This window comes from Humulus lupulus, chromosome 6 (genome assembly GCF_963169125.1).
Source record: "Humulus lupulus chromosome 6, drHumLupu1.1, whole genome shotgun sequence".
Taxonomy (NCBI): domain Eukaryota; kingdom Viridiplantae; phylum Streptophyta; class Magnoliopsida; order Rosales; family Cannabaceae; genus Humulus; species Humulus lupulus.
Genome location: NC_084798.1, coordinates 34,905,087 through 34,977,175, shown reverse-complemented (window position 1 = coordinate 34,977,175; position 72,089 = coordinate 34,905,087). Strand labels below are relative to the sequence as shown.

The 72,089-nt window shown below is 40.5% G+C and overlaps 2 protein-coding genes across 3 annotated transcripts; one reads left to right on the top strand and one right to left on the bottom strand.

The window, feature by feature from the left end:
* Positions 1-16,616: 16,616 nt before the first annotated feature.
* On the top strand, positions 16,617-25,862 carry LOC133782043 (putative disease resistance protein RGA3). Of its 2 annotated transcripts, none has more exons than XM_062221195.1 (3): positions 16,617-20,327; positions 20,467-20,552; positions 25,352-25,862. In XM_062221195.1, exons 1-2 carry the CDS (start codon positions 17,296-17,298, stop codon positions 20,471-20,473), a joined length of 3,039 nt encoding a protein of 1,012 aa, XP_062077179.1. In that variant the 5' UTR covers positions 16,617-17,295; the 3' UTR covers positions 20,474-20,552; positions 25,352-25,862. The 2 variants fall into 2 exon arrangements, with proteins under 2 accessions (XP_062077179.1, XP_062077180.1); XM_062221196.1 differs by having other exon boundaries at positions 25,332-25,862.
* A 32,674-nt stretch (positions 25,863-58,536) lies between these two features.
* Positions 58,537-59,903, bottom strand: LOC133782042 (cationic peroxidase 2-like). The gene is made up of 2 exons (XM_062221194.1): positions 59,414-59,903; positions 58,537-59,313 (listed from the first exon to the last, which is right to left on the bottom strand). Exons 1-2 carry the CDS (start codon positions 59,804-59,806, stop codon positions 58,729-58,731), a joined length of 978 nt encoding a protein of 325 aa, XP_062077178.1. The 5' UTR covers positions 59,807-59,903; the 3' UTR covers positions 58,537-58,728.
* Between the last annotated feature and the right edge of the window lie 12,186 nt (positions 59,904-72,089).

Here is a 72,089-nt window from a genome sequence, read left to right as displayed (position 1 = left end):
TATAATACTTGTAGGTATTCAATGTGGTTATCGCGTATCCCTAAGGCTTTAGCATCCCAGGTCCCACGTCATTGTACGAGCTAATGACATCTCCCGAGATCACGTGTCTTTCGAGATCGTACGTACATCGAGCTCGAGACCCCCGATCCGAAGTCGTCCTCGAGGATGAGTGTGTTCTCGGAGCTACCCTTCGAGATCGAGATCGTTTCGAGGTCACCATATTCGAGATCATATATCGTACTTTGCAGGCTCGATATACAATCCTAGAACATACTCTAATCCTCACGAGACCATTCGTTGCGAATCCAATCTTTCGAGGTCACATTTACCATGGCTCGAAATCTGGGTATAACATCTTGCCCCCTCAAAAGTATTTGTTCGAATCCTAAGAGAAGGAAACTTTTGAACTACTTTCTTTGAGAATTGTACCGTCATACACTCTTGAAAATGGACACGCGTCAGCCGGGTATTGCTCACTTTAGGTACTTGAGTACCTTGGAAACACACCCACGATCGTCCGTCTGACAACTTTTCGGCGCCTTCTTGTCATTGATCCCCATCCGTTCGATCTAGTGAGGATTTCATTCGACGCTCCTGATTAATTCCTTTTCCCCGCCTATATATACAAGACCCCACTCTTCATCTTCTTCACTTTTATCTTCATTCGCCATAAGCAAGAAAAGAAAACACAAGCCCAGAGACCTCTTTGCAAAGTTCCTGTTCCGTGCATGTTTTCTCGACCAAAGAAGCAAAGGAATCCTGGTCTGTTCGAGTCAGTGAGTTCTTTCCTGCAACCTCTTCTTCAATCGACGATCTCTCTGCAATCACCATTACTGTGTAAGTATGCCATTTTTGTTCTCCATTTAAAATGTTCTTGCTGTGCGTGCTAGTTTATGTTCTTAGCATGATACGATAGGAGGTCTTGAACCGATAGGCTTTTATGCTTCCTAGATTTTCATTCTGGATGTTCGTCTCTGGTTTATACCCAGTTTTGACGTTTGAGTGTGGTTCCCATTTTTCTGGGTTTTGAAACCCTTAGGCATCGTTTCTTGTACATTAAGTTTTCGGATAAAAACATGGGCTTTGACAAATGCACGAAACCCAAAAACGCTTTTCCTGGCTAACCGTCACTCTTCTTTCCCTTGAATTTCGGGATTTTCAAAAAATTATCCACACTCCTTTTCTTTTTCGTGGAATACACGCCCCTGACTCCTCAATAAGGGTCTTAGTATTTTAGTCTCGTTCCTAAACCTCCGAGCTCATTCCATCGAGCTCGTAACTCTTGCATGCATGGCCCTCACCATTTTTTCTTTCTCGCTAGATGTCACAGAATTTGGAAAGACGGTGGGGGTCATTGCTGGCAGTCCCTTACGAGCCGAAATCTCCGAGCCCGGAATCGCTCTTTGCCCGAAACCAACGTCGGATTAGAGAATACGAGCTTGCACGCGAGCAAGAAGACATTCGAGCTCACTATCGCCGCCAGATAGACGAAGTCATCGAAAGGAAGAGAAGAGTTCTTCGGGAGGCCATCTATCCGGAGCCCAATTCAGGACCTAGGCCTATTCCCCTCGACCCGGCGCTGAAAGTCACTGTTGCGTATCACCCAGGGGAACTCCAGTTTTCATTAATGGGGGAAACTTCATCTTCGCAGCCGAGGAAGGAGATGTTCGAGGCCGAGCTCTACTGGAGCACGGTTACCACAGCCAGCCAAATATCTGAAATATTGGCCTTCCATGGCCTTAGCTCGTCCGACGCCTTTAAGTGTCGAGTTCCGACCAGCCATGAACGGAGCTGTTTCGCTCCTGGCGGCCGCGACGCCACAGTGAGATACGCGGCATGGAGCCAGGAGCACATGAGGGCAGGAGCTTTGCTGCCCTTGAAGTCTTTTTTCAAAGACTTTACTGATTTCGTTGGGTTGGCACCGTTCCAGCTCAACACCAATTCGTACAGGGTGCTGTCTGCCCTGAGGTCCTTGTATCACGAGCTGCAGTGGAAAGGACCCTCACCTCAAGAGATTTTATATCTCTTTTGTTTGAAAAGTAACCCCTCCCGAGCTCAGGGAGGGGATGGTTTTTACTACCTCTCGAGCTACCCCAAGGAGACGAAGGTTTTTGGGGATCTTCCCAACCACCCGCCTGATTTCAAAAAGGCCTTCTTCTGGACAGATGGTCTGTCCCCGTCTCGGCATTATTCGTTCAGGCGAATTCGTAAGTATTCTCGTTACTTTTATTCCTGAGCTCGAGACTTTAGTTCTTAAATCCATATTTAGTTGAAATGTGTCTCGCCTTTCAGCTAATTTCCAGCGTCCCACCCCCGATGAGGCAATGAAAAGGCACAGAGAAGCCTTGCTCCGACTCCCTTACGGCAGGAGATCTCTTTCATATCTATTGCATGAGGACAAGCTCCGAGCCTGCGGGTTGTTGGGAGAGGGCCAGTCAACCTCTGACTGGTCCAGTAAAAAATATGAACGCTGGGAGGAAGTGTGTAACGCCCTACTTCCTTAGAGCCGTTACTAAGTGATTTTTAAGACAAAACAGTGTGCAAAGAACTCGCTAACCGAGGTTTTGAGACAAAAGTGTGACTAATTAAACTTTAAGGCTGTAATCTTAGAAAATGCGTCGTTTCATTTAAAACTGCTAGTATTAAACCTTTGGGATCCCAAAAATAAGGTTTGAAAACTATTTACATCTTGAAATAAGTTTACAGTTGATAAATCATAAAATCATAGATTATTACAGCCATTTTCAAATAAACCCCCAACCAAAGCAGTCGGGCAGGCCAAACATGTACGCGTCGCTTCACGCTCTCCGTACTCATGGTTGGTTGACTCAGTCTTTGCCCTACCTGCAACACGGAGCACCCGTGAGCCGAAGCCCAGCAAGAAAACCCATGCAGAACATAACATATGCAATGTATACAGTTTTATCATAACAGATAATCCACAAATAAACAAGTCAACCATTAGACTAAGCAAACACATGTATCCACCGGGCCCCGCCCTGATTATAGCATAACACATGAATCCACCGGGCCCCGCCCTGATTATAGCATAACACATGAATCCACCGGGCCCCGCCCTGATTATAGCATCCCATGTGCTAGGTGTTACTTTCGGCCCACGGCCGCCCCGGCTTACGCCGTACTCGGCCCTTGCCGCTCATTTTATCATAATCACACATATAGTACATTCGAAATAATCATTCACACACATCATGATTCATTTAAGGTTTAAACATTTTCACATAATACAATCTGGGGCCATGCCCTAACCTCGGGTGTTATAGTTTTCTTACCTTAATTCCAAATGCTTTAAATAGAAAAATGACGGCCCCCGAGCACGATCCACTTCCCGAGCACTAGCTTAACACCTAGTCACAACCAAGATAATGGATACCAATAAGATTAATCTCCAATGAGTTTCTAAACCAAGTTCTAGTACTCGGAACGTTGAAATTCACCAAACATTGTAAAAGACTCAACCCCGAGCACCCTAGGTTAAATTACCAAGCCCAAATTCTCAAAATCCCAAAATTCCTTAAGCGCCCCGGCATGGCCCAACCATGCCGCGGCATGGCCCCCAAACAGGGCCACAAAAACGCCCAGAAACAGGTAAGGGCCGCGGCCCTACAAGGACCATGCCGCGGCCCGCCCTCCATCCTCAGCACAACTTAGCCTTCAAGGGCCGCGGCCCTCCAAGAACTATGCCGCGGCCCGACCCTTCGAACCCAGAAAAACCCACCATTTTCAAGCTTAAAATCTCACCTAAAGCCATCCCAAAGCTCCCAATTCAAAACCAATTAATAATCACAACATTAGGATGGTTTAAACAACACAATTCCACCAAAAATCCAACCTAACACTCACCAAGATCCAAATTCCAAATTTCTGAAATTTCAAACCTAAAACTCAAAACCAACCATAGAAATTCTCAATTTCAACCATCAAACTTTAATTTAAACCTTACCTCAGTTGTAGAATCGTTTCCCAAAGGATCCCATGACCTATCTTCAAAGTTTCAAGCCTCAAACTCCACCTTGAATATCAAAAACCCATAAACATTCACAACCCAACAAAATCTCAGAAATTTAACTTGAGAAAAAGAATTAATTGCTTACCTTTACCCTGATTTGTTCTTGATTAACTCATGAGCTAAACCTCCAAATCCCACCATCAATTTTCAGAAATTCAAGCTTGATTTCTCCTAAGATTTCTGTGGATTCATGAAAGAAAGAGGAAAGAAAGAAGAAGAAGAGAGAGGGTGGAGGCTGGGTCGGTTTCTCTAAGTCTCCAAATGGTTTATTTGTTTTTTTTTTATAACTTAAGCTGGTTACCTCAAGGTTCGGGGTACCAAAATATCCCCGAGGCAAAAATGGTAAAATCCCCCAGTATTCCCGCCTAGACATCCTAACCTCAAATATATCTCCAATTATTTATTTTCATAACCCAATATCAAAAATACTCCTTGACTTGCCCAAAGTCAATTATAATGCCCCGTTGTGACTTTCCCCGCTATTCAGCTCTAGGATCGCCTCGTACCGAAAGTTACCAATCACGGAAATACCCACATACCACTGTGGTCTCAACAATCATCACATATTAATACAGTTATGCCCAACATGGCCAAAATTACAATTATGCCCTTCAAACACAATCCGGGCCTACATGCATACTAATATACATAGTCATGCATCTCAAATAATCAAATAATCAAATAGTCACATAACATGCTTTAAATCATAATCATGCATTTAATTCCTAAAACCACACATAAATCCCAGCCTGCCCTCCTGGCACACTAATCAAGGCCCTTAAGCCTTATTAGCGAATTTGGGTCGTTACAAAGTGCCACTGCCCACAGGCGCCCTTCCTCCGAGGAGAGAAAGGAGACCGTCACTCCCAGTTCGCCTGAGGAGTCCGCGATCGGGGAATGAGGCCAATGACGAAGCCTCGAGCTCGGATTCGGATGGAGGTAAAACCCTTCCTACTTCGCGAATGTGGTCCCCCACTTTACTAAAACACAGGCCCAATAGGTTAGTCTCGTGCCCACAGGATAGATACCACTTCTACATATGGAGTTGGGTAGATGACTGTGTCCATAGGTTTGATAGTGGGCTCGGGAAATACGATACCATGTACACCACGGACGAGGTGTGGAATGGGATAGCTGTGCAGTACGGGACCAATGATTATAGGGACCTCTCGAGGTTATCACCTACTTATAGGGAAGGCACTCCCCCCGCCTCCTCTGAAGACGGGGGAATTTCATGTTCCCCAAGCTCGAGCTCGGGGGAGAGTTCCAGTTAGGTTTCTTCTATCATCATTCTATATGTCTGTGATACTGAAATAACTTGATGTACACTTTTCCTTTACTGACTCACTGTGTTGTGACTTGTGCAGGTGAGATGGACTGCGACCTTGACACCCTTATCGACAATGCAGGCGCCAAGAGGAGCAAACACCCTAGGGCGGGGTCACTGAAGACCGGCCAGCCGGGCAAAGGCTCCAAGAGATCCAAGAAGACACCTCCCCTTGCCCCGCCGGCTTCGAGCTCTGTTGTTGCGTCGACCGTCCAGGCCAGCGCCTCCACGACAATACCATCCTCGCAGGCCGTCATCTCCGCGGTTGCACCGACTTCGCTGGTTGGTGCCCCTGCCATTGCTGAGTCCCAACCTCCTGTGGTGGGTGAAACGTCTTCTGCTCAACTTTCCAGGAGACCTTCTGCTTCTCGAGCTCAGAAGCTAACAATCTCCACCCATATGGACTCATATGTGGTGGACAATGCTGCTGGTCCTCACGGATCTACTCTGATCTCGGATGTCATGTCCCGGATCGGCCAGAGCTATGGCAGTTTCGAAGCTCCCCAGTGGCAGTGCTTAACCGGCACCCGAGACCGCACTGTTCTTTACGAGAAGAGTATCGAGCACACTGCTGCGGTAAGTATTCTTCTATGTTCCTTTTGCTTACATTCATACTGACCCCGAGGCTAATGGTGGTTTCTTCCTTTTCTCAGGCTCTTGCCTTCACTGCCCAGCTCAATTACGAGCTGAACAACAAGATCCATTCGAGCAGGACTCATGCTCAAGAGGCGAAGGACCTCCACCTTAGAGCGAACGACGATCTGAAGGCGGCGAATGCTAAGCTCGAGGCAGTGGTTAAGGAGCGTGAGGACATGGCCAAGGAGCTCGGAAAGCTGAGAGCTGAACTCGAGGAGCAAAAGAAAGATAACACCCAGCTTCGGGAGACCAATAAGAAGCTTTAAGAGGACAAGGCCGCCACCTTCGACGTCATAGAGGATGCCAAAACTCGCCTGCTTGCCGAGTACAAAGAAAAGAAGGAAAAGGCGGTCGACTCAGCCATGTACCGGATGTGGGCTTATAACGAAGAGCTGGACACCAGCTTCTTAGGTCCCCACGAGGCACCGCTTCTTGAACGATGGAATGCTCGGCTCGAGAAGGAAGAGGCTGAACGGCTTGAGAAGGAGAAGGCTGAGCAGCTCGAGAAGGAAAAGGCTGTTTTGGGCACCGTTTCGGAGGAAGCTCAGGAGGATAGTCATGCTATTCGTCCTGAGGGGTCCGGTGCCACTGATGCTGAGAAGGCCAAGGAGACTCCTCTTCCTTGAATCTGACCTCGGGGAGATCAGTTATCGGGGCTGCGTCCCCTTATTTCTGTAACTATTTTGATATATGCCCACGGGGCTGATACAATTTCTTTTACCATTCTTTTATATGCTTTACATTTCTTGGCTCGAAATATTTTGCATATTTTTATATTGATGAACCGGTTATGTTTATTTATTCATACAAACATAGTTTGGATTTAGGCTCGAAATTCGATGCATTCATGCATAGTTTATTCGAATTATCCGCTTCCGACCTCGTTACTTATCAAGGTTGGATATTACTTTAACCATGAACTCAAAAGTACTTATATGGTATGTAATGTGAATGATCAGGTTATATCTTTTTTGTTTAGTCACTTTTCCTCATCCTCAGTTTTTGTTCTGAGGTTAAGAGTTTGAAACTATTTCTCTTAAGATATTCCAGCCTCGATCTCGACTTGTCTCGTTATAGGTTTAGGCTCCTACTTATCATCAATCAATTTTTTGGCTAGTTTGTTCCAGACCTGTTAAGTTTGCACATCTGGTTAACTCCAAACGTTTTAGGTTTTTGGTAGTTCGGTTTTCTCCGAACCATCTAGGCTCGCGTATTTGGTTATCTCCAAATACTTTTATCTTTTTGATAAGTCGGTTATGTCCGAATTATCTAAGCTCGCGTACTTGGTTATATCCAAATACTTTATCTATGTATATATTTTTTTATTTTTTAATCTGATGGTATATATACCAATGATGCCCCCTTAATATCCTATGAGTGTGACCATAGGTTATTAAATTAAGAGAGGTTGCAAAAATAAAAAGAAATTACATATGGAACAAAATAGACCTTTTATTTGATGAAATTCAAAAACAAACAAACAAACTAGTACAGATAGAAATTCATGGTTACAGGCAACACTTCCTACACTATTGATAGTAAGGTCTAAGGTGTTCGCCATTCCATGCTCGCGGTATTAGGCTCCCATCCAATCTCGCGAGCTTGTACACACCAGATCGGATGGCTGACTCTATCTGGTATGGTCCTTCCCAGTTCGGCCCGAGCACTCCGGCTGCTGGATCTCGGTTTGCCAAGAATACGCGTCTTAATACCAGATCTCCCATTCCGAACTTTCGATCTCGAACCCTCTTATTGAAATATCGTGTAGTTCGTTGCTGGTAAGCAGCATTTCTCAGCTGAGCCTCTTCTCTTTTTCCTTCGATCAAGTCTAGGGTTTCTTCGAGCTGAGTATGATTTGAATCCTGATCGTAAATTTGAGTTCGGATTGTCGGGATTTCAACCTCGATGGGCAACATTGCCTCGCAGCCGTACGCTAGAGAGAACGGAGTATGTCCTGTTGATGTCCGAGCTGTGGTCCTGTATCCCCAAAGGACTTGAGGCAATTCCTCGGGCCATCGTCCCTTTGCCTCCTCCAACTTTTTCTTTAGAGAGCTCTTGAGAGTTTTGTTAACGGCTTCGACCTGACCATTCGCTTGAGGGTGAGCCACTGATGAAAAACTCTTTATTATGCCGTTCTTTTCACAAAAGTTGGTGAATAAGTCGCATTCGAACTGGGTTCCGTTATCGGATACAATCTTTCTCGGTACTCCGTATCGGCATATGATGTTCTTTACCACGAAGTCAAGGATCTTTTTCGAAGTTATAGTTGCCAATGGTTCAACCTCCGTCCATTTCGTGAAGTAATCAACGACGACTACAGCGTATTTCACTCCACCTTTTCCAGTTGGGAGAGAGCCTATGAGGTCGATACCCCATACTGCGAAAGGCCATGGGGATGTCAACATGGTCAATTCGGATGGTGTAGCTTGGGGTATCGTGGCGAATCTCTGGCATTTGTCGCATTTCTTCACATACTCAAAAGAGTTTGTTCTAATGGTTGGCCAGAAATATCCTTGACGTATGATCTTCTTGGACAGGCTATGCCCCCCGGTGTGGTCTCCGCAGAACCCTTCATGAATTTCTTCACTGATCTTCTTTGCTTCGGGAGGGGTTACACACCTAAGCAGTGGCATGGAATATCCTCTTCTGTATAGCTTTCCGTCCAAAATGGTGTAGCGAGGAAGTTGATACATCAACTTTCGAGCTTGATTTCGGTCTTTTGGGAGAATTCCATTTTCGAGATAATCAACTATTGGACTCATCTAGGTTGGTTCTGTTTCAATCATACACACATCTTCCTCGTCTGGCTCAGTAATGCTGGGTGCTGATAGGTGTTCTACGGGTACAACATTCAGCTCTTCATTTTCGGTGGAAGTGGCGAGTCGAGCTAAGGCATCTGCATTTGAGTTTTGTTCTCGAGGAACCTGTTCGATTGCATAAAACTCGAAATACTCCAATGCGGATTTTGCCTTCTCCAGATAAGCTGCCATTCGTGTGCCACGAGCCTGGTACTCTCCCAAGATTTGATTAACCACGAGCTGGGAGTCGCTGTAGCAATGTATAGCTTTGGCCTTGAGCTCTTTTGCTATTCGTAGTCCCGCAAGTAAAGCCTCGTACTCAGCTTCATTATTAGATGCTTTAAAGCCAAATCTTAAATCAGAGTAAAATTTGCTCCCTGTAGGAGTGATCAGAATAACTCCTGCCCCCGCTCCATTTTCATTTGACGAGCCGTCGACGTAAAGTTTCCACAGCTCGTGGGCCGTGGTTATTACCTCGTCGTCGGCTATACCAGTGCACTCCACTATGAAGTCTGCCAAGGCTTGTGCCTTAATGGTCGTTCTTGGATGGTAAGTGATCTCGAACTGTCCGAGCTCAACAGCCCATTTAAGGAGTCGACCTGACGCCTCTGGTTTAGACAGAACTTGCCTAAGTGGTTGATCTGTCAGTACATGGATGGGATGTGCCTGAAAGTAGGGGCGGAGCTTGCGAGATGAGTGGATTAAGCTGAGGGCGAGTTTCTCCATCAATGGATATCTTGACTCTGCCCCCAGTAATCTCTTACTGATGTAATAGACGGGTTTCTGCACCCTCTCTTCCTCTCAAACGAGCACCGCGCTTATCGCGTGTTCGGTGGTTGAGAGGTATAGGTACAATACTTCTCCCGTTTCGAGTTTTGACAGGATGGGTGGCTCAGCGAGGTGTCTTTTGAGCTCCTGAAAGGCTAGCTCGCACTCTTCTGTCCATTCAAATTTCTTACTTCCTTTTAATAAGTTGAAGAATGGAAGGCCACGATCCGTTGACTTCGAGATGAACCTGCTCAGGGCGGCCATCCTGCCAGTCAAGATTTGGACATCTTTATGCTTCCGAGGTGAAGGCATATCAATCAAGGCCTTTATTTTGTCGGGATTAGCCTCGATTCCACGAGAGTTGACAATGAAACCCAGAAATTTTCCCGAAGATACCCCAAAAGTGCACTTCTGAGGATTTAACTTCATGTTGTACTTTCTGAGCACGCCAAAGCACTCTTCGAGGTCATCAACATGGTTCTTGTTAAGTTGAGACTTTACAAGCATGTCATCAACATAAACTTCCATGTTGTTCCCTATTTGTTCTGAAAACATCATGTTTACGAGCCGCTGATATGTAGCTCCAGCGTTCTTGAGTCCAAACGGCATAACATTATAATAGTATAGCCCTTTATCTGTAATGAAGCTCGTATGTTCTTGGTCGGGGGCATGCATGGGAATCTGGTTATATCCAGAATATGCATCCATGAATGACATCAAGCCATGCCCTGCCGTGGCATCCACGAGCTGATCAATTCTCGGCAGCGGAAAACAGTCTTTTGGGCAAGCCTTGTTGAGGTCCGAGTAGTCAATACAGGTTCTCCACGTCCCATTGGGCTTTGGGACCAACACTGGATTGGCTACCCAGTCAGGGTAAAAGGCATCCCTAATGAAATGGTTTGCTTTTAATCTGTCAACTTCCTCCTTTAATGCTTTCTTTCTGTCCTCGTCCAGTTGTCTTCGCTTTTGTTGCTTCGGGGGAAAGCTTTTGTCTATGTTTAATGCGTGGCTCGCAACATTTGGGCTTATCCCCACCATGTCTGAGTGTGACCATGCGAAGACATCCTGGTTTTTCTTTAGAAAGCAAATTAATTGCTATTTTGCTTCGTCTTGGAGGTGTTTTCCGACCTTCACCTTCTTCGAGGGATCAGCTTCGTCGAGCTGAACTTCTTCGAGCTCTTCCAATGGTTCGAGGTCAACTTTCTCCTCAATCCTTGGATCGATTTCCTCGTCAATTTCTAAAACTGTTCCATCTTTATTTTGTACGATAACGAGTGCTTGAGTGCTCGTTTGTTTCTTTCCCCTCAAAGAAATGCTATAGCACTCCCTTCCTGCCAATTGATCTCCTTTTAATGTCCCGATCCCACTTGGGGTTGGGAACTTAAGGGCCAGGTGCCTCACAGATGACACTGCCCCCAGCCCGACCAGGGCGGGTCTCGCGAGCAGTACATTGTAAGCAGACGGTAAATCTACCACCACGAACTCCATTATCTTTGTCACCGAGACTGGATAGTCTCCCAAGGTCACAGGGAGTTCAATGGATCCCATACAGGCAGTCCCTTCTCCTGAAAAGCCGTACAAAGTAGTTGCACATGCCTTCAGGTCGCGAAGGGAGAGTCCCATTTTCTCGAGAGTCGCTTTATAAAGAATGTTGACTGAGCTCCCATTTTCTATGAGAACTCGGCGGACTCTCTTGTTGGCAAGCTGAAGAGTAATAACCAATGGGTCATGATGAGGGAACTGAACATGGGAAGCGTCCTCCTCAGTGAAGGTTATCGGTTGCGTTTCAACCCTTTGGCTTTTTGGTGCCCTAGGTTCGGGTTCATAAGGAGACCCGTCCCCTGTCTTCAGCTCGTTAACGTATCGCTTTTGAGCATTTCTGCCCCCTCCTGCGAGATGAGGCCCTCCTGAGATGGTTATTACGTCCTCTCCATCTATCGGCGGGGGCCTGTCTTCTTCCCGAGATCGGGAGTTATTATTTTGTGTCGTCGAAGGCGCGGCTACTCTCTGGCTCGCAGTAGTCTGTCCAGTACTCTGGTTTTTGACATACTGCCGGAAATATCCTCTCGAGATCAACCCTTCGATCTCATCCTTTAGCTGTCGACATTCATCAGTTGTGTGTCCGGTGTCTCTATGGAACCGGCAATATTTACTGGAATCCCTCTTGGATTTTTGATTCCTCATTGGGTCCGGACGCCTGAAGGGGACCTGGTTTTCATTAGCCAGGTATATGTTTTCCCGAGACTCGTTGAGCTCGGTGTGCACTTTATATACGGAGAAATACCTTTCTCCTTTCTTTTTCTTTCCTCTTTCAGCCTCGGGGTTATTTCCCTCGCTCTTTTTCCTCTTGGAGGGATTCTCCGAGGTAGGCTGTGGAGCTGCTGGGTCAGCCGAGGTTGAGGCGGAGTTAATGTTTATCGTTGTAGTTTCGGTCTGCGAGGTCGCCTTGAGCGTTGACCTCGCCTCCTCTACATTGACAAACCTCTGCGCCCGTCTGTTAAACTCGGTTATTGACCTCACCGGTTTCCCTTGCATGTCATCCCAAAGGGCACTTCCGGGTAAAACACCAGCTCGGATGGCCATCAAGTGCCCACTGTCATCCACATCTCGAGCTCGGGCGACCTCTAGATTAAATCTTGTCAGGTAGCTTTTCAGTGTTTCGCCTGGCTGTTGTCGGACGTTAGTCAAAGTGGATACCTCTGGTCTGACTCCCATCATAGCTCGGAACTGCTTCTTGAAGTCTCTAGACAACTGATCCCATGAAGTTATCGAGTGTCTCTTGTACTTTTTGAACCAACTCTTGGCAGGTCCGGCCAATGATGTTGGAAACAACATGCATCTGAGCTCGTAACCTACGTTACTAGCTCTCATAATAGTGTTGAATGTACTCAGGTGACTGCATGGGTCGATTTTTCCTTCAAACGCTGGGACGTGAGGAATCCAGAACCCTTGAGGAAACTGAGTGTTAGAAATATGTGGAGCAAACGGCTCGAGCTCCTCGTCAGAGTCCTCATATCGACCATTCCCTCGTTCATTCTTTAAAAGCCTAAAGGCTTTTTCAAGCTGGTCGATCCTTTCTTGGACTGGGTCCTTAGGTGGTGTCTGGAATTGACAGTCATTGATCATGATTCCAGGCTCGCGTCTCCGTGAGGGATCTCTACGCCCATTCAGGTGATTCCTTAGGTCCGGATTTGTCTGATCTCCCTTCCCCCTGCTCTGATTCAGATGGTTTCGCAGGTCAGGAGGATTCTTGCGGCTTCCAGTATTTTTACGACCTCGGTCGTGTTTACTGACGGATCTGGTCTCTCTGGACTCGTCACTGGTGAAACTCATCGATCGGTCATTTCGCGATGGGTTCTTCCCATGTCGCCTTGTCTCCGCAGTGCGAGACCGGGACGTCTGACTTTTCTCAGATTGTGCGCCTCTCCGCTCCTGGAAAGTCTCCCTGTGTCCTTGTCTATCCCCCGTATGCCCTTGATCCTGATCTCGAACAGGTTGAGCGTTTCTGCGGGGAGGTGAAGGATATCTTATGGGAGACGGAGGGAACCGTATAGGCGACGGTGGCTGCCGCCCTTGCCTCGGCCTAGAGGGTCCAGAATTTGCCCGAGATGGGTCAATCGCGTTCGGTGCACTACCGGGAACCTGAGTCCGAGCCTCGGTAGGAGCTCGGTTATTCTCAGTTCCTGTAGGCACTTCCACAGGTGGATTAGGCGGGACCCGAGCTCGGGTACTCCTCTGGGGCCTAGGAGGAGCAGATGGCTCTTGTTTAACGCCCAAAATGTGACAACCACTAAGCGGTGGTTGTAGTATAATCGGGCGGTCGATCCACAAGGAGGTAACCTAAAATCAAAAGGTTAGTAGGAAATAGCACAAAAAGTTAGTAACAAGAAGTAAATAAAATTGTAAATGGAAATATGTTTGAGATTTTGGTATTGTATTTTGATAAAGTGATGAAATGAGACAAGTGAAATAAAGGTAAGATGTAATCAAGAGTTTGAGAAAATGAAAGGTTTCAAGAATCATCCATATGCTTGTTTAGTTACTTGGTTACTTGATTTACAAAAATACACAAGTAAATAGTTCACATCCCAACATTTACTTGGAAAATCTAACATTAAAGTCCATAGTTTTTCTAACAAAAGTTCATTTGAGTTATAAAGTTCTTCACTTTAAAAGCACAATGTTAATCTTATGAAAAATCTAAAAATGACAAAATACCCAAGGGCAATAATGCAATAGAAGATTAGACATAAAATTATGTATCAATATTACTTTTACTAATTAGAAGCACATAGAAAGAGCATGACTTATCCTATATACTATTAGCATAAGTAAATAGAGATAACAAAATAAAGATAGAGATAAAAGAACATAAATAACTCAAATATATTACATTAAGAACATAGTAAATCAAAGTAGCAAAATAACATCACTTGCATATGGAATCATCCCTAACCTTCCTAGGAAGATTAGGCCATTATGCTCATGACTCTCACAAAATTCTAAGAAGAAAATATGAGAAGAAAGTGAGTGGAAATTTTGCTATAGTTTCTCTACTCTAAAAATTACATACCAAATGTGAAGAAAGTGTCCCTATTTATAGATGGGGAAAATGACTAAAAAGAAATTAAACAACAAAATGGGGTTTACAAAATAAATCTGAAATATTAATAATAAAATATGATTTTGAAAAATCAAATCTTATTATTAATAATACCCTAGCTATTTTTGTGAATAGTCAAAATGCTCTTTTTCTAAAATACCACCAAAACATAATCTATAAAGCTCAAAATAGCAATTTACAAAGCCCAATACCCACAAAACATGGTTGGTGACACAAGAGGGTTTTGACCCATTTTCAACCAATAAGAGAGTGCCACGTAGGCAGCCTTGGCTGAAGAAAATGCCTTGGGCCTTGACTGGGTCGTTGGGTTTTGATATGCATTTGGGCATTTGGGCTTTCATATGCATTTGGACATTTGGGCTTTCATATGCATTTGGACCAATGCATGGGACATTGGAAACTTTGCTGAAGGAGTGAAATGTGACGTTGGAAGCTTTGCTGAAGGAGTGAAATGTGGGTCAATGCATGGGAGGTGAAATATGTGTATGCTGGGACACGTGGCGCAATGCAGACGGCGACACCTGGCTGTGCAGCTTGGGTTGTTGGGCTTGGGCCAACGGGCCTGAGCTTCATTTCTTCAAAAATACCACTTTCTTCATTTTCTTTTTCAGTTTTAACTATTTCTCTATTCTCCATTTTTATTAGTGTCCAAATGCAATTTATTTCCTGAAAATTAAACATAAATTAAATTAAAATTAATATTTTCAATTATAAAATATATTACAATAAATTCATGAAAATATTAATTAAAACTTAATTTATTTTACACTTTAAAACTAATAAATTTGCATTTTTGAGCACTAATCAGCTCTGCTGGTGCCGGAGGTTGAGTCGGCCTCCTTGTGGCAGCATCTTTTCGTGGACGTCCACGGGGCCTCCGGGGAGGAACATGCACGTCCCTTGGAGGAGGGACTTGGTTTTCGCGCGGAGGCGGGGGCTGAGCCACCTGCGCCTCTGCGGCCATCCAAGTCAACTCCTCATTCCGTTTGTTGGCTTCTGCCAACAGCTGTTTCAATTGCCGGTTTTCCAATTCTACAATAGGAACGTAACGCTCAGGATTGTAGTACATATCCTCATCCCTCGGTGGAGGCGGTGGTCCCCGGGAATCGGAGGACCCACTTCTCTCCTCAGCATCCAGGTTCTCCATTGGTTGTTTTCCAGGACGCCTTGGGTAGCTTTCATCAGGGGTGTTCTGATTGTTTGTAGCCATGAATCTCTCAGGGATGAATGCTTAAGGCTCTCAATGAAAGCACCAAACTGTTGACGCCGTTTTTCGTCAAACAGTGAAAGAAGAGCACGTAAACAATGAATGACAATGGCTGAATGAAATAAAACAAATCAAACACGCTATTTTTACGTGGTTCAGCAGTTAAATCTGCCTAGTCCACGAGTCTCTGTTATTAATCTCAAGATTATCTCTGAAAATTCTTAAGCATGAATTCTTCAGAGTTTTCTCTCCAGGATCAGAATTTCGGTCCATTACAATGGTGCATGACTTCTCTATTTATAGAGAAGGATGCAGAATACTATCCCACATATTTTGGGTAATTACTCTTTTGTGAATAAAATAAATGGCTTTAAATGCCTATAATCAGATATAAAAGGAAACATCCCTGAAGACCAGGAAACGCATAACTGACCAAATAATATCCCACGATTCTTGGGGATTTACATTAATAAATGAGGATTACATCTCATATTTATAATACTTGTAGGTATTCAAGGTGGTTATCGCGTATCCCTAAGGCTTAAGCATCCCAGGTCCCACGTCATTGTGCGAGCTAATGACATCTCCCGAGATCACGTGTCTTTCGAGATCGTACGTACATCGAGCTCGAGACCCCCGATTCGAAGTCGTCCTCGAGGATGAGTGTGTTCTCGGAGCTACCCTTCGAGATCGAGATCGTTTCGAGGTCACCATATTCGAGATCATATATCGTACTTTGCAGGCTCGATATACAATCCTAGAACATACTCTAATCCTCACGAGACCATTCGTTGCGAATCCAATCTTTCGAGGTCACATTTACCATGGCTCGAAATCTGGGTATAACACCTCAAAAACAAATTGATAAAATAGTTTATATCTTTTTGGACTTTGTATTTTTTCCCATTACCTGTTTGGACCCTATGTTTTGATAAATTACTTTTTGGACCCTATGTTTTGTAAAATGGTTAAAATTGAACCATAAACTCAATTTTGATGAAGAAAAAATTGAATATAACAACACAGTTTTTAAGCAGAATAATTTTATTTTTCTTCTGAATTGTTAGTTTGGTAAATTATTTGTGATTTTAGTTGAGAAAATATTGTCCAAAATTGGGTTTAGGGTTCTATTTTAATAATTTTATAAAACATAGGGTCTAAAAAATAATTTATCAAAATATAGGTTCCAAACAGAAAATGAGAAAAAACACCGGAGCCAAAAGTTATAAACCCTTGACAAAATAAAAAATGTCTTTTATTTTTTTATATAAAAAAAGAATTTGCTAGCTAAAAATCGAGAAAAAAAAAGATTATTCACTTAAAAAACTGGTCAGCTTCTTCCCCTTCCAGTTCAGATTTGATCTACGCAGGGAGGAGTGGCCGGACTTGTCTCCAGATCTGGTCGGCGGCGGAGAAGCAACACAGGGAGGAACCGCCTGAAGAGCTACACTGGGACGATCGGATCTGGTCTGGGACTTGGCACGCGACGGAGACCATAATCTGAGCAGCGAGGAGAAGGGCTGGTGACGGTTGACGACAGCGCGCGATCGGAATCTACGCTTGTGGGTCGAGTTCTGGCAAAGAGAAAGAGACTCAAAGGGAGTAACATAAATCTTCTGTCTGGTTTACGTACTCTAATGTCGTTGTCGACGGAATCTAGTACTTGTATTCTCGACGGAAAGATGTCCAAAGGGTTTGCAACAGAAAGAGTTCACTAATATTGAAGGAAATTGCTTGTTCCTCTCTAAAGTCCTCTCATCACTTTTGCATTTGGTTATTGTCATTTTGGATCTAGCTAGACCTGTATTTATGATATGATGTGGTGTTAGCATAGTACTCTTCAACGTTTTAATTACCAATCAATTGCTTCTTCAAGGCGAATAGACTGTGGCCTTCACTGCAACCATGGCTGATGCTTTCACCTCCGCACTTGTCAATCAGTTTGTTTCGGGTGCCCTTCTAAAGATTGATGAAAATTTGGGATTGGTCCAGAATGTAAAGAAAGATGTCAAAAGGCTCAAAAAGAGTCTGAAATACATCCAAGATTTGTTGGTAGATGCTGGGACAAGACGACTCGACTCTCAATGGCTGAAACAGTGGCTAAGTGATCTCGAAGACATATCGTTGGACATGGACGACGTGTTGGATGAGTGGAACTCTGCCATTCTCAAGTCTGAAATTGAGAAACATGATCAAGAAGGAAAGGGTGGGGGTGAAGATGGTGATGAGAGTAGTGATGTTCGGGCAAAGCAGGTATGCTTTCCGGTGCCCTCTTCTTGGTTTTGTTTCAAACAAGTTAATCAAGTGATTAGGCATTGTGATTTTGCTAAGAGAATTAGGCAATTGAACAATGAGCTAGATAGTATTAAAAAAGATGGCCATGATCATGGGATAGTCATCGGATCTATTTCTCAACAACAATATATTCCTAGTTCCATTGTCAAATCAAGAATCACTACTATTTCTATGATTGAAGAAACTGAAATACATGGTCGAGATGATGATAAGGAAATTTTAGTGAGTAAGTTGTTATGTGATTGGACTCAAAAGGGTACTAAAGGGATTGATATAGTTCCTATTGTAGGAATGGGGGGACTTGGTAAAACTACTCTTGCCCAGCTAGTTTATAATGATGATAGGGTTAAGGCTCACTTTGATAAGCGAATTTGGGTGTGTGTCTCGGAGCCTTTTGATCAAAAAAGAGTTGCTAAGGCAATTGTTAATGGACTAGGAGGAAATGCCCAAAATTATGATGAGTTAGAGAGTTTGGTGCAATGCATTAGTAATTCTATCAAAGGAATGAAGTTCCTTCTTGTCTTAGATGATGTATGGACAGAGGAGAAACAAAAGTGGGAACAGTTAAAGCAACCTCTTATGCAGGGTGGTATAGGAAGTAGAATATTAGTGACAACAAGGAAAGAGGAGGTCACTATAATGATGAGGGCAATTGTTAGAAAGATTTCACTTAAAAAATTGTCAGACGAGCAATGTTGGTTGATCATTAGACAACTAGTATTTGTGGAGGGAGAAGAGAATGAGTCCCAATTATTAGAAGAAATTGGAAGAAAAATTGCTAGCAAGTGTAAGGGCTTACCTCTTGTTGCAAAGGTTTTAGGTGGTCTCATGTACTATAAAAAGAGTGAAAGCGATTGGAATGACATTTTACAAAACAAATTGTGGGATTCAAAAGTTGTTGAGGAAGAGATTTTTGCTCCATTGTTGTTAAGTTATTATGACTTATCTCCTTTGGAAAAGTGTTGTTACTCTTATTGTTCCTTATTTCCAAAAGATTATAAATTTGAAAGAGATACATTGATTGACATGTGGATCTCCCAAGGTTATGTTGGCGATTCAAGAACAGGTCAGGAGTGTTTCGAGAGTTTAGTCATGCGATCATTTTTTGATGATTACTTTCAGGAATTCAATGCATCTGGTGTTTTTGATCCGAGAATTTATTACCAAATGCATGATATAGTGCATGACTTTACCCAATTTTTGGCAAAAAGTAAAATTATTGTCATTGAATGTGATGATATCAAAATGGGAATGAAGTCTTTGGAGCACAAAGTCTGTCATTTGAATTTGCTGAATGTACAATCAAATTCCTTAGACAAAGTTCTTACTTTGAAGGATATCAAGAGGGATATTCAAAGGAAATTGCGTACACTTCTCATTTCAACAGATGAAATTGAAGTAGTACTTGATTATGATTTCATTTTCTCGAATCTCAAAGGTCTTCGAACAATATGTCTACCAGCTCTGGGTGTGACCAATCTACCCCAAAATATTACCACTTTGATACATTTGAGGTATCTTGATCTTTCAAACAATTCCAATTTGAGGATATTGCCCGAGTCATTGTGTGATTTATGTAACCTACAAACTCTAAAACTAAATAAATGTTATAATCTTCAAAGGCTACCAGAAGGAATTGGAAAAGTAGTTAAGTTGAGATGTCTTTACAATGATGGTTGTTCTGAGATAAAAGGGATACCAAAAGGGTTTGGAAAACTTACTAGAATTCAAAAGCTAGGAATGATTCCCATACCCAAAAATAACAAAGAAGCATATTTCCCATTTGGAGATTTGAAAAATTCAAACTTCTATGATCATTTTCAAGGATTTCTTCGTGTAAGGCGATGTGTGAATTTAGCAAATGTGGGTGAAGCTGAAAAGATAAGCCTTGGAAAGATGAAAGAGCTAGTGGAGTTGAGTCTAAACTTTAGAGTATTTGATGGAAGTAGTGTTGAAGAGGAAGCAATGCCACAAAATGAGGATATGATACTTGAAGCCCTAAAACCACATCCACACTTGAAACTTTTAACAATCAGTCAGTACCATGGAGCCAATTTCCCAACTTGGATGACTTCATTGATCAACTTGAAATACCTTTCTCTTGTTGGGTTCGATAATTGTGAAACTCTACCTCCTTTAGGGAAATTGCCATGTTTGGAATCACTTCAGTTATCCATATTGACAAGTGTGAAATATGTTGGTGCTGAGTTTTGGGGAATAAATCATGAAGGAGAAGACTCATTCCCAAAATTGAAGAATCTTTGGTTTAATTACTTTTCACAATGGAAAAAATGGGAAGGGAGCCAAGAAGAAGCAGCAGCAGTAAGAAGTTCATCAACTTCAAAAGTTATGCCATGTCTACGTTCATTGCGAATTACGTATTGTCGTAATTTGGAAGCACTTCCTGACTTTCTACGGAGGACGCCATTGGAAGACTTGAGAATTGGTGACTCTGCCATCTTAGAACAATGTTGCTTAAAAGAATGGCTTCACATTCCAAATATTGAAATTAATTACAGTTTTGTACAAAAAGATGGAACATGGATTCAGAAGGAAAAGGATCAAAATAAGTCTGAATTTGGTGTTGGTGAACAGCCAAGCAATATTGAAATTGAGTGTGTTTCTTCACCGCAAACATCCAGGTGTGTATAGTAACTAGTTATCTTCTATACGTACCCTGACTAATATTAATTTTAAATCTTATTATTATTAATGTACCAAATAATTAAAATATAATTTTGTCAAAAAAAATATTTAATATATATCTATATTATTTTGCAGGGAATAATAAGGGGAGCAGAGTCATCATCCAAGTTTAATAAGCATTATTTATTGGACTTAACAAGGCAATAGGAGTGTTAAAGAAGGTAATTAATTTATATATATTCTATTTATTTTATATTAAATATCTTCATTCTATGTGAGTATGCACTCAATTTAATTTCAAATAAATAATAAAGGGCAGTATATATTGCTATTGATGTAATTCTCTTCTATATTAAAAAATGTGTAGATAACATAAATTTTTTGTTTTAACAGTTTTTTATTATTTTTAGTTAATTTTAACGAAATATTATTATATTTAACAGAAAGATATTTTATAATGATAATTATTTAAAAATAATTAAACCATATATTTTATAATTTAACTAAAATTTAATTAAACTTAATATTATATTAAACATATAATATATAATATTTTATTGTCACCGTTAAATTAAAAATCTAGAACAAATATAAACTTAAACAAAAAAATTTAATTAAAGGGATATTTGCGGCATAAATACCTAATGTTTTATACTTGTTATATTTAAATACCGAATCTTTTATTTTTACGGCAAAAATACCTAATGTTCAATATATGTTAAAGATAAATACCTAATTATTTTACTTTGCGGCAAAAATACCAAAAGTTGCTAAAACATTACTTTTATCGGTACCTCATTTGTTGGAGTTGTTAAGTGTTGATTCACCAGATATGTATCACTCTGTAATTTGAGTATTTTTTTTTTCAAAAATATATATTGATTTAAAATGTCTTTTTAATTCATTTTTCTAATTTAAAATGTTTTTTTTTTAAAAAAAATATTATGAAATTGGCCAATTGCAGAGTGACAAATATTTGTTTAGTTAATATGTTTAACAACTCTAACAGATGAAGTACTTAAAGAAGCAATGTTTTAACAACTTTATGTATTTTTGCCATAAAGAAAAAAGATTAGGTATTTATCTTTAACATATATTGAACATTGTGTATTTTTTCCGTAAAAAAAAAGATTAGGTATTTAACTGTAACAAGTGTGAAACATTGAGTATTTATGTCGCAAACACCCCTTAATTAAAATAGGATATTTTAAAGATATTTTATGATAATTTAAATAATTAAATCATATTTATTTTAAAATAATAAAGACATACATATTAATTTGTTTATTTTATAAATTTGTGTGATGCTTTGTTTTTTTTTAAGTGATTGGAGCTCGTTTTTTTTCATTGAATTCACTAAAAGACATTGTGAGCTACATTAGAAACTAAAAATAGTTGATGCATGTATACTTATTTTATTTTATTACTATGATTTTTTCTATACTTATTTTATTTTTATTATTAATTTCTTTTTAAATATTATTGTATTATATATATATGTCATGTAACCATGTAAATATATATATATATATCAATGTTTCATTTAGATATCATATATGTAGAGACCATGTAAATATATATATGTCAACGTTTTGTTTATATGTCATATATGTAGAGATTATTGATATAAGTATTTATTTATACTATCGAACTATAATTTATTCTTTTATATATATATATATATATTTAAAAAAACGATGAACCAGTTTTTATTAAAATAATAGACAATATTTACAATTTTAAAATTAAGCAAATGTGCATTGCACGTTGCTTGTATCTAGTATATATATACGTTTGCTTAGTTTTATTTATAGAATTTATTAATTATATTTATTAAATTTGTATTATTGTCATATAAATATTTCAAATAATTAAACAATATTATATATAAAAAAATAGCATAAACATATTAAATGAAAAATTAAACCAAAATACTGTTTATGATTTAAAATATATATATATAATATGATAATCTTTTTAAACAAGGTAATTTTTTTTAATAAAAACTAAGATTATGTTTTATATATTTTATTATTATAATAATATTTTATAATATTTAAATTTATATTGATATAAGTATTAAATATTATTATAATAATATTTTATAATATTTGAATTCATATTAATATAATTAGTAAAAAAAAATAGGATTATCATAATAATATTTTATAACATTTAAATTTATATTAATATAATTATTAAATATCTAGTGTTTGATATTTTTTTTAATAAAAAATAAGATTATGTATTATTATTATTATTATATTTTATAATATTTAAATGTATATTGATATAAGTATTAAATATCTAGTCTTGTATTAAATATTATTATAATAATAATATTTTATAATATTTGAATTCATAGTAAAAAAATAAGATTATATATTAGGGAATTTACTCATTTGATACATTTTGTTTTTGCAGAGTATCGTTCTGGTACTCTCTGTTTTCAATAGTGCTCATATGAGTCCCCGTATTTTAAAAACATAGGTATTTGATATCCTAAATGATAAAATTTTGTCAATATGACCAAAATGTCAACAATTATATATAATTTATAGTTCGTATGATTGAGAGTAATTTGATTAAATTAGTAAAATTTTATTAATTAAATTTGAGTTTAGTGTATCAAATGTGTACAATTTTAAAATACATGGTACCAAATATGAACAATTTTTAAATGTAGGGTACCAAATATGTACGATTTCAAAATGCAGGGTACCAAATGAGTATTATTTGTAAACACATGGTACTAAGATGATACTTTGCAAAAATACATAGTACCAAATTATTACTTACCCTATATATTATATCATAATAATCTTTTATAGCATTTAAATTTATATTTATATAGTTATTAAATATTCAGTCTTGTATTATATATTATGATTATAATGATAGTTTATAACATTTGAATTTGAATTTATATTAATTTAATCATTATATATGTAGTCTTATATTAAATATTAAATATTACTATAATAATGATATTTTATAATATTTAAATTTATATTAATATAATTGATAAATATATATTTTTAAGTTAGTTTTAAATTTATATTTTATTAAATATTTATAATATTATGTTAAATTTAACAAAACAAACTGTTAAAACTAATAATTTTCCTTATCTGTACGCTTATTATATAGAATAGATATAGAGAGCCACTACAACACATCCACTTTTTTGACAACATTGGCGCATCATCTTTCTATTTTAGGCACTGCATAAATTTAATCCTAATTTTTTTTATATGACAATATACATTTTAATCCCGTAAATTTTCAAGAAATTTTGAATAGTTTATGAAGTTGGAAACATAGTTTAAATTGTCAAATTTTATATGCATTCACAAAAAAATAGGCATGCATGGAACAAAAAGTTTAAACTGTGTTTTCTTAACCATAACTTAGTCAGAATTTTTTGAAAATTTGTAAGATGCTCTATATAGTTACAATGTACACCTTCAAATAAAAAAATTTGATATTATATTTATCAAAGTAACGAAAATAGAAAAAAGATGTACTGGTGTAGTAAAAAAATGGATGCGTTGTAGTTGTTATATATATATATATATACTAGATACAAGCAACGTGCAATATGCACGTTTGCTTAGTTTTATTTATAGAATTTATTAATTATTTTGATTAAATTTATATTAATGTCAAATAAACTTTGAAATAAATATCCTATTCTAATTAAATAATTTATTTATTTTTGTGTAAGTTTATATTTGTTCTAGTTTTTGAATTTGGGAGTGACAACAAGAGATTATATATTATATGTTTAATGTAATATTAAATATTATATGTGGATTTTAAATTTAAGTTTCTTGCTAGTTTTAAAAAATAACAATTTGTTGCTAATTCACAGTAGATTATATTATATGTTTAATATGATATTATTTTAATAAGTGAGTTTATAAGTTTAGTTAAATTTTATCTACGTTATAAAACGTATGATTTTATTATTTTTAAATTATTTTTATTGTAAAATATCTCAAAAATATCATATTTTAATTTGTTTAATTATTTATTATTTTAAAATAATTACCATTGTAAAATATTTGAAAAATATCTTATTTTAATTTTTTTTAATTATTTATTTTATTTAAGTTTAAGTGTTTACAAACTATCGTTAAATATAAGAATGTTTTATTAAATATAAGAATATTCCGTTAAAGTTAACATTAAAAAAAATAAAAAAGCCGTTGAAACCAAGAATTTCCGTTATCAACACACTTATTATATAGAAGAGATATATCTTTTATATAAAAAATGTGTAGATAACAAATATTTTTTTGTTTTAACGGTTTGTTTTGTCAACTTTAACGAAATATTCTAAATATTTAAGGGAATATACATTTAAAAGTAATTTTAAAAAATATTTATCAATTATATTAATATAAATTCATTTATTATAAAATATCATTATTATAATAATATTAAATATAAGACTAAATATATAATAATTATATTAATATAAATTCAAATATTATAAAATATCTTTATTATGATATATAATACAAAACTAGATATTTAATAATTATATCAATATAAATTTAAATATTATAAAATATCGTTATAATAATAATATCTATTACATAACCTTAATTTTATTATTTTTTCTAAAAATATTCTAATATTATATATATTTAAAAAAGTCAAATAGTATTTTGGTTTAATTTTTATTTAATATATTTATATCATTCTTTTATATATAATATTGTTTATTTATTTGAAATTTATATGACAATAATACAAATTTAATAAATATAATTAATAAATTTTATAAATAAAACTAAGCAAACATTCATTGCATATTTCTTATATCTAATATAGAAAAATTTATAGTTTAATTTTTACGGCAAGTGATTTTTTAAATTGAAAAATAAGAGATTTTTTTTTAATAATAGTGAAGATTTCATTAAGAGCATACAAAACCTCTAGATATTTAATACTTATATAAAAATAAATTTAAATTGCTTACCCAAAAATAGATTACCTGATGATGTGGCAGGATTGATCTACACGTGGGAGGCACGTGACAATTTTAAATAAGTGTGTTCTGCTCGGCCATCGACCAGAAGATCATTGGCTTATCAGGCATCATATTTATGGGCAACCAGCCTGGTCGCATATATTCATTTATTTCTTTCAAATATGCAATCTTGTAATTATGTATTAATTGTAATTTCCTTTATTATTTAGATACGCAAGTATTAATTGTAATTAAGGCTCATTGGCCTAGGTAGACCTTCTTGAGCCTATAAATAAGAATCAATGGGCTCAAGGGAGGAGACTTTTCTGCACTTTTAGTTTGAGAACGCTTGAGCTGAGAGATTCTAAGAGAGAAAAATAATGTTGTTATCCATCACGATTGTATCCATCTGAGAATCAGTGAAACTCGCGAACTCAAGTTCATTAATCACTGATCTTGGAATACTGCATTAATAAGAACATTAAGTGGACATAGGTCATTACCATCCTATTGAGGCCGAACTATTATAAATTGTTAGTGTTGTTTATCTTTTGATCTTGATTTCTTCTCACTTTCATTTTATTTTGTTACACCCAAATTTCGAGACAAGAAATTATGACCTCGAAAGCTGGACTCGTCAAGTGTGAGCTCGAGATATATAAAACACATGTTCGTGGTCTAGATGTCAAAACCTCGGAGCAAGACGGCAACCTCAAAGACATGTAGCCTTGGGATTCTTTCTGAGCTCGAAATAACATAACATCGGGATACATCCGTTATCGAGTGTCTTCGGATCGAGTAGCCCGAGCTTAAAGAGTGCAAGCTCGAAATGTGACAGCCTCGACGAAATTTATTTGCTCAGAGTAGGTCTTGGAGTAAGACGGTCAGTCCGTAACCTGTCTGTAAACCTTGACTGATGCGATGTTGATTGCTGATCTCGGAGATTTGATGAATCATTTGATGTAATATGTTTTGTACATTTAAAGATATTTATTGTTGTAACGTCTGGACATTAAAGGGATATTAACAAGTCTGTTATCCGTTTTCCTGGTCTTCAGGGGACATTTCCTTGTATATAGGAGTTACAACATTTAATATCATTATTTCAATTAATAAGCAGGCATATCTTCCCGAAATATGTGGGAATGAACTCTGAAAACTCTCTATAAATAGAGAGGTCATGAACACTTAAAAGAGGACGGTTCTTTTGCTATTTAGAGAGAAAACTCAAAGTTCTAATAAAATAGACTCGTGGACTAGGCAGATTTAACTGTTGAACTACGTAAAATCCTTGTTGTTCCAACCATACTATTCATTTGCACCATAGTTCTTATTGTTTAATCGCTCGACATTTTAAGTTGACGAAAAATGGCGTCAACAGTTTAGTGCTTTCATTGAGAGCCTTAAGCAGTACAATCCCTGATTAGCTATGGCCACAAATGATCCGAATATTCCTGAAGAAAACTATCTACGACGCCCTGGGAAACAGCCGATGATGAATTCAGAACCAGAAGAGAGAAGTGAGTCCTCCGATTCTCAAGGACCTCCGGCACCACCGGCCCCCAGGGACGACGAGGACATGTATTATAATCCTGAGCGATATGTTCCCATTGTGGAACTCGAAAATCGTCAGTTAAGAAAACAGTTGGCTGAGGCCAAGAAGCGTAATGAAGAATTAGCTAGACTGGCTGCGGAGGCACAGGCGGCTCAGCCTCAACCTCCATCTGAGGCCCAGGTCCCTCCTCCACAGGACGTTCATGTTCCTCCCCGTAGACCTCGTGGGCGACCTCGCAAAAATGCCGCCACAAGAAGAACGGAGCAACCTCTGCCACTGACAGAACAACCTGCCCCTTCGAGGCCCCAGAGAAACACCCGAACTAGAGCTCCGGTTAACTGAACTGCTGAGTTACTAGTTGAAACTGGGAATAACTGAGCCCCTGCAGAGGCTCGGACTCAGAATCTTGGTAACACACAGAATGTTACCGAGCCGACACAGGCGAACTCGGGACCATCCAGACCCCGAAATGGGTGGCAGCCACCACACCCATACGGTTCCCTCCATCGCCAATAAGATATCCCTCACCGCCTCGGAGAAACACACAACTGACTCAGGGTGATAGGGAAAGGCGAGCTGGACGGAAGCGGGGGAAGGGAGAAACTACTAGAGAACGGAGAGGCGCCCAACTTACGAGAAGCCAAATGTCTCGGTCTCGCACTGCAGAGACGAGGTAGCCTGAAAGGACAACGAGCCTCGCCAGCGACGACTCAGGAGACACCAGATCAGTCAGTATGTATGATCAATGACGTAGAAATACTGGGAACCAAAGGAACCACCCTGACCTGTGGGAACACCTGAATCAAAATCGGGGTAGTGGTAATCCCTCAAACCCAGACCTGAGAGATCGCCTAAATGGACGCAAGGATCCCATGCGAAGGCGCGAGCCTGGAATTGTGATCAATGGTAACCAATTTTTAGGCGAGATCCCCTGTGGATCCAGTTCAGGAAAGAATTGATCAGATGGAAAGAGCATTTAGGCTCTTACAGAATGAGCGTGGCCGAAATCGGGACGAAGATTCTGATGAGGAGCTCGAACCATTCGATCCCCACATTTCCAACACTCCGTTTCCTTAGGGGTTTTGGATTCCTCATATCCCACCTTTTGAAGGGAAATCCGACCCATACAGTCACTTAAGTACGTTCAACACTATTATGAGGGCAAGTAGTGTGGGTTACGAGCTTAGATGCATCTTATTCCCAGCATCGCTTACAGGACCAGCAAAAAGCTGGTTCGAAAAATATAAGAGGCATTCAATCACTTCTTGGGATCAGCTGTCAAGGGATTTCAAGAAGAAATTTAGAGCCATGATCGGGATAAGGCCCGAGGCATCGACCCTGACCAACGTCCAGCAACAACCAAATGAAACGCTGAAAAGCTTTCTTACAAGATTTAATTTGGAAGTCGCCCGAGCTCGTGATGTAGACGACACCAGTCATTTAATGGCCGTCCAAGCTGGGGTAATGCCAGGAAGTCCCCTCTGGGAAGATATGCAGAGGAAGCCTGTGAGGTCCATAACTGAGTTTAATAGAGGAGCTCAGAGGTTTGTCAATGTAGAAGAGGCGAGGTCGATGCTGAATATGACCTCTCAGCCCATAACTACAATGACAAACGTAAACTTTGCCTCAACCTCGGCGGACCCATCAGCCTCGAAACCCCCTGCAGAAAACCCTTCCAAAAGAAAGAAGAATGAAGGAAATAACCCCGAGGCGGAAGGGGGAAAGAAGAAGAAAGGTGAAATGTATTTCTCCATGTACAAGGTGTACACCGAGCTCAATGAGTTTTGGGAAAATATTTACCTGGCTAATGAAAACCAGGTTCCTTTCAGGCGTCCAGACCCCATGAGAAACCAAAAGTCCAAGAGAGACTCCAATAAATACTGTCGAGTTCACAGAGATACTGGGCACACTACTAATGAGTGCAGACAACTGAAGGATGAGATCGAAGGTCTGATCTTGAGAGGATACTTCAGGCAGTATGTCAGGAACCAGAACAACAATTAGGCTTCTACCAGCCAGAGGACAGCTGCACTGCTGCCTGCCCAAAATAATTCCTGGGCTAGGGAAGAAGAGAGACCCCCTTCGATTGATGGAGAAGATGTGGTAACCATCTCGGGCGGGCCTCACCTCGCAGGATCGGGCAAGAACGCCCAAAAGCGATATGTGAACGAGCTGAATACTGGGGACAGGTCCCATTATGAACCTGAACCCAGAGCTCCAAAGTACCAAAAGGTTGAATCTCAGCCTATAATCTTACTGAGGACGATGCGTCCCATGTTCAGTTTCCTCACAACGACCCACTGGTCATCACTCTTCAGCTCGCGAACAAGAGGGTTCACTGAGTTCTTATTGATAATGGGAGCTCAATGAACATTCTCTATAAGGCCACCTTAGAAAAGATGGGACTCACACTTCGTGACCTAAAATCTTGTGCAACGACGCTGTACGGTTTTTCAGGAGAAGGGATTGCCTATATGGGGCCCATTGAACTCCCTGTGACCTTAGGAGACTACCCAGTCTCAACAACCAAGATGATGGAGTTCGTAGTAGTGGACCTGCCATCAGCCTACAACGTGCTGCTCGGGAGACCCGCCCTAGTAGGGCTGGGGGCAGTCTCGTCTGTAAGGCTCTTGGCCATCAAGTTCCCGATTCTAGTGGCATCGGGACATTGAAGGGAGACCAATTAGCCAGAAGGGAATGCTATAGCATTTCCATAAGAGAAAAGAAGCAGACGAGCGCACAAGCGCTCATTTTTATTCAGAACAAAGACGGGACAGTCTTTGAGATAGATGAAGAAATCGATCCAAGAATAGAGGACAGAGCTGATCTCGAACCCTTGGAAGAGCTCGAAGAAATCAGGCTCGAAGAAGCAGACCCCCTGAAAACAGTAAAGGTTGGGAAAAACCTCCCCGAAGAAACCAAATAGCAATTAATTTGTTTTTTGAAGAAGAATCAGGATGTCTTCGCATGGTCACATTCGGACATGATAGGGATAAGTCCAAATGTGGTGAGTCACACATTGAACATCGACAAAAGCTTCCCGCCGAAGCAGCAAAAGCGAAGACTACTGGATGACGATAGAAAGAAGGCCCTTAAAGAGGAAGTCGACATATTAAAAGCAAACCAATTCATTAGGGATGCTTTTTACCCCGATTGGGTAGCCAACCCGGTACTAGTCCCGAAGCCTAACGGGATATGGCGGACCTGTATTGATTATTCGGACCTCAACAAGGCCTGTCCTAAGGATTGCTTCCCTTTACCTCGGATGGACCAGCTCGTGGATGCCACGGCAGGGCATGGACTCATGTCGTTCATGGATGCCTATTCTGGATATAACCAGATTTCCATGCGTGCCCCTGACCAAGAGCATACGAGTTTCATAACAGACAAAGGGCTGTATTGTTATAACGTCATGCCATTCGGGCTCAAAAATGCTGGAGCCACTTACCAGCGACTCGTGAACATGATGTTCTCCGAACAAATAGGTAATAACATGGAAGTTTATGTTGACGATATGTTAGTTAAATCTCAACTTAACAATAACCATGTAGATGACCTCGAAGAATGCTTCGCCGTGTTACTGAGATATAACATGAAACTCAACCCTCAAAAGTGCTCTTTCGGAGTATCTTCAGGAAAATTCCTGGGATTCATTGTAAATTCTCGGGGAATAGAAGCTAATCCAGATAAAATCCAGGCTCTGATTGATATGCCCTCACCTCGGAAGCATAAGGATGTCCAAAGTTTGACTGGCAGGATGGCAGCGCTAAGTAGGTTTATCTCAAAAGCTACGGACCGTTATCTTCCATTTTTCAGCCTTTTGATGGGAGGCAAGAAATTCGAATGGACGGAGGAATGCGAGTTGGCTTTTCAAGAGCTCAAGAAACACCTCACAGAACCCCCCATATTGTCAAAACCCATTACGGGAGAAGTCTTGTACCTGTACCTTGCTACGACCGAGCACACCATAAGCGCGATACTCGTGCGGGAAGAAGAAAAGGTGCAAAGACCAGTATATTATGTCAGTAAAAGGTTACTGGGGCCAGAATCGAGATATCCCTTAATGGAGAAGTTAGCTCTCAACCTAATTCACTCATCTCGAAAGCTTCAACCCAATTTTCAGGCGCACCCCATCCATGTACTTACCGATCAACCACTAAGACAAGTCCTGTCCAAGCCAGAAGCCTTAGGTCGACTGCTCAAATGGGTTGTTGAACTCGGACAATTCGAGATCACTTATCATCCAAGGACGACCATAAGAGGACAGGCCTTGGCAGACTTCATAGCAGAGTGCACTGGCGTGGCCAACGATAAAGTTATAACCTGGCTCGCGAGCTGTGGAAACTTTATGTTAATGGGTCTTCTAATGAAAATGGATCGGGAGCAGGAGTAATTTTGATCACCCCAGCAGGAAGCCAATTTCATTATGCCTTGAGATTTGACTTCGATGCGTCGAATAACGAAGTCGAATACGAGGCTCTACTGGTAGGACTCCGTATAGCCAAGGAACTCAAAGCCAAAGCGATACATTGCTACAGTGACTCCTAGTTGGTGGTTAATCAAATTTTAGGAGAATACCAGGCTCGTGGTACGAGAATGACAGCATATTTAGAAAAGGCAAAATCAGCACTGGGGCATTTCGAGTTCTATGTGATAGAACAGGTCCCCCGAGAGGAGAACTTGAATGCGGACGCCTTAGCCAAGCTTGCGGCCTCCACCGAGACTGACGAGTTGAATGTCGTGCCAATCGAACATCTCGCGACGCCTAGCATTCACGAGCCTGAGCAGGAGTATGTTTGCATGATCAACTCCGAGCCAACCTGGATGACTCCGATAGTTGAATACCTTGAGATCGACATTCTCCCAGAAGAACGGACCAAGGCCCGAAAACTAATGTATCAGATCCCAAGGTATACCATTATTGATGGAAATATGTATAGAAGAGGATATTCCATGCCGCTACTCCGATGTGTGTCCCCACCCGAAGCTAAGAAAATCTTAGAGGAAATTCATGAAGGGTTCTGTGGAGACCATACTGGGGGGCATAGCCTATCCAAGAAGATCATACGACAGGGGTACTTCTGTCCTACCATCAAAGCAGATTCATTCGGCTACGTCAAGAGGTGTGATAAGTGCCAGCCGTTCGCCACAATTCCTCGAGCTCCACCCTCCGAGCTAACTATGATGACCTCCCCGTGGCCATTTGCGGTCTGGGGAATCGACCTCATAGGCTCACTGCCGACTGGCAAGGGCGGAGTAAAATACGCAGTAGTCGCCGTAGATTACTTCACGAAGTGGACTGAAGCCGAACCTTTGGCAACAATAATCTTGAAGAAAGTCCTTGACTTTGTAGTGAAAAACATCATATGCCGATATGGGATGCCAAGGAAGATTGTGTCCGATAACGGTACTCAATTCGACAGCGATCTATTTACCAACTTTTGTGAAAAAAATAGGATAATAAAGAGATTTTCATCGGTGGCCCATCCCCAGGCGAATGGCCAGGTCGAATGTAACGACCCAAATTTACTAATGAGGCTTAAGGGCCTTGATTAGTGTGCCGGGAGGGCATAATTGGAATATATGTGATTTAATGATTAAAAGTATGTTATATGGCTATTTGAATATTTGAGATGCATGACTATGTGTATTAGTATGCATGTAGGCCCTGATTAGATTAGAAAGGGCATAATTGTAGCTTTGGCCCGTTGAGGGCATAACTGTATATAAATGTGATAAATTTTTGAGACCACATTATTATGTGGATATATTTGTGATCTGTGATTCGAGACGATCCTAGTGAGCGGTTAGGCGAAAAAGTCACGGCGTGGGTTTATACCCGGCTCGGGGCGAGCCGGGGGTATAAATAGGAATTCAGAGAATATATTGGGGTCAATTTTGACATGAGGAATATAAATGGTGATTAGTTAAGTGTTGGGAAGTAAGCGGTAAATATTAGAGACACTTGAGGAATTAGTGGGAATTGGGTGAAATGACCAAAATGCCCTAGGTGGATTAAAATACTTAGGATTTAAGGGAGGTATTGTGGTCATTTGGATTATAAAGGATAGACATAACTGAGGCTTTATGCTTAGTGGAGTTTGTAGAATGAAATAGAAGTCTGAAGGAAAGAAAAGGAAAGAAAAGAAAGAGAAAGAAAGGAAAGAAAAGCAAGGTCGGTTTAGGCTCTTCTCCACCATTTCTTGGGGTCTTTTGGAGCTAAGGTTCAGAGGAGAGCTAGGTTAAGCTGAGCAATTAGGTTTCTGAGTTAAGCTTGAGGAATTGGCAGGGCAATTCACTCAGTTGAGGTAAGACTTTGAGGTTTTCTTCACTTTCTGGTTTTGGTGCTGAACTATGATATCTAAGTAGAATTTGATGGGAATTCTAGGGAATTCAAGCCAGGGTTTGAGGAGGAGGAAGCCAAGGAAGAGTAGAGGATATCCTAACATCAACTTTCCAATTAAAGGTAAGAAACTTTGAGCTTGGACACTTGAATTCTGAAGTTTTGTTGTTTGGCTGAGTTTTTGAACTCTAGGTTCATCTATGGTGAATTCAATGTTTAGGGATGCATGTGATTGGGTTTTGTGTATTTGGAATGCTTGGGATGAGTGGAGTATGTTGATAAGCTTGTTTTTAAGTTTGGTTGAAGATTGGAAAAGTTTTGTTAAGGGTTGGCTCGGGGAAATCGCAGGAAGGAAAAATGCAGGGTAGCTGGTTCTATGACTAGCGCTAGCCTTTGGGCACTGTAGCGCTAGGCTAGGTTGTCTGCGCTGTAGCGCCCTCCAAAGAGCGCTGTAGCGCTACCCTGCTTCCAGAAGAGGGTTTTTGAGTTATTTTCAAGGGGTCTTGCCCGGGGGTTCGAGGTTCGATTCCACCACCCCGTTTGGTGGAATTGGGACTTCTTGAGGGCTCGGGATTGGTCCCGAGGTTAGGTTTTGGACTTGAGGTTTGGTGATGATTTTGATCTATGGCTGTGACTAGGTGTACGCTAGGGCTCAAGAAGGATCGTGCTCAGGGATCAAAGTGAACGACGCTAGCGAGTTTAAAGGTAAGAAAACTGCACCCGGTTATATGTTTGTGATGGGACTAAGTGCTCCCGATATCTGTATAATGCCAATGATGGTATCATGCCATGGGACATGTGATAAATGGCCTAAGGGTGCCGTATACAATATTTGCGCACAGGGCGCGGCTTGGCCACTGATAGCCAAGGATAGCTTAATATTCACTGAGCTCGGTTTAAGCTGGCCGGAGTCAGTGGGATAAACAGAGGGTGCGGCCTAAGGGCGCTAACCCTAGTTATCATATGTGGATTGATTATTGGTGTGAAATGATATATTTGGTATGCTGAATACTTGATTGACATGAATGCTTAGACTGTTGAGTATATGCTTATGCGATATGAATTATCTGATTAACTGTTGAATGATTGTGCTCTGTCGTTGTGTTTTCTTGCTGGGCCTTGGTTCACGGGTGCTACATGGTGCAGGTAAAGGCAAAGGCAAGCTAGACCAATCCTGAGATGGAGAGCTGTGGGGCAGAATGTACATAGTCAGCTGTTCGGCTGCCATGGCCGAGGAGTGGATCAGGACAGGGAATGCCTAACAGTCTGTTTTGCCTTAGAATGGCTAATTACTGTATTTAAATCTTGAATCTTTGTAAATGGTTTTAATCTTATTATTTTGGGATCCCGTTTAATCAGAAAATGTCTATTTATAAGAAATGCGACTTTTGAGACCATAATCTTTTAACCCTAGTTCCACTATAGTTTCAATAACATGTTTTTATTTAAATGACTTGATTAGCAAGTCTAGCACCCTTATAAACACACAGTGTAATGGACTTGGCTATCCAGGGCGTTACAACTTGGTATCAGAGCGTCCTAGGTTTATGGGTTCCTGAAGACTAGCTGGACATGTACATTCGCCGCGAAAGACAAGCTCGACTCAGGGTTTGGTAAATTGTAAAATATATGACTATGTTCTTAAATGATTTGAATGAGATATGACTGTTGATATCTGTTTGATTAATAGGGAGCATGAGATACTGATAGGGCCTGACCCTTGACTTTTGCATGATGTTATTGAGGCGTGCTTATCAGCACTGCTATGCATGTGAATGAATATATGGATGAATATTTGGATAAATTTCTATGAAATTGATTGCTTGTGAATGATTGGAGTTCTAGTAATGGATCATGAAAGGATTATTACCCTGTCATCATAGTCTGATTATCGAGTCGTTGATTGCAGATTGACTTGGATAATCATGCGTCCAAGAAAATCTACGCGACTAGCTGGCAGGTCTGGGACTAGAGATGATGATCAGGGCCAGACCCCTCCGCCAGTCCCTGAGAACTGGCAGCAATTGATGGCAGACATGCAGGCTTGGCTATAGAGCCAAGATGAACATATTCGAATTCTGCGGCAGCAGGCTCCATCTGGGAGTGTTGCCCCTATTGTGCTACCTGCAGTGGTACCTGTTGTGCAGCCAGTTGAGGTTGGAAACAAGTGGGAGCCGTTGTATGAGCGGTTTAGAAAGCAACAGCCCCGATCTTTGAGGGAGGACCAGATCCACTGAAAGCTGAGCAGTGGATGACTATGATTACTACCATTCTGAACTTTATGAGGGTAGAGGGACATGACAGAGTGGCCTGTGCCGCATATATGCTGAGGGAGGATGCCCGAATCTGGTGGGAGGTGGCATCACAAACCAGGGATGTTACTACTTTGTCTTGGGAGGGATTCAAGGATCTATTCAGTCAGAAGTATTATAATGTTGCCATCAGGGCAGCGAAAGTAAATGAGTTCGTGGGGCTAGTTCAGGGTAGTATGACAGTTACAGAATATGCCCTAAAGTTTGACAGACTTGCAAAATTCGCACTTGATCTTGTGCCTATTGATGCAGCTAGGCAGGACAGATTCATTAGAGGGCTTAATGCTATGATTGCCCGAGATGTGAGGATTACAACAATTCCTGGAGGGACAACTTATGCCCAGGCTGTAGAGAAGGCTCTTGCCGCTGAGGAAGCGGAAAATAAGATATGGAGAGAGAGTGCAGTGAGGCGGGAGGGCCGCAGGGCGGTGCCTCCATATTCTGGTTCTAGTAGGGGCGGAGGCCCGAGTGATTTGAAGAGGAAGACCCTTGATGCTTCGATCGCTCCTGGTCCTGATAGGAGAGGTCGGAGTACTCAGGGTGGCCGTCAGGGAGGTGGTGATACATGGAGGACTTATCCAGAGTGCACAAGGTGCAGAAGACGCCATCCGGGCGAGTGTTGGGCTAAGGCCTGTTATGTGTGTGGGGTGGTGGGACACCTCAAGAAAGCTTGCCTGACAGTGAAGAAGGGAGATGCAGGGAAGGTGGACAGCTTGACTCCAGCTCGAGTGTTCACCCTGACGCAGGCGGAGGCCGAGGCTAGTCCCTCGGTAGTGACAGGTCAACTTTCTAGTGCTGGCACTCCTTTTACTGTATTGATTGACTCTGGTGCTACACACTCATTTGTTTCTAGTAAGGTGATTGATAGACTGTGTAGACCTAGTGAGTTTTGTGTTTCAGGGTTTGGGACTATTTTGCCTACAGGGGAACTGGTAGTATCTAGGAGGTGGATTAGAGCACTGCCAGTGATAGTTGATGGTATGGAGTTATCAGTAGACTTAATTGAGTTGAGTATGGAAGGCTTTGATATGATTCTAGGTATGGATTGGTTGGTTAGATATGGAGCCACCATTGACTGCAGGAAGAAGATGGTGACTTTTGAGCCAGAGGGTGAGGATCCCTTTGTTTTTGTGGGAGCGGTGCGGGGACCTCGCATACCCAGGATATCGGTGTTGAGAGCCAGAGACTTGTTACAGGGTGGATGCATATGCTTTCTGGCTAGTGTGGTAGATACCACCAAGGTTTCACTAGTAAGGCCGGAGGAGACCAGATTGGTTTGCGAGTTCTTAGATGTGTTTCCTGAGGACTTGCCAGGGTTGCTGCCGCGTAGAGAGATTCAATTTGTCATTGAGTTGGTGCCAGGGACAGAGCCAGTGTCGAGGGCACCATATAGGATGGCACCGGTGGAACTGAAAGAATTGAAGATACAACTGTAGGAGCTTCTGGATTTGGGGTTTATCAGGCCTAGTTACTCGCCATGGGGTGCTCCAGTTTTATTTGTGAAGAAGAAGGACGGAACTTTGAGAATGTGTATAGATTACCGAGAATTGAACAAGTTGACTATCAAGAATAGTATCCCCTACCAAGGATTGATGACTTGTTCGATCAACTACAGGGTAAGACGGTGTTCTCAAAGATTGATCTTCAATTTGGTTATCACCAGCTAAGGATCAAGGACAAGGACATACTGAAGATGGCCTTCCGAATGAGGTACAGGCACTATGAGTTTCTGGTCATGTCATTTGGTTTGACCAATGCCCTAGCGGCCTTCATGGATCTAATGAACAGGGTGTTCAAGGACTTTCTAGATCAATTCGTTATTGTCTTCATCGACGGAATCTTAGTGTATTCCAGTTCAAAGGCAGAGCACGAGCTTCTTCTTCGACAGGTTCTTCAGAGGTTGAGGGAGCATCAGTTGTACGCCAAGTTTAAGAAATGTGAATTTTGGCTACTAGAAGTGACATTCCTTGGACATATAGTGGGTGCGGATGGGATTAAGGTGGATCCATCTAAGGTAGAGGCAGTTAGGGAGTGGCCAAGGCCAAAGAACACCTCAGAGGTGCGGAGTTTTCTTGGTCTGACAGGTTACTACAGAAGGTTTGTAGAAGGTTTCTCAAAGATAGCGACACCGATGACAGAATTGACACTGAAGAATTTGAAGTTTATCTGGCCAGACAAGTGCGAAGACAGTTTTCAAGAGTTGAAGCGACGACTTATTACAACGCCTGTGTTGAGTCTTCCTTCAGGGGAAAGGAAGTTTGTTGTTTATTGCGATGCATCGAGGTTGGGTTTAGGCTGTGTGTTGATGCAGAATGAGAGGGTTATAGCTTATGCATCACGACAACTGAAGGAGTATGAACAGCGGTATCCTACCCATGATTTGGAGCTAGTAGCGGTGGTATTCGCACTAAAGATTTGGCAACATTACTTGTATGGGGAGAAGTGCGAGGTATACACTGACCATAAGAGTCTGAAGTACTTCTTTACTCAAAAGGATCTGAACATGAGACAGAGGTGTTGGCTTGAGTTGGTAAATGATTATGATTGTGACATTCTCTATCATCTGGGGAAAGCCAATGTGGTGGCAGATGCATTGAGCCGGAGAGGCCTAGGTCAGTTATATAGTTCCATTCAGATCTCAAGGGAGTTAGCTGAAGAGATGGTTAGAGCGAGGATAGAGTTGGTGGTAGGCCGGTTGGCCAATATTACTCTGCAGTCGACCCTGCTAGAGCGGATCAGAGAAGGACAGTTGGCAGACGTTCAGTTACAAGGGATTAGAGAGAATGTCTTAGCGGGAGTAGCTAAGGATTATTCTATATCTGAGGTTGGTTTGCTTCGGTATCAAGGACGGATTTGTGTTCCAGCTGATGAGGGAATCAGACGAGAGATACTAGATGAGTCTCATACAACGCCGTACTCACTTCATCTGGGTACCACGAAGATGTACCAGGATCTACGGATGTTATATTGGTGGCCCGGGATGAAGAAGGATGTGGTGGAGTACGTAGCCAGATGCTTAACCTATCAGCAGGTGAAAGCTGAACATCAGCGACCAGCAAGGTTGCTTCAGCCTTTGGGTATTCCTGAGTGGAAATGGGAGGACATTACTATGGATTTTGTGGGAGGTTTACCCAGAACGGTTGGGCTTCATGACTCGGTGTGGGTGATAGTGGATAGGTATACCAAATCAGCCCATTTTCTTCCAGTAAGATCGACATATACTGTGGATCAGTATGTTGAGTTGTATGTGAGGGAGATCGTACATCTCCATGGGGTTCCTAAGTCTATAGTGTCAGACCGGGATCCCATCTTCACTTCCAAGTTTTGGAGTGGTTTGCAGAAGGCTTTGGGGACTCAGTTGAAGTTCACTACTTCCTTTCATCCTCAGACTGACGGACAGTCTGAGAGGGCGATTCAGGTGTTGGAGGATATGCTCAGAGCATGTGTGATTTATTTTGAGGGTTCATGGAGTAAGTATCTTCCGTTGATTGAATTTTCGTATAACAATAGTTACCAATCAACGATTGAAATGGCTCCCTATGAGTTGTTGTACGGGAGGAAGTGTAGATCACCCATCCATTGGGATGAAATGGGTGAGAGGAAGTATTTGGGACCAGACATGGTTTAGAGAACAAGTGAAGCTATAGAGAAGATCCAAGCTAGGATGCTCGCCTATCAGAGCAGACAAAAAAGCTACGCTGATCCTAAGCGTAGGGACGTGGAGTTCCAGGTTGGGGACCACGTGTTTCTTCGGGTTTCATCATTGCGAGGGGTGAGGAGATTTGGAAAGAAGGGCAAGCTAAGCCCTATATTCATTGGACCATTTGAGATCCTGGAAATGATTGGTCAGGTAGCTTACAGGTTAGCCTTGCCGCCATCGTTGTCTGGAGTTCATGACATATTCCATGTTTCTATGCTCCGGAAGTACGTCTCAGATGTGACTCATGTGTTGAAGTATGAAGATTTGGAGTTACAAACAGATTTGGCTTATGAAGAGCAACCGGTTCAGATCTTGGATCAGAAAGATAAAGTATTACGGAATAAGACGATTCCTCTGGTCAAGGTGTTGTGGAGGAATAGTAGGGTCGAGGAAGCGACATGGGAGCTTGAGACAGCGATGCGGGATCAGTATCCCGAGTTATTCAGGTAAATTTCGAGGAAGAAATTCTCATTAGGAGGAGATAGTTGTAACGACCCAAATTTACTAATGAGGCTTAAGGGCCTTGATTAGTGTGCCGGGAGGGCATAATTGGAATATATGTGATTTATTGATTAAAAGCATATTATATGGCTATTTGAATATTTGAGATGCATGACTATGTGTATTAGTATGCATGTAGGCCCTGATTAGATTAGAAAGGGCATAATTGTAGCTTTGGCCCGTTGAGGGCATAGCTGTATATAAATGTGATAAATTGTTGAGACCACATTATTATGTGGATATATTTGTGATCTATGATTCGAGACGATCCTAGTGAGCGGTTAGGCGAAAAAGTCACGGCGGGGGTGTATACCTGGCTCGGGGGGAGCCTGGGGGTATAAATAGGAATTCAGAGAATATATTGGGGTCAATTTTGACATTGAGGAATATAAATGGTGATTAGTTAAGTGTTGGGAAGTAAGCGGTAAATATTAGAGACACTTGAGGAATTAGTGGGAATTGAGTGAAATGACCAAAATGCCCTAGGTGGATTAAAAGACTTAGGGTTTAAGGGAGGGTATTATAGTCATTTGGCTTATAAAGGATAGGCATAACTGAGGCTTTATGCTTAGTGGAGTTTGTAGAATGAAATAGAAGTTTGAAGGAAAGAAAAGGAAAGAAAAGAAAGAGAAAGAAGGGAAAGAAAAGCAAGGTCGGTTTAGGCTTTTCTCCACCATTTCTTGGGGTCTTTTGGAGCTAAGGTTCAGAGGAGAGCTAGGTCAAGCTGAGCAATTAGGTTTCTGAGTTAAGCTTGAGGAATTGGCAGGGCAATTCACTCAGTTGAGGTAAGACTTTGAGGTTTTCTTCACTTTCTGGTTTTGGTGCTGAACTATGATATCTAAGTAGAATTTGATGGGAATTCTAGGGAATTCAAGCCAGGGTTTGAGGAGGAGGAAGCCAAGGAAGAGTATAGGATATCCTAACATCAACTTTCCAATTAAAGGTAAGAAACTTTGAGCTTGGACACTTGAATTTTGAAGTTTTGTTGTTTGGCTGAGTTTTTGAACTCTAGGTTCATCTATGGTGAATTCTATGTTTAGGGATGCATGTGATTGGGTTTTGTGTATTTGAGATGCTTGGGATGAGTGGAGTATGTTGATAAGCTTGTTTTTAAGTTTGGTTGAAGATTGGAAAAGTTTTGGTAAGGGTTGGCTCGGGGAAATCGCAGGAAAGAAAAATGCAGGGTAGCTGGTTCTGTGACTAGCGCTACAACGCTAGCCTTTGGGCGCTGTAGCGCTAGGCTAGGTTGTCTGGGGGTTTTGGGTTCTACTTGTAGCGCTGTAGCGCCCTCCAAAGAGCGCTGTAGAGCTACCCTGCTTCCAGAAGAGGGTTTTTGAGTTATTTTCAAAGGTTTTTGCCCGGGGGTTCGAGGTTCGATTCCACCACCCCGTTTGGTGGAATTGGGACTTCTTGAGGGCGCAGGATTGGTCCCGAGGCTAGGTTTTAGACTTGAGATTTGGTGATGATTCTGATCTATGGCTGTTACTAGGTGTATGCTAGGGCTCAAGAGGGATCGTGCTCAGGGATCAAAGTGAACGAAGCTAGCGAGTTTAAAGGTAAGAAAACTGCACCCGGTTATATGTTTGTGATGGGACTAAGTGCTCTCGATATCTGTATAGTGTCAATGATGGTATCATGCCATGGGACATGTGATAAACAACCTAAGGGTGCCGTATACAATATTTGCGCACAGAGCGCGGCTTGGCCACTGGTAGCCGAGGACAGCTTAATATTCACAGAGCTCGGTTTAAGCGGGCCGGAGTCAGTGGGATAAACAGAGGGTGCGGCCTAAGGGCGCTAACCCTAGTTATCATATGTGGATTGATTATTGGTGTGAAATGATATATTTGGTATGCTGAATACTTGATTGACATGAATGCTTAGACTGTTGAGTATATGCTTATGCGATATGAATTATCTGATTATCTGTTGAATGATTGTGCTCTGTCGTTGTGTTTTCTTGCTGGGCCTTGGCTCACGGGTGCTACGTGGTGCAGGTAAAGGCAAAGGTAAGTCAGACTAATCCTGAGATGGAGAGCTGCGGGGAAGAATGTACATAGTCAGCTGTTCGGCTGCCATGGCCGAGGAGTGGATCAGGACAGGGAATGCCTAACAGTCTGTTTTGCCTTAGAATGGCTAATTAGTGTATTTAAATCTTGAATCTTTGTAAATGGCTTTAATCTTATTATTTTGGGATCCCGTTTAATCAGAAAATGTCTATTTATAAGAAATGCGGTTTTTGAGACCAAAATCTTTTAACCCTAGTTCCACTATAGTTTCAATAACACGTTTTTAATTAAATGACTTGATTAGCAAGTCTAGCACCCTTATAAACACACAGTGTAATAGTCTTCGCTATCCAGGGCGTTACATCGAAGCTGTAAATAAGACCCTAAAGAGTTCGCTAAAGAAAAAGTTGGAAGAAGCTGAAGGAAGATGGAATGAAGAACTGCCTCAAGTTTTATGGGCATATAGAACCACGACCCGTACATTAACAGGACATACCCCATTTTCTCTGGCGTATGGTTGCGAGGCTATGTTGCCAATCGAGGTCGAAATCCTCACAATTCGAACCCTCGCATATGACCAAACCTCGAACCACTCTCAGCTCGAAGAAACTCTGGACCTGATCGAAGAAAGAAGGAACGAAGCTCAATTAAAAAATGCTGCATACCAACAGCGAGCTACCCAGTACTTCAACAAAAGAGTTCGAAATAGAAAATTCGGCGTAGGAGATTTGGTGCTGAGGCATGTGTTCTTGGCAACACGGGATCCCACAGCTGGCGTACTCATGCCAAATTAGGAAGGACCTTATCAGATAGAATCAATCATCCGACCCGGTGTATATAAGTTGGCAAGATTGAATGGAAGTTTGGTCCCATGAGCATGGAGTGGCGAACACCTACGACCTTACTATCAATAGTATAGGAAGGATGTCGCCTATAACCATGCTTGTTTGTCTGTACTATTTTTCTATTTTTGGATTATTCGAATAAAGTTTGATTTCGTTTTAATATGCTGTATTTTTTGCAATCTCTCTTAATTGAATAACCTATGATCACAATCATAGGATATTAAAGGGGCATTAGTGGTACATATACCATCGGCTTGAAAAAATAAAATAGCATATATAAAAAATATACAAGTGTTTGGATATAACCAAATGTGCGAGCTAAGATAGTTTGGATATAACCAAACTATAAAAAATATACAAGTGTTTGGATATAACCAAATGCGCGAGCTAAGATAGTTTGGATATAACTAAACAATAAAAAACATACAAGTATTTGGGCATAACCAAATTATCAAAAATGAAAAATGTTTGGATATAACCAAATATGCAAATCAGAAGAATAATATAAGTGTACGGATTACAAACCAAGCACAACCTTAATAGGTTTGGAACAAACCATCTAAAACTAATCGACGGTAAGTTGGAGCATAAACCCACTTCGCATTAAGTCGAGATCAAGGCTGGAGTATCTTGCAAAACGATAGTTTCGATCTCATAACCTCGGGGAGCTACCCGAGGACGAGAAAAAGTAACTAAAAAAGTAAGATATAACTAAACCATTTGCATAACACACCATATAAGTACTTTCGGGTGCATGGTAAAAGTAATCGCCGACCTTGATAAAATAACGAGATCGGAAACAGATATTTCGAGCAAACTGTGTATGAATGCATTGAACCTCGAGCTTAAATCCAAACTATGTTTGTATGAATAAACAGGCATATATGACACTTTAATATAAAATGCGCAAAATATTTCAACCCAAGAAATGTAAAGCAAATGTATTGAAATAAAGTCAAAAAATGATATCTCAAATATCATAAAAGGCAGCTCTTTCACGAGCTGTAAAATTGTCTTGGCCCCGGGGGCATAAAAAATGAAAAATCAAACATAAAAAACGGTTACAAGAAAATAAGAGGGTGCAGCCCCGAGGCAAGATTTAAGAAGAGGGAACGTTCTCCTTGGCCTTCTCAGCATCTTCCTTCGCCTTCTCAGCATCAGCATCACCCCTGGCTGTAACAACCCAAATTTGCTAATCGGGCTTAGGGCCTTGATTAGTGTGCCTGGAGGACAATAAATGATTTAATATGCTAATATGTGGATTTATGTGTATATATGATTATGATACATATTTAGTTAAGTTAAATATGCATGTGGACCCCGTTGGTTGCAGGCATAGTTGTTGAGATGCCTCGGCAATCAGCTAGACTCCGCGGCAGTAGGGTCGAGGATGACAATCAGGGTCAGGACCCTCCACCTGCCCCACAGAACTGGCAACAGATATTGGCCGAAATGGAGGCAAGACTGCAGAGAACAGAGGAAGAACTCCGTCAGATGAGGCAACAGGCCCCTCCATAGGTTACAGGGTTGCCAATACAACAGAATGTGGTGTCAGTGCCGGTTCAGCCTGTGACTGAGAACAGGTGGGAACCCTTGTACGAAAGATTCAGGAAGCAACAACCTCCTACCTTTGAGGGTGGATCGGACCCACTGCGGGCAGAGCAGTGGATGAACATGATTTCCTTGATCTTAGACTTTATGAGGGTCGAAAGAAGTGAACGGGTTGCTTGTGCGAGCTATATGCTTAGGGAGGATGCCCGCATCTGGTGGGATGTGGTGAGTCAGCAGAGGAATGTTGCAGTCATGACATGGGAGGAATTTAAGAGCATCTTTAATGAGAAATACTACAGCATAACAGTTCGAGCTGCGAAGGTTGATGAGTTTATCAACCTGACTCAGAATAGGTTATTAGTTACTGAGTACGCCTTGAGATTCGATAGGTTGGCGAAGTTTGCGCCAGACTTAGTGCCAACGGATGCGGCCAGAAGAGATAGATTTATATGAGGGTTGAATGTGATGATCGCCCGTGATGTGAATATTATGTTGATTCCAGAGACTACTACTTATGCCCAAGTGGTGGATAAGGCCCTTACTGCAGAGAGGGCTGAGGATCAGATATGGAAGGACAGTGCTGTAAGGCGCGATGCCAGGAGGACGGTGCCTCCTTTTTTTGGGTCTAGTCGGGGCGGTGGCCCCATCGAGCAGAAAAGGAAGGCCCCAGATTCCTTTGTTCCTCCCAGCTCAGATAGGAGGGCACGAGGTGCTTCTACTAGTCGTCACGGTGGCAGTGATAATTGGAGGAGTTTTCCTATGTGTCCACGGTGCAAGCGTCGACACCAGGGTGAGTGCAGGATCAGGGCCTACTTTGTTTGTGGGAGTGCCAACCATTTGAAGAGGGATTGCTCTCAAGTTAAGAAGGAGGAGCAGAAGTAGAGTGACAGTCTTGCTCCTACCAGGGTATTCACTTTGACACAGACTGAGGCGGAGGCTAGCCCCTCAGTTGTGACAGGTCAGATCTCTAGTGCTGGTTCTTTGTATACTGCATTGTTTGATTCAGGGGCTACCTATTCATTTGTATCTGCTAGGGTGATAGATCAGCTTTGTAGACCTAGTGGTGTGTATGCTAGAGGATTCCGGACTTTGTTGCCAACAGGAGAATTGGTAGTCTCTAGGAAGTGGATTAGGGCATTGCTAGTAGAGGTAGATGGTAGGGAATTTTCTGTTGATTTGATTGAGCTAGAGATGGATGATTTTGATATGATTTTGGGAATGGATTGGCTATCCAAGTATGGGGCAACGGTTGATTGCAGGCGTAGAATGGTGACTTTTGAACCAGAAGGGGAGGTACCCTTTGTGTTTGTGGGGTTAGTTAGTGGACCGCATGTACCAATGATTTCAGCCTTAAGGGCTAGGGACCTGATGCAGGAAGGTTGCATAGGATTCCTGGCAAGCATTGTGGATACTTCTAGGGTGGTGTCGGTTGGACCGGGTGAGACAAGGTTGGTGTGTGAGTTTCCGGATTTGTTTCCAGCAGATCTGCCAGGGTTGCCGCCGCAGCGGGAGATTGACTTTGTTATAGAATTGGTACCAGGAGCGGAGCCAGTATCTAGGACACCTTATAGAATGGCTCTAGCGGAGCTAAAGGAGTTGAAGATTCAGTTGCAGGAGTTACTTGATTTGGGGCTCATCAGACCGAGTTTCTCGCCATGGGGTGCACCAGTGTTGTTCGTTAAGAAGAAGGATGGGTCACTTAGGATGTGTATTGATTACAGGGAGCTGAACAAGTTAACCATTAAGAACAAGTATCCACTGCCTAGGATCGATGATTTGTTAAATCAGCTACAGGGAAGAACAGTGTTTTCCAAGAAAGATCTCCGATCAGGTTACCATCAGCTAAGGATTAAAGAGGAGGACATACCAAAGACCGCTTTCCGAATGAGGTATGGACACTATGAATTCCTAGTTATGTCCTTTGGATTAACCAATGCCCCAGCAGCTTTCATGGACATGATGAATAGGGTTTTCAAGGATTATTTGGACAAGTTTGTGATAGTATTCATCGACGACATCCTAGTGTACTCTCAGTCAGAGATGGAGCACGATCAGCATCTGCGTTTGGTTCTACAGCGGTTGAGGGAGCATAAGTTGTATGCAAAGCTCAGTAAGTGTGAGTTCTAGTTACCGCAAGTTACATTTCTGGGTCATATCGTCAGTAAGGAGGGGATTCTGGTTGACCCAAGTAAGATTGAGGCGGTCAGAGATTGGCCTATATCGAGTAGTGTTCCTGAAGTAAGAAGCTTTCTGGGTTTAGCAGGGTATTATCAGCGGTTTGTTGAGGGGTTCTCCAGAATAGCTACGCCATTGACAGAACTGACAAAGAAGAAGACAAGGTATGTCTGGACGGACAGGTGTGAGAATAGTTTTAAGGAATTGAAGCGGCGACTGATTACTGCGCCAGTATTAAGCTTGCCGACGGAAAATGAAAAGTTCGTGGTCTACTGTGATGCATCCAGGCAGGGTTTGGGGTGCGTGTTGATGCAAGCTGGTAAGGTGATAGCCTATGCATCGAGACAGTTGAAGGAATATGAGCAGAGATATCCTACACATGACCTGGAGTTGGCAGCGGTGGTGTTTGCACTAAAGATTTGGAGGCATTATCTCTATGGTGAGAAGTGCGAGATATACACTGACCATAAGAGCCTAAAGAATTTCTTTACCCAGAAGGACTTGAATATGCGCCAGAGGCGGTGGCTGGAGTTGGTTAAGGATTATGATTGTGATATCCTCTACCATCCTGGGAAGGCTACTGTGGTGGCTGATGCATTGAGTTGGAAGGGCCCAGGGCAGTTGTTTAGCTCGAGGCAGATATCTGATAAGTTAGCTGAGGAGATGACCAGAGCAGGTATAGAGTTGGTGGTTGGTCAGTTGGCCAACATCACTCTTCAGTCTACACTCCTTGAGAGGATCAAGGAAGCACAGGGGAAGGATTCTCAGTTGCGAGGTCATAGGGAGAGTGCCTTAGTCGGAGCGACAAAGGACTTTTCCATTTATCAGATGGGGTTACTAAAGTACAAGGGTCAGATCTGTGTTCCGATGGATTCTGATATCCGGCGAGAGATCTTGGATGAATCGCATACCACTCCCTATTCTTTGCACCCGGGTTCGACGAAAATGTACCAGGACTTGAGAGCTCTGTATTGGTGGTTGGGCATGAAGAGGGATGTGGTGGATTATGTAGCTAAGTGCTTAACTTGTCAGCAGGTTAAGGCTGAGCACCAGAGGCCAGCGGGGTTATTGCAGCCTTTGGGGATTCCAGAATGGAAGTGGGAAGATATTACCATGGATTTTGTGGTTGGTTTACCAAGAACTGTGGGACAGCATGACTCAGTGTGGGTGATTGTGGATAGGTATACCAAGTCTGCCTACTTTTTGCCTATTAGGACAACTTATACTGTGGAGCAGTACGCTGAGTTGTATGTGAAGGAGATTGTTCGACTTCATGGGGCTCCGAGGTCGATAGTGTCGGACAGAGACCCCACCTTCACCTCCAAGTTTTGGGAGAGTCTACAGAAGGCTATGGGCACGCAGTTACGGTTTAGTACCGCTTATCATCCTCATACGGATGGGCAGTCTGAGAGGACGATTCAGATATTGGAGGATCTGCTGCGAGCCTGTGTGCTTGACTTTGGGGGATCGTGGAGTAAGTATCTCCCTTTGATCGAGTTCTCGTACAACAACAGTTATCAGGCGACCATTGGTGTGGCTCCGTACGAGATGCTTTATGGAAGGAAGTGTAGATCACCTATTCATTGGGATGAGACAGGTGAGAGGAGGTATTTGGGTCCAGAGATGGTTCAGAGGACCAATGAGGCAGTTGAGAAGATTAGAGTGCGTATGCTCGCCTCTCAGAGTCGACAGAAAAGTTATTCAGACCTGAGACCCAGGAGAGTGGAGTTTCAAGTTGGTGATCATGTGTTCCTTAGGGTTTCACCCATGAGGGGTGTGAAACAGTTTGGTGTTCGGCGTAAGTTGAGCCCTAGGTATGTTGGTTCCTTCAAGATTCTGGAACGGGTTGGAGAGGTAGCTTACAGATTAGCGATGCCTCCAACTTTATTAGGGGTTCATGATGTATTCCATGTATCCATGCTCCGGAAGTATATGTTAGATTCAACGCATGTCTTAAGTTTTGAGAATTTGGAGCTTCATCAGGATTTATCCTACGAGGAGAAGCCAGTTCAAATTCTTGACCAAAAAGATAAGGTCTTGAGGAACAAGACCATCGCCTTGGTGAAAATGCTATGGAGAAACAACAAGGTTGAAGAGGCGACGTGGGAACTTGAGTCAGAGATGAGGGAGCGGTACCCCGAGTTGTTCAGGTAATTTCGAGGACGGAATTTCTGTAAGGAGGGGATAGCTGTAACGACCCGAATTTGCTAATCGGGCTTAGGGCCTTGATTAGTGTGCCTGGAGGGCAATAAATGATTTAATATGCTAATATGTGGATTTATGTGTATATATGATTATGATGCATGTTTAGTTAAGTTAAATATGCATGTGCACCCCATTTGGATGTTAGGGGTATAAATGTGATAAATGTTATATATATGTGATATGTCTGTGCAGCACGGACAGAGACAGTCCTGGTGAACGATTAGTCAGAAAGTCACAATAGGGTTGAGATTCAGACTCGGGTTGAGTCAAGGGGTAATTTGGGAACTAGGTGTGTTACGGGATTATTGGGACTTGAAAATAAATATTTGGAGATATATTTGAGGATAGAATGTCTAGGCGGGAATACTGGGAAATTTACCATTTTTCCCTCGGGGACGTTTTGGTACCCCGAGCCTTGAGGTAACCATATAGACTTAAGCTGAATAAAACAAAGAGGAGGAATTACTTAGAACCTTGGGGAAACCGACACACACACATTATCTCATAACTGAGATAGCTTTTATCCTCTCCTCTTCTTTACTCTTCAAGGAAAACTCAAAGAGAAACTCAAAGGAATTGGCTAGGAACTAGGAGGATTTCAGCTGGGATACTCTAGGAACTTGAAGCTTGGGGATTGAGGATCAAACTCAGGGACTAAGCTCTGCAAGGTAAGCTCTAATTACTAAGGTTTAGTCTTAAATTTCTGTTGGTTATAGGGGATTGCATGTTAGCTAAGCTTGATTTATCTTTGGGTGTTCTAGCTGAGTTTTGGAGCATATTTTAATGGGGTCTTGATGTTGTTTTTGAGCTGGAATAACTGTGTTGGTTATCTAGGAATGTTAGCCAAGTTTTAGGATGAATTGGCTTGAGGAAAGGTTTAGAAAAATGGTGTGAAAATCTGGGTTCGGTGGGGAGCGCCGCGGCCCGTGTGCGCGCGCGGCCATGGGAGGCCGAGAGGTTCATGCGCGCCGCGGCGCTTGGTGCGCGCGCCGCGGCTCGTGTGGGGATCAGTGTTGTGCTGGCCTATGTTTCGAGGCTAGCCGCGACTCTTGTGGGTGGGGCCGCGACCCTTAGTGCCAGTTTGAGTTTTTAAGGGTATTTTAGGCTTGGGAACTCAATGGGTAAGGCTCGGGATGGATTTTATCACCCGGAATGATAAAATTCAAGGTCTCGGAGGTTAGGGTTATGGCTCTAAGTTATTTAGTGGATTAGAATTTGATGGACGGACATTGTTAATATGTTGTGACTAGGGTTTCGGCGAGGCTCACGTTAGAGGACTGTGCTCGGGGCATCGGTGCTCAGAAAGCTCAGAACTCAGGTAAGAAAACCCTTGTTCCCATAGAGCTTGTGTGCAGGGCTGAGCCCAATGTATTTGAATAGAATTGATATGCAGGGCCGAGCCCAATATGTTAGAACTGCGGGGCGTAGCCCTTTGACTGAATATGCTAGAACTCTATACTTGCTTGATATGCTATGTGTATTATGGTGTGAATGATCGGCTAGAGCCAGGAACGGTGTAGACCGAGAACGCCGAAGGGCCGGGAACGGCGTTAAGCACGTTGAGTGCAAGGCCGAGAACGGCAAGGGGCTGGGAGTAGCGTTGAGCACGTGAGTGCGAGTTGCCAGGGCGAGTCCCTAAGAGGATACCTGGGATATCCTCACGGCGTGGTCCGCGAATCCAGGGCTTGGTAACTCTTGGGACGGCTAGGCCGTATGTTTATATGCTTGATATATATGTGTTGCATATGTTATCTGTTGGTGGTTTTCTTGCTGGGCTTTGACTCACAGATGCTCTGTGGTGCAGGTAAGGGTAAAGAGAAGATCAACCAACCATGAGTACAGCAGGCGTGAGGCGGCGTGTACATGTTTGGCCAGCCTGGCTGCCACAGCCAGAGGATTTTGGGAGATGCTTGTAAATGAACTTAGATTTTGTCATTTAGCCGACTTAGTACAGTTTTTATGTTGTAAATATTTATAAATGGTATTTTGGGATCCCAGGTGTCAAACTTTTATGATCTTCAATAATATGGAATTAATTCTACATTTTTTCCTCTGTTTATGGCTTAGTTACACTGTTTGACTTAAAACCACGCTTCGCGAGTTGAAAGCACATTTTTAAACTCACTTAGTAACGACTCTAAGGAAGTAGGGCGTTACACTGGCTCCCTCTGCCTCATCCCTCAGTCTCCTCCTCATCAAGCCGAGCTTGCCATTTAGCCACGATCTTTGCTTCAAGAGGGCCTAAGAAGCTAGTGTCGAGGTCGACATTGTTGGCCCATATTCTGTACATGGCCATGTCGACTGCCCGATCCTTCTTCTCCTTAAACTCTTCAAGAAGGCGAGCCTTTTCACCCTCCATGATCTCAAAAGTGACAACCTTCTCTTCTTCAAGCTTGGCATTGATCTCCTTGGCCCGAGCATTCTCCTTCTCAAGCTCCGCGAGCCGGGCATTCAACTTTTCAAGCTCAGATGTCTTGGCCTTTAGCTTCTCAGTTCCTGCCTCCACCTTTGCTTTTGTTGCCTTGAGCTCGTCACTCAGTTTGAGCTGAAGATCCTTCGCCTCCTGAGCAAGAGACATGCTCGAATAGACCTCGTTGGTCAACTTATAATTAAGCTGAGCAGAGATAGCAAGAGTCTGGCATACAAAGAAATCAAATTAGCATATGGACCAAGTGTAAATACAGATAATAGCGAGAGAAGAAAGGTTACCGCATCATGGAGTTCAATGCTCTTCTCGTAAAGAGTGTTGCAGTCCTGGGCATTGTTCATAAACTACCAGTGAGGAGCGTTGAAGCTGCCAAAACTCTGACCCGCCCGAGACAGAACGTCTGAGCCTAGCGTAGCCCAGTGGGGTCCAGCTGGGTTGTCGATCACATACTCATCAACAAGAGTAGAAATCGAGATCAGTAGTGTCTTCAAGGACGAGGGTTTCTTCAGAGGTGGGCCACCTATGGGATTGACCTAGGGTGCAGGAGGAACACGAGGCAAGGTCGAGGAGGAAGTCTCAGCCTGAGCAGGTGGACTCAAAACAGGGCTCGGAGCAACCGGAGCCGGGGGAGGAGGCGTCTTCTCGGTCCTCTTAAGGACCTTGGCAGGCCGATCTATTTTCCGCGACCCCCTCGAGCGTTTACTCCTTTGAGCTCCTCCGCTGGCTAGTACATTGTCAAGGTCGGAGTCCATCTCACCTGCACATTCACACCACATTATGAGTTATCCCAAAACAAAATAAATTAACATGATGCAGGCAGACAAGGGATAAAAAGACAAGTGGAGAGAAACCTAACTGGAACTCTCTTCCGAGCTTGTGCTCAGCGACCACGAAATTCTCCCATCTTCAGAAGAGGCAGGGGGAGTACCTTCCCTATAGGTGGATGTCAACCTCGAAAGGTCCCTATAGTCGTTAGTCCCATATTGGACGGCTATTCCGTCCCATACCTCGTTCAGGCTATACATGGTGTTGTATTTCCCGAGCCACCTATCGAACCTATGTGCCCTTTCATCTACCCAAGACCATACATAGAAATGGTTCCTATCATCCTCGTACAATATTAACCTATCGGGTTTATGTTTTAGTAATGAGGGAGACCACAAATCCGAGCTAAGGATGACTGTACCTTATTCATCCGAGCCTGAGCTCGAGGCCTCATCGTTGGCCTCATTCCCCGATTGTGGACTGCTACGACGCTGAGCTGGAGATGGAGGCCTCGCATTTCTCCTCGGAGGAAGGTTGCTGGTTGGAAGAGGCACGAGCTCCCACTGGTCGTACTTCTTATTGGACCAGTCAGATGTAGACTGATCCTCCCCCAAAAGGTCGCATGCCCGGAGCTTGTCTTCATGTAGGAGATAGGAAAGGGACCTCCTGCCATAGGGGAGTTGAAGCAGGGCCTCTCTATGCTCTTTCATCTCCTTGGTGGGAGTAGGGCGGTGGTAGTTGGCTGGAAGAAAACACATTTCAACTAAATACGAGCCTAAGAAAAATTCAAGCACAAAATAGAAAGAAGTTGAGACACTTACGAATTCGTCTGAACGAGTAATATCTAGACGGAACTAGGTCATCTGTCCAGAAGAAAGCCCTCTTGAAATCAGGAGGATGGTTGAGAAGATCCTCAAGCATCTTTTTCTCCTTGGGGTAGCTTGAGAGATAATAGAAGCCATCTCCTCCCCGAGCTTGGGAGGGATTGCTTTTCAAGCAAAAGAGATATAAGATATCTTCAAGCGAAGGTCCTTTCCACTTCAGCTCGTGGTAAAGCGACCTCAGGGCAGACAGGACCCTGTAAGAATTGGTGTTGAGCTGGAAGGGAGCTAGCCCAACGAAGTCTGTGAAGTCTTTGAAAAAAGGCTTCAAGGGCAGTACTGCCCCTACCTTCATATGTTCTTGGCTCCAAGCTGCGTATCTCAGCTTGATGTTAGGATTTCCATATTCTGGAACGCGGCAACTCCGCTCATGGGAGGTCGGAGCTCGACACCTCAGCGAGCCCGATAGTCCGATGCCATGAAAGGCCAAAATATCAGTTATCTGACCTAGCGATGCAACCGAGCTCCAGTAATGCTCGACCTCGAAGAATTCTCTCCTCGGTTGCGAGGTAGAAGGTTCCCCCATCAGTGAGAATTGAAGATCACCTGGCTTGAAGGAGATTGTTACTTTGAGCGTAGGGTCGAGAGGAATCGGTCTAGGCTCGATGTCCGAATCTGGATAAAGGGCAACCCTTAGTCTTTTCCTCTTCCCTTCTTTGACCTCGTCTATCTGATGTCGGAAGTGGTCTTGAGTGTCCTCTTGCTCACGCCTCAGTTTGTGCTCCCGAATTAAATGCTGGTTCCGAGTAAAAGGAGATTCTGGGCTCGGAGCTACTGGTGAATAAGGAATCGCGAGATTTGACCCCCACCACTTACCCGAGTTCTGGCAAACTCGTTTACGAAGACGCTTCCTGCAAAGCAATTCGAAGGTCATGTACGTAATATGGGATTGAGAGAAATGCCTTACTTGCTTTAAGTACAAGTGGGAGATTGTTAGGAGTATGTCCTAAAAGCATGTAAAAGACATTTATTATTTCAATGAATAAATAAATACAATGGTCTATTATTGTTATATTTAGATTATTAAATTATTTTTTGAATAATTTTTGTAAATATCAGAAAAATTCCATATTCATTATTGAGGATGTGATCTTGTATTAGTACGAGAGAATTAAGATCACATGAATGAATAAAAATAGTCAACAACAAATTGAAGTTATGAAATTCTTTAATTGGGGTTATCAGTACGGTTTACTGAGTATCATGTTGATACAAATAATTAATATTCAGATTATTGGTGTGGTAAGACATCTCGGTAAATGTGCTTTATATAATATGATTATATATGACAGGGACCGATATGAATAAAAGTCTTTATCCAAAAACCATTTAATAATAAAGATTTATAATTCATATCATAACTGATGATCAATTATAGATCAACCTAAATCCCTAGTGTTCATGAACTCCTGTTTATGTTTATTAAATCTTTTGATTTATTCGTTAAGGTCTCTTCATAGAATGAGGCTAATGACTTTTGTTTTGGAGATTTAATATCATGGATGGCTGGGAACATGTATCAATGATACATAATCTAATATTTCCTAACGGATCGTATATTGGTTCCCTTAAGGGTTAATTCTTGAATTGAATGATTTTGAGCTCAAATCTATAATTAGATTATAGATTAATTGTTCACTAGTGAATTAGTGGTACTTAAGGAATAAGAAGTAAATTAGAAATGTAAAATGGTAATTCTTCCTTTTTAATTTATGAACTAATCAAATAGAGGGTTGAACTATTGTAAGATGGTTATATCAATGGATAGCTTAAAATAAGATTTCTGTAAAAGCATATCTATAACATAAAGAGTTCAATTCTGAATTTATAGTGGAGAAATATCATAATTAATAAATTAACTATAATAATTAAAGAGTTTAATTGTTTAGTTTTAATTTATTGGAGCTTAATATTATAGGTCCATGATCCCCGAAATGGCTCAAACAAACACTGACAAAGATAAATACAAAAATGAGCAAAATGACTTATTTGATAAGTAAAATATTTTTCTATGCACTAAACATAATTATTGTATAATTATGTGTAATTAATTAATTGAGAATTAATTAATTATTTGATTTAATAAAAATATAATTAATTTTGAATTAATTTATTTTGGGATTTTTTAGTATTTAAATAGTGATGAAAATTGAGAAAAATCACATGCCCTCCCTGACATGAGGTGGGCGTGTAGCACAGTGCATAATCACTGTGCTACACGCACAAGAAGGTTCTAAAAAGATCTTGGTTCAACAATTTTAGTTATTTAAATATTAAATAAATAATTACATATTTTAATATGATTAAAATATTATTATTTAAACAAAAATCTGATAACTGATTAGTTATTTAATTTTTTTTTTAAAATAACTAATATTATTTATTTTTAATATATTTGATATATTAAATATAGGAGATCATTTTTTTAGAGCGATACTTTTCAGTGATAGAAAACATATAGTGAAATCTCCCTGAGAGAAAGAGAACAGTGCTACAAGCATAGGTCACTGTTCTTCACAAATTTAGGTCCAAACTTTATCAGATCTCATGTGTTGAGAACATCTAATAAATAGATTTTGCCTATTGTTTTGTATAACGAGCCCGCACTCGTTCTTTGTATGTTGAGAATATTTTGGAAGATCCTGGTGTGAGATCTCAATGATTTTTGCCGTACAAAAAGATAGCAGCAATGAAGGACTTGAGGTAATTTTCTATTCATCTCTTTGATTCAATATATATATATATGTATGTGAAAAAGTAGATCTAGAAATCTTGTGGGGTTAAATTAAAAATTTTGATTGTTGTTCCGCTGCGTACACTACTACAGCAAAATACCCTTTACGGGACACTTTTTTAGGACACGCACCTAAATGCAAGTCCTTAAAAATATTTATGGAATTTTTAGGACACTCATTGAGAGTCCTGAAAAAACACAATTTATGACTCGCAATGAGTGTCCTAAAAGAATATGCGAGACCTAAAAAAATCTGGGCTATAAAAATAAGTGTTTTACTTAATAATTTTAAGGACTTGCTTTGGGAGTCCTTAATACTCTTTTAGGACTCGCAATGAGTATCCTAAAAGAATATGCGAGTCCTAAAAAAATCTGGGCTAAAAAATAAGTGTTTTACTTAATAATTTTAAGGACTTGCTTTGGGAGTCCTTAATACTTTTTTAGGTTTAAAGAGAAAAAAATAGACAGCCCATTTACCATCATTATCATCATCATCATTATTATTATTATTATTATTATTATTATTATAATTATTAAAAACCCCTCATCTTCCCTCTCTTTCCACGTGCTATCTCTCTCTCCCTCCCTATCTTTATCTTTCTAAATGAAGCCCTAGCCGCCAGCCTCACCATCTCATCCTCTTCCTCCTCCCATCTTATTTCTTCCTCATTCTCTCTCACTAGCTTCCCATCCTTCATTACTCATGACGGACGAAGACTCACGGTGGTGGCGGACGAAGGCTTGTGGTGGTGGACGAAGGCTCACGGTTGGTGGGGGCTTGCTGCAACTGTGGCTCACGAGGGGTTAAGGGCTCACTGCAACGGTGGCTCACGGAGGTGGCTCGCTGCAACGGTGGCTCGCGGAGGTGGCTGGCAGCGACTGTAGCTCGCTGCAGTGGTGGCTAACAAGGGCAGTCTTGGGTCTTCATTTTCAAAAATATATACAATCTCTCATTTTCTTGTTGTTGATCTATTTCTCTTTTGTGTTGTGTTTGTATTAGATTGAATCTTCATTACTTTTGTATTTCTGATTTTGTATTAGATTGTATCTTCATCACAGAGGCAGTCTTGTGTTGCTTTGATTTTGTTTATGTGTATTGTATTTATTCATTTAATCATAGTAATATTTCTAAAATTTTCTATAATATATATTTTAAATATATACATATATATTTATTATTCATTAGACAATAGTGAGATTTAAAAAAAAATTGTGTATTTTACCTAAATATTGATTTATAAAATAAAATTATAATTAATTAAAATGTAATCAAATAAATATTTTAGAACACACATTGCGAGTCCTAAAAAGTCTTTTTTTTTGTAGTAGTGAAAACTTTTTAGGACTCGCAACGCGAGTTCTAAAAAATCTCAGTTTTTAAGACTCTCAAATAGAGGACTCGCGCACCGCAAGTTTTAAAAACTTTTTTAGGACTCGCAATGCTAGTCCTAAAAAGTCTTTTTTGTAGTAGTGGTATAATATCTGATTTGATCTATAAATACCAACACATGATACAGTCCATGATGGCAAGCTTTCATCTACAACAACCATAGCAGCCACAACCACCACAGCCACCACAACAGCAACCACCACAGCCACCACCACAACAGCCCGACAATAATGACTTTGGAATTAATTTTGATGACATTTAGTCTTATTAAATTACTATTTTTAAATTATTAATATTTGTGTTGTTTTTTTTTATTTTGGAGACAATACTACTTATGTTTTGTCATCTTACATTTTGGAGACTATGAATGTTGTTAAATTAGTTTTATTATTTAATTAATATATTGGTTTTATTATTTAATTAAATAAATTGGTTTTATTTATTTACTTAATTAATATTTAATATTTTATTAAATAAATTTTAATCAATATATTAATTAAATATATATATTTTTAAAAATTGTATACCTACAACGACGATATACCGTCGTCGTAGGGTGACGCTGAACATGAAAATCTGAGTTTTCGTGACACTACAACGACGCCATGTCGTCGCTGAAGACATATAAACCCACGCACTCTTCAGCGACGACATGTGGTCGCTTTAGATGGAGCGGTCGACAGACCTACAGCGACCACATGTCGTCGCTGTAGAAGTTTTTTTAAATTTAAATTTTCAAATCTTGCACCACCAATAGCGACAACATGTCGTCGCAATATCCCAGTCCAACCGAAAAAAAATATTTCCTACTGCGACCAACATGTCGTCACTGTAGTAAAACACTATTGCGACGACTGCGTTTTGTCATCGTCGTAGATTGCTACACATACGGAGCTACAGCGACGCCGTTGTTGCGACGACTTATTGATCTACAGCGACGACAAAAAGTCGTCGTTGTAGAGCCTTTTTCTTGTAGTGTATTCTAGTTTAAATTCAGTCCTTTTGAAATCCCATAATACTTGACGGTACTCTTCTTCATTGAATGTTTAAAGAAAATTCTAATGTCCATCTCCATGTGTCGTGTGGATTCCGAAAGTTATATCATTATCATCATAACAAAATGCTCATTTGTTTTTTAAGCATAAGAAGTGTACAATCTGGTGGTAAAGAGATACATTTCACGTGTTGAGAACAAACACCAAGTACAAATAATCTTTTGCGGGGTATCTTTGGCGAGATATATCTTCAATGGGCCACTTGTAAAACACACTCTCGCTAGGCTTTTACTTATGAGCCTTTCATATGAGATTCTTTTTGCAGAATATTCGCTTTAGCTGGGCCCTCCATTTAGAGAGTTCCTACATCAATAGCATTTTACGATATCTGTATTCACTTTGAAATTGGAATAAATAAATTGTAAGTTACAGAAGTATCTTTAAATAAAATTTATGCAAAAGACAATTATTAATTTTAACTTTTAAAATATAAACAAATTTGTCAATGCATTATATTAAAGGAGAAATGGGAATGATAATCCCCCAACATCATGGAATTGCTGATCCCATTCCTTAATCCCATGTGGCATCCACACAATTCATTCTCATTTCTTAATAAATTTAATAAATTTGGGTAAGTAAACATAGGATTCATATATACCCATTCTCCATATCGATTCATTATTCCCACAAGATTAATTGAACAAGGCTGCCTCTTTTAAATCTTCTTAGTTTTAATAATAAAAACTCAAATAAAAAAAGAGCATGATTTTTTTTTTTTTTTGGATTAGACAAAAAAAAAAGAAGAAGGAAGAAATGTATAATGAGATCATGATAATAGTACAATCAACTTTATTAATAATGACGACACACGGTGTTCCACCATAATAGAAATGAATCAAATATAAACGACAATAAATAAATGAAAGAAATGAGGAATACATTAATATACACTTGATCTACGGGGAATTGCGGCGGCATATATATAGAGGAACTATATATATATGTGTGAATATGACGTGAGTTATTAATTGAAAGCAGTGCAAAGCCTTCGAATTTCACCGTCAGTGCCAGTTTTGACACCAATATTACTCATCTTCACCATCGACTTTCCAAATTCGACATTGAAGTTCAAGCTCCGCAATCCTCTCTCTCCCAAGAATCGTTGGACGAAGGGCTTGGTGGAGGGATCGGTCCACAGCTTCTGATCCGACTCCAGAACTCCACGACCGTTTCTCAAGTTTCTGAAGAAAGTGGCGTCGAAAGTGGCTGCGCTCCGAGTGTCCAGATCGACCCGCTTGGCCCCGTCGCCATTCTCCGGGCAGAGAGCTCTGAGTTGAGGAAGGAAGGAAGGGTCGATGGTGGGATCGGCGCCATTTCCTGTGGTGGTGAAGTTGTAGAGTCTGTAACTGAAGAGCTGGCATGCCGTGGTACCAATGGTGTGTCCACCAACCAGTGTGACCAGATCTTGAGTGTTGAGACCCTTCGCTGCAAATTTATCCTTTTGCACGTCAATGGACTCCGTAAAGCCAGGCAAGTTGTTAGTATCACTCGCCAATGAAACTCGCCCATCTCTACGCCCAGTAGGCACTTTCCAACTGAAACCTTTAGTCTGCAAAATAAGCAGCATATAAATATCAAATGATGTTATTAGTTTTCGAAGCCTTTAAAACCCAGAAACAAGACAACTGTTACTATATGTAAGTGCTTACCAAGACAACAGAGTCACGTGCAGCAAGTGCCACAATATCTGCACAAGAAACCACACCAGGGCATGCAGCTTCGAGTTGTTGCTTAGCGTCGTCTATGACATTGTAGCCGGGTATTCCACTGTTCGGTGGGGCAGTCTTCTCGGTGCCTGCACCTTCGATAAGGATAGAGCCGTCGCAGCCATGGACGAAGCAGTCGTGGAAATGCATTCTGAGGATGCCGGGAGCTATGCGAGGATTGGATTTGAAGTGAGTCTCCACGGTTGATCTAACAATGGACTCGGCTTTGGGGCACGTTCTTGAGTAGAACCCAACCTTGGTGCCCTGCCCATTCACTAATGTGCCAACTAAACCAAGTGACGTGAAAAATAAAATGACCAGTTTATAGCCTTCCATCTAAATGTATACTATCTATATATATAACTGTATGTATATGCGTATATATGGTAGAGAGAGAGAGAGAGAGAGAGAGAGAGAGAGATGTTAATATTGGATGGTTTTGGAGATATATATGTCGAAGTAAGTTGTAGTTTGGCTAGCTATTTGGATTGTGATAAATGGTTGCGGATATCAAAAAAATATATATAATGAGCTTTTGAAGGTCATAGGATTAAAGCTAGTATGCCAAAGTGAGGGAAAAAGGAAAAAGTCAGAAAAGCCGGCTTTGAAGGTCAAAGGCTAAAAGCTTGTCAGCCAGGGAGAGAGAGAGAGAGATACTTCAGAAAAGAGCAAAAAAACTAGAGGAACTGATCAATAAATGGCGTGTGAGCCAGGATACTGTAGTGGTTGATTTGATCAAAACTGGTGGATTGCTTTTGCATGGTTCTGTATACGTACTTTTGCGCGTTTAGTCAGAAAACAGTCGAATTATTTTCTACCGTTTAAAACACATTATTTATTTATTTAATATATATTTAAGTTCTTTAAAATTATCTATCATTCTAATTATATTATAATATTTTCTATCATTCTAATTATATTAACATTATAAATATATGATGTGTCTTCAAATAATTGGTGGAATATAAAAAGGAATGAAAATTTTTTTCCCGGAGCAAAGAAGAATTGTAACCATTGTATTTAAAAGAACAGCAGGCCAACCGCCGGAAACAACCAAAATTTTCAAAAAACCAAACAAAAAGAAACTGATCTGAACAGCTAAGAAACCATGAAAAAAAAAACAACTAAACAAAGGGATAGAAATAATAAACAAATTATATAATATATAATAAAAATACTGCTCATAATTATTGACCATGTATACAATTGGCCGGTTGAACAAGTAACAAAAAGCTATCCAATGCACGTGTAGCCGAATACAATGAGCATTTGTTAGATAATTAAACTACTCTTCTTCACTATTAGCATTTGTACACATACATACATACATTAGAATACTTGTATTTACAAACTGTTTACACAAGAGCTAGTAGTGGCTTCATATATGCGTGCACTTAATTACATGTTAAACCATTAATAATCATGCACAATCCTAATGCCTCATATATATTTTTGGAAGTTAAGACTGCGGTTGGTAATTTAAAAGTATATACCGGTAGATCTCATTTGTTTTTGGCACATTTATAGGTTGTAACATAATTGTTTTATACGACCGTGTACATTGTAATTATAAGGTTTCTCATAAACTTTTTAGGAAATTTTGAATCGTTTACGTGCTGAAATAAATATTCAAATATCTTGTTGCACACGTGTTTGTTTCAGTTTTTCTACGTATTTTCAATAAAATGTTTGAATTCTCATTTCAACTCTAAATTATTCAGAATTTCCTAAAAATTTGTGGGAAATCACCTATAACTAATGTACCATCATATAAAAAAAATAAAGTTACAATTTTTCCACGTGCAGAGAACAAAATTATTAACTTGTATTTTCGTCAACTATAAATAAACTATTAAAGCTCAAAGGAAACGAAAATCAAACACAAGATTTTTACATGGGTTCAGGTTATTAATTAACTCTAGTCCATGATTCATTTATATTTATTAGTATGTCCCACATAGAAAGTGTGTGAAAGCACATTCAACAATATATAAGAGCATGAGTTACTCCACTCATCACCAATTGATTTAGAGATGAAACCTCATGTTACTTGGACTTTTCATCCCTATGCTTATACTTTCTACATACTATCCACATTTCTATTTAAAGTCTTTCACATCTTACTGTCTAAACTACATCCCATTATACATTCTTACATGGTATTAGAGTTTAAAAATGCTTTAGTGAGCATACTCGATCCAAAAACACAACCTGAAATATTGTCCGAATAAAGAAGTGAGCCAAACGAGCCACAACCAGCCAAAAGAGCCTGAAATACTATCCAAATAAATAGTGAGCCAAAAGAGCCACTAATGTTTCAATAGTTCAAGATGGGTGAGCATAAATAGCCACCATATTGAGAGGGATATTAGTGTGTCCCACATAGAAAGTGTGTGAGCACATTTAACTATATATAAGAGCATGACTTACTCCACTCATCACCAATTGGTTTTGAGATGGAACCTCATGTTACTTAGACCTTTCACCCCTATGCTTATACTTTCTACAATTACTATCCACATTATTGTTTTAAACATTTAAACTCTTACACATCTTACTGTCTAAACTACATCCCATTATACATTCTTACAATATTAAGAAAGAAGTTTTTGCAAAGCTCAAACTCTCTAGAGATTTAGGCTGCGTTTTTGCATACACTAAAGTTGTGAAGCTTTTCCAAGCGATGCCCTAAAGCCTTATTTATAGGATCCCAACTTGTAAGAGGATCCATGATTATAGCAATGTTTATCTCTGGTGAGTTTTGTTTAACAATGAATGTGAATAAATGTTCTCATAAGGTTTGTCATTTTTCGCACATGCAAGATTGTGAACATGCTTATGGCCCTAAAGAATTTGAGGAGTTATCAAAATCTATGTATTTGTGCACCTTATTATGGGACCAAGGATTGAACCACGTTGATCAAGGAAGGTTGTTAAGGATTGTTTAGAACTTGCATAAATTCCTACACTTACAGTACTATCCATATATAATGAATGATGATACGCTCACTAGGTTTCCTAAGTTCTTAAGCAACTTGAAGTACTATTTGAAGATAGATTGTTTTAAGATTAAAAGATATATCTAATACAATTTGTAAGTTGTAAATTTTTGGAGCTTATGTTAATGGAGTGATGTCGTGCTCGACGACTACCAACTAATACAAGAAATTTAATTAAGTTTTGACATCTTAGTGTTCTCAATTTATTTAAAGAAATACAATTGCAATTTATCAAGCTAAGAAATTTGCAAACACTTGATAAATTTGTTGTGGGGAAAAATATAAAGTAAGAAGTTTCTTAGTCATTTATCTTTGACATGGGAATAGGGTCAACCCTAGGCTAAGGTAGGATAGGCCCATGCGTAGGGGATCTTAGCCCAATGACCCCCAATTTTTAATTTTTTTGTAATAAAATAATTATATAAAAGTTCTATTAAAAAAATCATTAAAATAGCCCCATAATAAATTTTGACTACGGCCCAATAAGGCTTAGGGCCCAATTTGGCTCAGGGTTTAGTCCTGCTCACATGTAATATGATACAAACATAACTAAAATCATGTACCATATAATGCATAAGGAGAAAAATTCTTTCTAGTCACTTGAATGTCGAAAGAATGACCTTGATATAAGATATTGAAGGTACATATTGTAACGTCCTCCTAATCCAGGACCGTTACACTGTGTACTATGTACTTAAAATTGTGTCAGACTTGCTAACCAAATCATTTGCTTTAAAATGTGTAACTAAGGTTAATGTCAAGGGTTAGGGTTAAATTTTTTAGTTAAATGAATCGTTGAATTTTATATAAAAAGTTTCATACAGACATGGGATCCCAAATTATTAAAACCAAACTTTAAAAAAGGTGAATATTCATCAAAATTTACATTCAGTTAGCCTAAGCGACAAAAACAGGGATATAACCCTAGTTCCTTTGAGATTACCCCGGGCGTGGTGGTTGAGCAGCCGCATATGTACATGCCACCACCGAATCTCTCCAACTCATGACTGGTCAAGCTTTCCTTTTCCCTTACTTGCACCACAAAGCACCCATGAGCCAAGGCTCGGCAAGAAAACTCAACATGTTCATAAACAGATAATATAAACTTCCAGATACTTATCTAGAACGTCCAGCAATAATAATAACCTACATAAATAGTCATTCAGTTACAAACAAGTGGTCATTAGACCAATTTGGGGCCGCTGCCCTAAACAATTGACCATAGAGTCAATCCCGGGGTCCTATGCCCAAGCAACGTGACCATAGAGTCACCTGGGGCCTTTGCCCTTAGCCTTAAGTAACTAGCCATAGAGCTAGTCCAACGTACCTGGCGCTTTAATATTTCGTCGACCATAGGGTCGACCAATGTAATAATACGGTGCTGATTCAGGCCTAAGCCTTTTGACCAGCGCGCAGCGCGCTATTGCCGTCCTTGACTAGTAAGTAAAGTCCTGATCCATAAATACAAACCTCAATACAGAAATAGATATGGATAGGCATATCCCAACAGAATAAGCACGTATGCATGTTAATCACATAACACCATCGAATAACCATTCTTGCGATACTGGTCATACTTATTTAACGGAGCCTCATGCCCTAGCCACAAAATTCACACAACAGTCATAAAGCACTTAAGCAAATATAAACCAACATGTGAAGCAAAAGCTTAAATATAAATGTCCTCGGGGCCTAAGCCCTACACTACTACAAAATACCCATTACGAGTCACATTTTTAGGACACGCACCTAAATGCAAGTTCTAAAAAAGATTTCTGGAGTTTTTAGGACACTCATTGAGAGTCCTTAAAAAATACATTTTAGGATATGCAATGAGTGTCCTAATAAAACACGTGTCTCCTAAAAAAACCTAAGGAAGGAATTTAATAGTGGATTTCAATGGTGACTTTTAAGGGCTCATTTGGGTATCCTAAAAGAGTATTTAGGGCTCCCAAAAGTGTGCCCTAAAAAATATTTAGTAAAATTGGGGGGAAAAAACTTATTGGTTAGAATTTGGGGGGAATAAGTCATTTTTTCTCAGCAATCAAATTAAAGAAAAGGAGAAGAAATTGATTTGGGGCTTAGGGTTTCTAAGCACATGAAGGAGAAGTGCAAAGGGCAGCTGAATCACTCGACGACAGGGTCAGCTACGGAGGATAAGGTGGTTGGCGACAAAAGGGTGGTCGACAACGAAGGAGAAGGATCGCAACAACACCCGGGGTTCTCGGCGAAGGCGACTAGACCTGGGGTTCTCGGAAACAGCACCACCTGCTCATGGGGTTCTCGATGACGGCTCCACCTGCTCATGTGGTGCAGGGAATTATTATGATATTGTGCCTCAAATTCTTATAGTTAGCAATTACAACAAGAACACACAGACAAACATGCTTCTGATGGATTTTCCTAATAAGCAGCCACTTTGGACAAATGTTTATATTCAAAATCATGCCAACGCTTTGGTTCCTCTATTTTGGAGTTGTGTTCAGGTTCAGTAGCTGAAGTCTTTGTGTTGCTACTGCACTATAACTTTTGTTTATTGCTTATAGCATTTCTAGGTCATCTTTGCATTCCCTAAGGAAAAAATGCTTATTTTTCTGGTTGGTATATTAATTAGGAATTTAAATCATCAGTCAATTTCACAGCTATGTAGATTAGATAATTTGAGGTATTAGTGGTTAAGGTCACCCACAATAGCTCCTTTCATTAGGCTGCTCCAAAAGTTTTAAGATACGAATCATATTCTTCCATCATGATGTTTGTGCTTGTGATTGGAAATATCCATAAATTATATAGGTTCAAGGACAAATTCGTTTGACATGTGGCACAACTTTGAGTTTTCGGCTTGCTCATTATTCTTCATCAGCATCTGAGTTAATGGCAGAAGAGCTTTTGATGAGTGACTCTGTTGTTAAGGCAAGTGGCATGCATTTTTATTTATTTTTGTTGCTCTCTCTCTCTATGTGGTTATTTATTTTGCTCTTATAGAATGATGTCATCTTCTATAATGATGTGCATTTTTGTTTCTCTAGAGTGGTGTCACTTCTAAAGTTTATATATTTTTGTTTTTAACTTTTCCCAAATCTTAAATAGTTCCATTGTTGGCATTTGCACCTTTACTCTTATTTAATTTCTCGTAATTAATTTAGATATTTGGGGCTCTTCTGTCAAAATGAACTTGATGTGTGTTGTTTAAATTCCCTTATAAAACTGCTCTGTCAAAATAACTTGTACAACTCACAAAGATTACAACAGAAAAACCAGTCATACAGAACTAAACTATCAAGATCTCAACAGAATATAGTTTGCAATAGATTTTCAAACACTCGGAACATCAACTAGCATAAAAGGAAAAAGAGAAGCTTATTAAACACACAAGTGAAAGGATTCTTCAAGATCTGAAAACCAGCTCCGAGAATCCCCAAAATCAGAGAGTTTGCTTTTTTTCTCCTCGTGAGGTTTTGTACAGAAAGAAAAAAAAAAGAGTGTTAGTATGAAAGTTAAGAGAAGAGTGAAACAAACAGAGAGCAAGATAGTTTGAGGCTTACCAGCCAATGTTCTGTGACTCAGAACCTCCATTGTTGTACCCAATATCAAGAATATTGAATGAAAAGGCTGAGATGCATCCCTGAGGCGAGACGAGGAAGTAGCCATTTTTGGGCGAACCTCGAAAATCTCTGTGTTTTTCTTTTGCCCTCTTAATTTCCGTTGCTTTTTTGTGTAATTTCTACTCTCAAATTTCTTTCTCTGGTTTTGCCCTAACATAGCTCTGTTGCAGAGAAGTTTTTCGAAGGCAGCTCATATCTCTGGAAAGGAAATAAACTTGTTAACTTTTTTGTTTAGGGCATTTTGTCTACAACTTGTGTAGACATGTGGGGCTTTGTGAATCACACAAGTATTGAAAAATAAAGGTCTGTTTTGACCTTGGTTGACTAACTCTATTTAGTGGACTGGTGTAGGATAGTTTGGTAAAAATCCTACAGTGGTATTAGAGCAAGGTTAGGCGAGAAGATTCAATTCACAAGAGTTTTTCAAGAAGACAAGAAAGACTGGAGGAAGTTGATCCTCCAGGAGTTGTATTCAATACAGGAGACTTTGTGGTTATTCCACTGACCGATCGAGCTGAAACTTCTGATTCTTTAACTAGTTTAATTTCAGATTTTTCTAACATGAGTAATATTAAGATTGACATTGATAAGTTTGATGGTTCTGGTGATTACAGGATTTGGAGAAGGAAAATAAGATCTCTATTGGCACAACAGAAACTACTGAGAGTTCTTGAAGATCCAATAGAGTGGCCTGAAAAGACCTCCAAGATTCAATAGGAGGAATACTTGGAAACAGCCACGGGAATCATCATCTTCAACCTATCCGATTCTATAATCAGATTGGTAGACAAAGAAGAGACCCCAGCCAAGATATGGAAGAAATTGGAGGAACAGTTTCAACAAAAGTCATTAACAAACAAGATTTTCCTAAAAGAAAGGATATTTGGATACAAGATGAGTCACACTAAGACTCTTGAGCAGAATCTTGATGACTTCCTAAGGATGCACATTGAGTAAGCAAACTCGGGTGAGAATGAATCCCTAAGTGATGAAAACCAGGCCATCATCATACTCAACTCACTTCCAGATTCCTATAGGGAGGTTAAAACAGCTATTTAATATGGTAGAACAGAGATCACTCTTGAAGAAGTAATTTCAGCTCTCAAGTCTAAAGATCTTGAAATGAAAATTTAAAATCTTGGGTCATCAAGTGGAGAAGTGAATTTCAGTCAAGGCAAGCCTAAGCATAAGAAATCTCATCTCAATCGGGGCAGAAGTCACCACCGAGGACACTCTAGGGGACCTAGTAACAACAGAAGCAGATCAAGCTCTAGGGGACCTAATGACCAGAAAGGGTGCTACCATTGTGGAAAACCAGGACACTTGAAAAGGGATTGCTATCTTTGGATAAAGAAAAAATAAATTCAAATCAGAAGGATAAGACTCAAAAACAAATAAATCTGACTACCATTCTTTCAAGAATAAATCAGAGTAGGCTAATATAAGTAAGGGTTATGACAGTTGAGAAGTCTATGTTTCAGCTACAACTTTCAAAGACGATTGGATACTAGATTCAGGTTGTACTTTTCACATGACTAACACAAAACAATTCTTTACTGATTTCAGGGAATCAACAGAAGGAAAAGTCATTTTGGGAAACAACCAATCATGCCAAATAGAAGGATCTGGTACAGTAATTTTTCAAATGTTTGATGGGGCTATAAGATCACTAACAGGTGTCAGGTTTGTTCCTAATCTTGCTACAAATCTGATTTCAATTAGTGTTCTAGATGACATGGGTATTGTGAGTAAAATTGAGGCAGGTACAATAAAACTGAGTAAAGGAGCCATGACTATAATAAAGGGGCACAAACATGAAGGCCTATACTATCTACAAGGAGAACCAGTGACTCAATGCAACAATACCATGACACAAGCAACTGATGATCAAAAGGTTTTTCTATGGCATAGAAGATTGGGGCACATTAGTGAAAAGGGACTACAAATCCTAAGTGAACAGAACCTATTTGGAAAGGACAGAGTGAGAAAGGTTAACTTCTGTGAATCTTGTATACTTGGTAATCATCATCGACTTAGGTTCAAAACAGGGGCACAGAAAACTAAGAAAATCCTAGAATACATACACTCAGATTTATGGGGTCCTGAAAAAACTTCTTCTCATGGGTGGTGTTCTTATTTTATGTCTATAATAGATGACTATTCTAGGAAAGTTTGGGTGTTTTTACCTAAGCATAAAAATGAAGCTTTTCAGAAATTTGTCCAGTGGAAAACATTGATGGAAAACCTTACTAATCATAGAGTCAAGACCCTAAGAACTGATAATGGGCTAGAATATTGCAATGACCAGTTTGATCAATATTTTAGGGAAGTTGGGATTCAAAGGCACAAAACAATTCGGTTAACCCCTCAGCAAAATGGTGTTGCTGCGAGGATGAACCGAACACTAATGAATAAAGTTAGATGCTTAATGTTACAATCAGGTCTAGTTAAAAGTTTCTGGGGAGAGATTATTCTAACTGCTGCTTATCTATTCAATAGGTGCCCATCTAGTGCTATTGAATGCAAAACACCCGAGGAAGTTTGGACAGGAAAACCACCTGACCTATCAAACTTAAGGGTATTTGGTTGTGCAACCTATGCACACCAAAGTGTAGGTAAGCTAGAACCTAGAGCTTTGAAGTGTGTTTTCTTAGGTTACCTAGAAGGCACTAAGTGATACATATTGTGGGTTAAGGAGAAATCTGGTCTTAAAACTATACTAAGTAAGGATGTTGCTTTTAATGAAGATGTTATTCCATGTATTACTAATCCTATTTCTAGTGCAGATGCAGGTTTAAACACTAACCATACAGGTACCATAATAGATTATCATGCAAAAATAAACCAACATAAAACAGCACAAGAAGAACCAGATATCATGCAAGCAAAGCCTTACCAAAATGAACCTGACCAAGTAAGAACAGATCAAGCAAAACAGATTCAAGAGGATAATACAGGTCAGGTGGAACATACTCTAGAAGAACAAGAATCGACTGAAACATTGGCAGATTATCGGCTTACTAGAGATAGAACAAGAAGAATCCCTAAACCTACCCAGACATTCAGTTTTAATGCTTAGGAAGAGGTGTTGGCTTATGCATTTGTAAGTGTTGTGGGATTGGACAGAACTGAACCTACCACCTATGAGGAAGCTATTAAAGACAAAGATTCTAAGCATTGGGTCAAAGCTATGAATGAAGAGATGGACTCTCTAATCAAGAACAGTACCTGGAAGTTGGTAAATAGGCCTAAGGGTAAGAATGTGGTATGCAAATGGTTGTACAAGCTAAAAGAGGGCAGAAACAAGGAAGAACCTATAAAATTCAATGCTAGACTAGTTGCAAAAGGTTTTACACAGAAGGAGGGGATTGATTTTACTGAAATTTTCTCACCAGCGGTTAAGTATAAGACTATACGAATCATGCTCTCTATTGCTACACAATATGATCTAGAGGTTGATCAGATGGATGTTGCCACAACTTTTCTACATGGGGAACTAGAAGAAGATATCTATATGGAACATCCAAAGGGGTATGAGGTTAAAGGAAAGGAACACATGGTTTGTAAGCTAATCAAATCCCTATATGGTTTTAAACAGTCACCAAGGCAATGAAATAAAAGGTTTGATGCTTTCATGAACAAGAAAGGGTTTTCTAGGAGCTACTATGACACTTGCCTATATTATAAGGGAGCTCAGATGAAAGATGTGATCTACTTACTGCTTTATGTGGATGACATGCTCATAATAAGCAAGGAAATAACTACAATAGACCTAATGAAGGGCTGCTTGAAATCAAAATTTGAAATGAAAGACTTAGGGGTGGCAACTAAGATCTTAGGCATAGGTATTCACAGGGAAAGAAATAAAGGAGTACTTACTGTTGACCCAAGATTTGGCCAACTGACACGGAGTCAAAACGTGATTGATGTGGACGAATGTATAGAGAAGAACGCAATGACAAAAGTAAAGAAAACACAGTAATTTATAGTGGCTCGGCCCCAGGATCTGGTAATGACCTACGTCCACTTAGAATGATATTGATATAAAATCAGAAGGGTGATCAAAGAACCAGGGTTCAATGAGTTTCACTCTCCTCTAAAGAACAATACAGATTTACTTGGAGAATTACTATCGTCTCCTATGATTTGAGAGCCCCCAAAAGAAAAGTCCCCTCCTTTGAGCTATCTCTTCTTATTTATTGGCTCAAGGAGGGTTACAAGAGATTGTTACAGATATTCCTCCCCGAATAATCGGATATCCAGAAGATTGTATGAGATAAATTCGGGATTCATAAAGATCTTCCCATAAATGTTGCCTTGTATGCGGAACTACCGACCAGACTGGTCGCGGGTACGACAGGCTTACCCTGCTTCTACTGTGTCTCCTGGTCAATACTCTAGCAGATGCTTCCAGGTATCAGCCACGTGTCCAGAGATTATTTGCCACGTCACCAATGCTAATTTATTGGATAACATTTGCCCCCCAAAGTTCATTTACTACGAACAGTAAATAAACTTTGAACGAACGACTCTTCGGTAACCCCTCCTGACGTGCCAGAACCCTTCGTGTGCTCTTGAAAAAAGCAACCCACTTCCGTCTAATCATGTCTTTTCAGTTCCCCAGAAATGATTTCAACGGCCATCACGTTTCCCCGTACTTTGAAAAAGGAAAACTAATGGTTATACTTTTTTAATATCAGAGACAAACTTATATAAGATCGTCGGAGCCTCTTCTTTCTTTTTACGCACGCCATTATCTTTGCAGAAAACCCTATAAACCAGAGCTTTAATCTTCTTCGGAGACCGTTTTCCTGCACTTCCAAGACTCAGACCGCAGACTCTTTAATCTCCGAAGACCCTTCTTCCACCTTCACGATCACATTTCTTGGTAAGTTTTCGAAACCCCATGCTTCTAATTTCTCGTGATGCATGCTTCTGATGGTATACTGTTTAAGTTTTTCTGTTTCTGGTTTAAAATGCTTGTAGACAGAATGTTTTGTAGGCGCAGTAGAGTTACGAGTTAGTTTACCAGGATCATGCTTTTTAGGACGTAAAACCGAAGTAACATTTCGATTTTTAAGCCAGTTGAAAAATAAATTTTTCCCGCCCTAAGGGGAGTTGAAAAAGCTTTCACAGAAAAACTTTTTACTTTCTCCCTTTGATCCGCTTTTCAAACTGTTCGTGTAGAAAAACTAGCTTTTTGATAGAATGTTATTGTATAAAAGCCTAACTTTTATACTCGACCAGCGTTATTCTAAAAAGCTTTTTAAAGTTCTATTTCCTCACCTCCCCATTCTTCTGTTTGCAGACTTTAATGCTAGATTTGTGGGGAGGTGAAAGACCCATCGACGACGACCTTCTTGCCCAGCTGCTCGAGGGGGAAGAACAACCAGCTGTACGTGTCCACGAGATTCCTTTATCGCGATCTTCTTCCAGACCTCGTCCTTCCTCCCCAATGGCCCGCTCCAAGTCTTCTGGCAAGAAAAGGCCCGAGTCTGAAAGCAACCCTACTCCTCCTGCCCAGCCTGATTCGCAGGCTAGGGCTCCCTCGACCAACGGTCGAGAAAATCTTGTTCCTGACCCTAATATCCAAACTAGGGCTCGTCCTCGTCATTGGAATCCGCCTCTTGTCGAGTGGTATACTTCCCCAGCCAGTTCAGTGACCCTTCGAATGGTTGCTAACTACTTCAGGAAATTCCCCCTCACGGGGGTAACCATTATACGTCCCACTGCGGACCAGAGGGCTAACCGTCCAGGAGGGGCGAACAGCGCCTGGTCCCGGTATCATATTAAGGCAGGAGCTTATCTCCCTCTTCATCCTTTCTTTGTGGGGGTGGCCAATTAATTCGGCGTCGCTCCCTTCCAAATAACTCCAAACGGATATAGGATGCTGGCTGCACTCTATATCCTGTACAAACTTAACAAATGGCCAGAACCTTCACCCCACGAGGTCAACTATCTTTTTGACCTCAAGTCCAACCCACAGCATAACGGGACGGGCTTTTTCCACTTCTG

Coding starts and splice junctions, on each gene's coding strand:
- LOC133782043 (XM_062221195.1), top strand. CDS start 17,296: ATGGCTGATGCTTTCACCTCCGCACTTGTCAATCAGTTTGTTTCGGGT.
- LOC133782042 (XM_062221194.1), bottom strand. CDS start 59,806: ATGGAAGGCTATAAACTGGTCATTTTATTTTTCACGTCACTTGGTTTA. Junction 59,314..59,413: donor CACGTGACTCTGTTGTCTTG/GTAAGCACTTAC, acceptor CTTATTTTGCAG/ACTAAAGGTTTCAGTTGGAA.